Source organism: Talpa europaea, assembly GCF_964194135.1.
Source record: "Talpa europaea genome assembly, chromosome: 15".
NCBI classification, from domain to species: domain Eukaryota; kingdom Metazoa; phylum Chordata; class Mammalia; order Eulipotyphla; family Talpidae; genus Talpa; species Talpa europaea.
Genome location: NC_140083.1, coordinates 49883972 through 49956060, shown reverse-complemented (window position 1 = coordinate 49956060; position 72089 = coordinate 49883972). Strand labels below are relative to the sequence as shown.

Genomic DNA, 72089 nt, shown 5'->3' with positions numbered 1-72089 from the left:
CCAAGATTATGTTCTATAAACACAGATCTTGAAATTTCCCTCTTTTTCCCTTCATTCAAGCTTTCCCTCAAGACTTACCTCTTTCCAAGACTAACTCTCAGAGTTTGGGTAAAGCAAAGCTAAACAAAGCTAAGCAAAACCCAGCCATTCAGAGACCAACTACAAATCTGTCATGCTAGGGAAGGGTCAAGGTTCTGACTCCTTCCTTAATTGGCTTCATGACTGAATGCTGTGCAGGGACCTGTAAACAGCAGTTAGGAACACACACCCTGCTTCTCTCCCATTATCTCCATGCCCCCTTGCAAATTTCATGTAAGCTAAGGACAGATTCAGGGACACCAAGGGTTCTTCTGACTCTCAGTGATTATTATAGAGCATATTTGGATTAGGAGTTTTTCCCAGCACTCTGGCTTATGTGATGAAGTTATGTTCTTGATAATGTCCTTGCAGCTCCAACTGCCTGACAGGTTTTTACTATTGATGCATATTTTTTCTACCAAAAGAAGAGAGGCATTTAAAAAATAGACATTTGTTCTTCCTTTCCTTCTCTTCTTTTTAAAGCTTTTGCAAAATTTTACAAATGGAACATTGTTCTGAGAGATCAGTACTTCTGCAGAAAAGGGAAACAAAATTTCTGCTGCACACTCTACCAGGGAAGGAAGCAATTTCCAGAGTCTGCATGTGTTTGCTGATTGGCAGAAAAGGGAAAGAGGAAAGAGGAAAAGAGGAAATGGGCCTGAGAGGAAGAAGGAGGACAAGAAAGACAAGGGAAGGAGGAGGAGATTATATGCTATTTTGTAATGAATGAGCCTGAGTTATTACCCCAGTATCTTTCTTCAGATACTGAAGAAAGATATTGGCACCCATGCTGCAAGGTGGTCAGTTTCCCATCTTCCTCTGGGCCACACTAGTACTTCACATTATACTTTTGTACCTTGAATTTAAAGAAGAAAACAATGCCCAAATATTTTGCTGTTGGGCTTTGTACCACAATAAGAGACACAGGTAGAACATATTTTTCTCAAGCGAATTTATGTGATTTTCAGCACAAAGTGGCTTAGTTTCAATAGAGTAAATGTTCAAATGAGCATGTCAATCCAAATATTCTTAAAAGTACACAGGTCCGATTGTAAGATCTCACAGTGGTATATTTTGTTTGAACATAGAGCATGGCCTCACTCTGTTGGCTTTGTTTTTCTGAGGTGGTTAAAGAAAAGAGAGGTTTTTCAAAACTAAACAGAACACAGGACCATTTCTTTGAACCTGAGAACTTTCCAGTACCCAAATACAATTAAATGCCATCTTGCTTAACCCCTGCTGATTGGCATGCCTGCAGCCTTCAGACCTGTTCTTCGTCCCTGGCTATTTTACAGCCTTATCTGTGTGGTACTTTTCCTTGGAGAACATCCACCTGATGTTGTCCAGCTTGAGCTCAGCTCAGTGCTGTGGAAAATGTGACAGTAACAGCTCCATGCCCATTGAGAAAGAGGCCACCAGGGCACACATGTCCCCCAGGAAGCTCCACAAACATGCTGACTTACTATACAAAAGACTTTCTGAGAAGAGAAGAAATGGAAGGAAGTTAAGTGAGTAACTTCAGGACAGCCTAAAGAAATATGTAGACAAATGCTTGGCATTTTTGGAGTTTTCTTTATTAAAGACTAATTGAATTTCATTGACTGAAGTTGAGAGGCGTGTGTAGAGAGCACACTGCAGATCTGTTACTTTCCCATTCTATTTACGTCTATGAAGTGGATCATTGTAATGAATACAGATGGGCAATAAGTACAAAGTTATGGCATAATTTTTCAAAACTTTATGATTGCTTTTCCTACTTCCTCTTAGAATAATGTCCCTTCTGTGTAGGCTGTAGACCATTCACTATATCTTTAGTATATTTTACCATTTCAGCAGATTTTAATTTATTAGAGACAGACTAGAAGTGGTGTGTAAACAATCCACAGAATGAAACTGATTTGTAAGACATGGGCGACCGGCACCCAGATTGAGTTACTTCTGAGATCACTTGGTGAATGCAAGGGCAAGATGTATTTTCCCCCCTTCACCTCCTGCCTGCCTACTTCTTGATTTGGCAAAGATTGGAACATGGGAACTAAAGGGAAAACCAAATTAAAGCCACCCACCAGCCCATAGCAAACAGAAAAGGAAATTTCAGTCTTATGATGGGATGTTTAACAAGATGGAAAGTTTCCCTATGGGTCTGGTTTCTAAACCAGGCTTCAGCAAGGAGTCAAAGCTGCCAGCTTTGTGTCAACAAACCCCGCTTTACAAGATGAAGTATGCTACTGGTGCTCCAGCCTGTGGGGGATGATGTGGATGGAAAATGATGGACTCTTTCCTTTGTTCAGTTCTTGTTCCTTTTACTCTTCTCTCTTAGCTTGAACGCTTCTCTGGACAATGACTGATACAGGAAGAGTTGTCCAAGGACACTTCCAGGCACATTGAGCTGAGCCTACCCCAGCAGCCACGCTTCTTCGTGTTATGTCCAGGGCTGTGGTCTTTGCCTCCCAGGCACTTCCCTCCAGTTTAGGTTTCCAACCTGCCTTGGAACATGTTGATGAAGTGATTTAGATCAATTCTATATCCACCTGCTCTAAACATACTTAATGTACGTTGGCTTACATACTGTGGAAGCACCTTAGAGGATGTGGTGGATTCTGAGTGTAGGAAGACTTCATGGGGCAAGGACATTTATAGGGTCCTTGAAGAACTAGTTGAAGCTGCAGAAAACAGAAGCTTGACTATCACAATTGACACACAAGCATATGCTCTGTCGCCTTGCTGGGTGGCAGCGTTGGGAGCAGCGTGAGATGGAGGGAAGATAACTCAAAGTCCAAGTAATGAGAGAGAGAGCGACCTAGAGGAGTTTGCACCTATGGAGATGCAGCACCTTCCCCCATGCCAGTCTCACATTTATTTTGTATCAGGTTAAGGGGAGGTGGGCAAGTATGTGGAGGAATGTGCATGGTAGGGATGTGGATTGGGGGTGCATAATGTTCTGGCACAAGCTGGGGGGAATAAAGAAGGGCTGTTGCCTGGCGGGGGGCGGGGGGGGGTGGGGGGGTGGGGGGGGTTGGGGGGGTGGGGGGTGGCGCATTGTTGCTGCTGATCAAAATCATCCTATCTCTAGTCCCTGTTTACACTTACCTTCCTGTCTAGGTAGTCTAGCTGGTTATGCTAATCTGGCCATTAAGTCTGCCTGCTGTTTTCAGCAGATATCCTCATACCAAGACTTTTGTCCTGGTGAGAGGCCCCCTGCTTGACTACATTTTAGCTTGACCAGCAGAAACTTTGGGTACCAAGTCTGCATCCTGAGAACAAGGGGTGCTGGGGAATCCACATCCTTAATATGAATCACTTAAACAGCTTTAAGAGTGTGCTTTCATAGAGAAACCTGTTTTATTAATTTGCAGTCTTGTGATTTCTAAATCTGAATATTCACATAAAAGGGGAATAATATCTGGACAGCTAGAATTCTTTGCAAGAAATATGTAATATGCATATTTCCATTGATTTAAAGAGAACATATAATCTATATTGAAAATAAAATTTTAATGTAACAAGCTTTTATAATATTGATTTAAAATTAGGGATGCACTTCAAGGTGAAGGGCATCAAGATTAAGTTGGGTCTGGGAAGTGAAGCAATGGTCCTCAAACCACTTTTTCTCAATTGCTCCTAAAAGCATTTGGAATTAACTTGTAGCCTTTGACACATTTTCAACTTGATATCTAAAAATAAGTTTAAATAGTGGCAAAGAATGCAATTTATAGCACTGATGTCTTCTAAGTGAATCACATGGAATCAAAATAATACAGCACTATCATTCATTACATTCTTCATTTTTAAAGATTTATTTATGCATATAAGAACTGGGGTACAGGCCAGGGATGTGGGGGGAGGGGGTGAGAAGATCCACCAGAAACAGAGTGGGGAACAGAACAGGTAGATTGACTGAAACGCACTGTGGAGGGGAGTAGCGGGTAAGTCAGAAGAGGTCTGCTGTGCCATGTGGGTAGCTCCTTGGCCAGGGATAGAACTCGTGCTGCAGTGGCTGCAGATAGCTTCATAGGTTGCGTCTTAACCCCTTGTGCCACCAGGGAGGCCCCTACATTCTTCTTTTCTTAATGCATAAAACTGCTTTTCAGTAGTTTGAGTTTTTTCCCCTTGAATTTACATTTCTATGTTCCTCAGAATATTTGTTTTCTAGTATAAATTTTTAGATTTGAACTTATTTTATAACTTATTCTCTCCTATTTCTCTACAACCAAAAATTATTTAGGTCTATTTTAAAAAATTTTCTTTATAATACCAATTTCTTTACATAAGAATATGAGTTCAATTATATTCTTTCAAATTGTTATTATTATTGTTATTATAAAATTGTATTTTCAGACTACAAAGATACCGTAAATGGAAAAATGTTAAATAGTAAAATAAATGAATAATTTGATTTAAAATGTATTTCTATTAAGATGGATAGGGCTTTTTGTTTCCCATGAGTCTGTGTGTCTGGCTGTATTATATACTGTGACATGAACTGTGCTCAGCATTACTCTGTTGCCTTTTTTATTGTTACAGCTCCCAAGTGCTGAGCAAGCTGGTTCTCAGAAAGAAGGGCTTTTATTATAGCAACATCACTCATTTTGTCCTTGTGAGTCTAATGCCAAATATCACATGGTGATATAGCATAGAAATAATATTTTAATAACCATCTGTATTAAGTTCTTCAATTTGATTGAAAGCATCATCATTGACACTGAAGCTAAAGCTTCTAGAATAAAGAACTTGTCAAGGGAAAGAAGGTCCTTGTAGCTGATCCTGAGAAACTCTTAACTAAGGAGATAGATGATTAAAGGCAGCTAGTGAAACAAATCAAGAAGGTAATTAGAACAGGGAGCCAAGAAGTATAGTGTTGTAGTGGTCTAAGAATCATGTTTTAAGCAGGTGCAATCGCTAAGACATGAAAATAATTCAGAGGACAAGCTTGAAGAGGACCAAAAAGACATGAAAGGTCCTCTGTGGTTCCCTTCCGCCAAAAGCTCTTTTTTCCCCTTGTATGTGAAAGCATAACATTTGGCATTTTTATCTAGAATTTGGGGTATTGAAGTGGTATTCTTCTATCCAGAATAATTTTTTATGCCTGAGTCTCTAGGATTTTTATTCTGATCCAGTGGCCTATTTGTCTAGACCTGGCTAATAGCAGGTTGTTGTAATGTTGCTTTACACAAAGTGTTGATTTTATATAAGAAAAATCCTCTGACTTTATTCTTCTCTGAAACTGTCAAAATCATATCTTTACAATCATGTTTTCCCGCCTGCAAAATTATATTTATCCATTTCATTTCCTTTTATCTTCTTCAATAATGGTTTATAATTTTCACTATAAAGGCTTTCTGTATCTTTTTATTTATTAGCTACCTTAAGTTTTTGTTGAAATTGTGAATAAAATTTCATTTCCTATTGCATTTTTGAATAATGATTTTTTATATTTTTTGTTTATCTCTCTGATGAGATTATCTTATTAGTTCTTAAAAATGAATTGGTAGATTCTCTTGGGTATTCCATACACACAGTCATATAAGCCACATATGAAGTTCCATTGACTTCATTTTTAGGTTTCATTCATTTTGTCTCTTTCTGCCTTCCCATAATGGATGAAAACTGCAATACCATGTGCATAGAAGGGGCAACACTGAACATCCTCTTTTGTTCCTAACTCTATGGGTAGACATCTGACATGACATAGGAGGAGACCTGGCTATGGGTTTGGGGTGGGGGGAGCAGTTAGAAAAGATAGGAGATAAATATTCTATATACATTGTTTGCTTACTATGATTTTTGTTCTTAATTTATTTCACCCAAACAAAATATAACCTTCATGAGGAGAAATAAGATGAAATAAAATATCACCATTAAATACCATTTTCATTAAAGTTCATTAGTGGATGCCTATAGCAGATGAAGGAGTTTTTACACATGAACCAAATACTTGTATACTGCTGAACTAACAAATGTTTGCATGTATTTAGGGCTTCCTATTTTTCTACTTTAATTTGTAATTGTGATTTACTTAATTTACAGGTTTTTTGGCCTAGTCTTGGATTTCTAAGAATAATGGTGATAGGACATGATGTTTTATATTTACTGATGAGTTTCACTTATTAGTATTTTATTTGGGATTTTTGCAGATATAAATGGAATAAATCTATAATTTTATTTTCCTCTACTTTCCTTTTCTAATTTTGGAAAATGCACCTATAAAACTATCTGAGCCTTTTTTGGGGAGGATGCTTTTGTATTTGTCTTTTGTGGGAGGAGACTTTTGATCATCACTTCAATTTAATGATTAATTTAATGGTATTCATATTATACTTTACAAATTTATTGACATTTGTTGATTATATTTTCTTATTAAAAAAACTCAACTGTATTATTGTTCCTTTATGGTTCTAGTATTATTTATTTATAATTTCCCCCCCCTTTGGTATCAAAACTTACCAATTTTTGCCTGATTTATCAGTTTTTTAAAAGCCACCTGTTGATTTTTTTATTGATCTTACCTATTGTGTTGTTTCCTAATTCATGTAATAAGACTGACTGCCCTTATCTTTATTTTTTCCTGCCCTCTATTCTTTTAGGTCTGTTGTATTTTGTTTCTCTGTAATTTCTAGATCTGAGCACATTTTGACAATTTATTTTCAGTCTTATAAAAATTCCAAGCAAACATCTTCAGTCTTTTGTCAATGTCTCCCCTCTAGTATCTTTTTCAGTTTTGATTTTGTTTTTTTTGTTTTCTGTAATTCCACAAAAATGTGTGTTGTTATAGGTTAGTTTTAAATATTTTCTCTCAGTACTTAGAGTATACTTTTTTACTTAAAGACCTGTTTTTTCAAGGCAGAATAATTCTCAGTCATTACCTCTTTCTCTGTCCCATCTCTTATTGGTTTTATTAGTGTTAGATTTTTGATTTGTAGATCATTTTCTTTTCTTTTTTTTAGATTTATTTGTACAAGAACCAGGGTACAGGCCAGATGCGCAGGAGGGTGAGAGGACTCACCAGAGACAGAGTGGGGAACAGAATAGGCAGACTGATGAAATACACTGCTAAGGGGAGCAGCGGGCGAGACAGGAGAGGTCTGCTTCGCCATGTGGTATTCTCGCTGGCCGACCGGGATCCAACCCACACTGCAGAGGCTGTGGACAGCTTCACAGCATGGCACTCAACCACCTGCGCCACCAGGGGAGTCCTGATTTGTAGATCATTTTCAAGGAGAAATTTGGTTTTGTTCATATGGCTTTTCTTTCTTCTTTTTCTCTTTGTTCAATCCCACTCTCTCCTCTCCCCTTAACAGTTTTCCCATTTTGTTTAGAACCTGACCCTATAGTGGTGACTTTGTGTTCCTGCCCTGTAGTGACAGTGGACATTGATCATGAGGCTAATAGGCAGTTTGCCTTAGTTCCTGGTCATAAAGCTATCTTAGCCTTTCTGTCTTCTAGACCTACAATATTTTTCAAGGTTACCACTCCAAGAAATAGGTTGGCAGTTTTTAAAGCTTATTTCAACATACAGAAAACCTTTTCTTCAGGCTTTGACTTCAAGCAGGAAGGCTGGCTCAGGTCCTCTATGTTGCAGTGAAGACTTTTGTGTGTTGGTTTCCCTTAAAGAGCCAGACTCAGTGGCCATGCCTACTATTCAGTGTCGAGACAAAGGTCTTTACTTAGTGCCCACTGATGTGCATTTTAATTCTGTTTTTAATTTACTAAAAAGTTTAATTTGCTTTTGCATATGCTCTGTCTTTTTTAGCTGTCTCTTTTGAAAGCATTTTATTGTTGTTATATGGATTAGAGAGTATAAAACTGCACTGTTTGAAAGACTTGGAGTCAATGTATAATGAAAATAAAATGAGGTTTTAAATCAAATGTGCTTATTTTTGTTTCTTTATATTAGCACCTTTGAGGGTATTTAATATCTTTTTTTCCCCTTAAAAAACAGTGCCATGAACTAAACATTGTTATATTTTTTCCCTCTACCAAACTACCCAGGCCCTTATCCCATCTGCCTCTCTCCTCCAACACTGCCACCCTTTCCCTTATTAGCTCTGATAACCATTGTCTTCTTTTTGCCAAGTTCAGATTTTTATTTCCTCTATTATTTATGTGTAAATTTTTTTGGGGTATTTATATTCTACAAATGAGTGAAAACATCTTAAGTCTGTCTTTCACTTTTTGACTGATTTCACTCAACACAATCACCTCAAGGTCCATCTGTTTTGTCCCAAATACTGCTGTTTCATCTTTCTTCACAGCTGTGTAATATTCTGTTGAATATATGCTCCCCAGTTTCTCTATCCATTCACCTGTTAAAGGGCACTTGAATTGGTTCCATGACTTAGCAATTGTAAATAGGGCTGCTATGTGCACAGATGTAGATAGGTCTTTTCATGTTATATTTTTCATGTTATTTGGATAAATACATAATAACAGTATTGCCATAATTACCCTTGCCTATCAAGTAATTACCCTTACCTATCAAGGGTATTTAAGAAAGGCCCTTTGATATCAAAATTTTTGATAAAAGGTACATTGACTTGGTCTAAAAAAGTCATTAAACATTGACTTTTAAAAAATAACTCAATAATATATGATACTACTACCATCACCTCGGCTCTGTTGCTGACCAGTCACTGGTTCCAACTTCCCTACCTACTCAGAAAGATATGGTGTGGACCACATAGGGTTATATGCAACCTGAAGATGAATGACAAACACAATGTCCTTAAAATTCATTTTACACAATGAAATTTTAAAATATACAAAAATAGCTCAAACCCTCTTGAATAATCAAGAATGTCTAACATTCCATTGTAAGAAGTCTAAACAGTGCAAACAGTAATGTAATTAGTTGGTATGTTAGGGAAATTTGAGGACTTAATAAAAGGTTCTGGGAAATCAGACAAAGTAATATCTTCATTATAAAATTAACTTCAAGAGAATTTCATAATGGAGATAACACTTTAAAAAAGGATTCAAAATTCAATAACTCATAATTCAAAATTCATAACTCATTGCTTAAATCTCTCAGCCAAGCATCATTGCTTAAGTTTCTTAGCCAATCGTCTGACACTTTAATAAGTTCTTACAAAGGTTATAACATTCTTGAAGATAGACCTTATTTCTTATAACATGGTTTTTGTTTGATTATTACTTGTTGTATGAATGTATGTATGTATGAACACCTTTGTATTCATTCATTGTATTTATTCATTGTTATTAGGTGTTTACTCCTCTGAAGAAAAATAATCTTTAAAATTAGTTAAAATTGAAAATTTTCTTTTCACTTGTCAAGAAATTTAGAGCTAAATTTTATGCTTAATTGTATTATTATATAAGATTTGAAAATAATGATCTCAATGTTCCATCTGCTGAATTTTGAATCATTTTTTTCAAGTGTTATCTCCATTATGCATTCCATGAAATCATAAGCTTTTGGAATTAACTGGATATTTGTGGGTGCTGTGAAAAAGTGATTTAATAGTATTTAGACTGTGAGGGGAAAATGATGAAATTAGTTCAGGACTGAGTTCAACAGAAGTCCTGACACACCCACTTTATAAGCAGGAAGTGGCCGAAAGTATTTTTATATGTATTTGTATTTTATGTAATGTACATGAATGAGTCCTATATTCTTACTCACTTCCTTCCTGGGAACTCTTCAAATGGAATTTTATGTCTGGTTAAAAGTAATACAATTTAAGAAGGATGTGGATATACTGGAGAGGTTACAATGGAAACTACTTCATATGATTGGAATTCTAAAAACCATAGTGTGTAAAGGAAAATGGAGAGAAAAATTAGGCTTATTTAGCAGAAAGAGAAATAGTGCTAGGTTAGGAAGAAGATGAAATGAAGTAAATTGAAGATAAGCCATTTTTAACTATAGAAAAAGTAGATTCAACTTTTTGAAATATCTTTTGATTATTTTAGTTGAATGTTGAAAATATTTAGACCGGGAGGTTAAGAATATTTCCCCTAATCTTTCTCATCTACCCCCCACTCCCGCCTCTCAGTATTGCTTTGCAGCATTTGCAATACAGCCTTTCTGACCAAGAAAGTTTGGTCAGTATTCTTCAGTGTGATAACATACCCACACCCAAGAGCAGGAATTGCATTTCTGACCCTGGAATGACTGCCAACTGCCTTTGTGAATAATTTAAACATTAAAAATACTCTATTCTTCTGAAAAGTCTGCCACAGATGCCCACCAGATTTCACCGAGGTGTGAAAAGACGAAAGACTTCCTCTTTTGGAGCCAGGAAAACTGGGTTCCAATCCCATCTCCTTCCATAAGTGGTGGTTAGTCACTTAACCTTAGGCTTTGTTTCTTTTTCTCTAAGATTTAGTAGCTGTGGGAAGGAATCTCTGAGAGCCCTGGGAGTTCTGACCAGCTATGACTCCTAGGAATTCTGAGACTTGACATTGCTAAGGTCAAGCAGAACAAAGAAGGAACACTATTTTCCTCCAGCTCACTGTTGCATGGGAGGGCCAGCTGTAGTAAACAGCTCTCCGAGGCTCCTAGTGGCCTTGCTGTCCTCCTTACTGAGCTTTGTCAGGCCCAGACAGTATGGTGAACTTTGGCCTACCTTTTTCCACTGGAAAGGGAAAAAGGTTATCAAGAATCCCATTGTTTGTCTCTGCCCCCAACCCCACCATGTTCCCTGCCACAACACCTCAGCCTCCTTCAATACTGATACCCTTTTTTAAAAATAAGATTTATTTATTTATGCATACAAGAACTGGAGTGTAAGCCAGAGGTACCAGGTGGTGTGATGATTCACCAGAGACAGAGTGGGGAGCAGAACAGATGGATTAACTGAAATACACTGCTGAGGGGAGCAGCGGGCTAGTCAGGAGAGGTCTGCTGCACCATGTGAGTTAGCTCCCTGGCCAGCCAAGGATTTAACTCCTGCTGCAGTGGCTGGTGATAGCTTGATAGCACTGTCTTTAACCCCTTCACTGCCAGGGAGGCCCCAATACTGACACCTTTCTTTATGCTTCAGTAAATAATTTCTTTATACTATGCAGATAGCTACTTTGATTGCATTCAAGGTCTCAAAGCTAACTAAACACAATCTCTCAGAGATTGGGCTCTTTGGATTCTTTCTCTCCTTTTTAGCATAGGCACACTGGTCCTTCCCAGAGTGGAAACTGCTTCCACATCCTTAGCCCCCGTTCACACTTTCCCCATCAATATGATGACATGAAACCGCTTGACTCATAAATACAAGTTAGAGAAACAGAGGTTAAACCACGGACTCCAAAAGAGGCTGTGAGCCTGCGAGAGTGGACAAAGTGGGAAAATCCACAAGCATGTGGCTTTCCCCTCCACCTCAAGTCTGAACCGTAAGTAACTCCAAGCTCAGCCGCAAGCTGCTATTTAAGGTAATACAAGCACTTCACCCCCTTCTGATAAACAACAATGTGTTTCGCCACAAACTACCTTACTTTCTGGCCTCCCACAAGAAAGTAGAGGTGATAACAGTGGTCCACTTTCTTTTCCTTTTCATTAACAGTGGGAAAGCATCTGAGTCTCTTTGTTCATATTGTTCTGTGTTGCTGATCTCCTGCCTCCACTGTTGTGCATTAATTATTCACCCAGTAGAGTAGTAACTACAGAGTGTACACTACGTACTAGAACCTGCTGTAGGCACTTGATGTATGTGCACACATTTAGTATTTCAAACAATCTCATGACTTGGTAATGGTATTATTCCTAGTTGACTCAAAAAGGAAATAGAATGCAGAGAGTCTCAATGACTTTTCCCAGGTCCCAGAGGTGCAGAATGGCAGAGCTTGCAATAGAACTTGAACAGTCTGCCTCCAGAATTTATGCTCTTGACCATCATGTTCTTCTGAGACAGGAAAAGATGGGAACTAAGGGGAAAAAAGATGGTGCCACAGTAATGGCACCAAGACAGACAAAGGTTTTGAATAGAACCACAAGTCATTGCTGCCTAGGATAAAACTGCAGAGACAAGTTGGTTGAGAGTAATAATCATTTATTTCCTTACTCTGATTTCCTTGTGTCCTTGAAGCTAGTCCCTACACAACATTGGGCAGGTGCCATGCCCTTCTGTTAACATGGAGTGATCATGCGAGTAGACAGGTAGAAGAGCCTGGAATTACATGTGTCAGCGCCAGTTTTCAGGGAGTTTGGGGATTCGCAAAGGGAGTTGAAGGAGGTAGTTCCAATACGGCCACTTAAAAGCTAGAGACCATCATGTAACTGGGTATCTTCAAATGCTTGCCTTGGGACTCTCATCAAAGTCACTGTAATCAATCATTTTCATTGACATGGATTGTGGACATCCTTGGGCAGTGAATCACATTAGAATGTAGACTTTCCTGGTCTTTCCTCTCACCCTCCTCACCTTGCTGATTCAGGGAAGAGAGGTCTCTCGATTTTATACTAGTTTTTACTTTACTCCAATTCAGCAAACATTGTGATGAGCAACTGCTATGTACCAGTGATTTCCTGTCACCAAGATAGCTAGCAGGTTGATAGAATTTTCAACTTTTCATTCTCAAATTTAGTCATCCCTAAATTCGACACTGGTGTTTGGCTGTAATAATTGGTTTTGAACTGGAGATATCTGATAGCATGTAAGGAAAAAAAAAAACTCTTGGTGGATTTCAAAGGTAGAGCATTGGAAAAGAAAACTCATATTTTTCTTACGTGATTCATCATCAACTTGGGGATTTTGGTACAAATGGAATCAGAATATTTCCTCCCCTTACATCTTCTCACATTGTGTGGGTTGTTAACTGCATGAGTCATATGGCTAAAACTTTTGAAATTTTCTGACTTAACAATAAACAGTAAGAGAACAGACCTCCTTTATCTGTGGGGCTGGGTCTCCCCTCTTGTACAGACAGTTGCCTGGAGCGATGAAGTGTTGAATGTGCGAGGGGCTGACCCACAGATGTGGGCAGGGCAGACAGGCACTCAGCTTCTGTCAGTGTGCTGGTCTGAGGCCTGTTTATCTCCCACAGATCGCTCTCATCTGTGTCCCTGACCTGAGAAGTAGAGCCTTCAAGGGGTGTGGAGAGATTTTTCTCATTAAAATGTGATTTCACTTTATAAGAATATGAAATAAATGGACACATCAGGATTACTGCTTTCATTTGCTAGGTTTGCCATAACAAAGTACCACAAATTGGGTGGCACGAACAACAGAAAGTGATTGTTTCCCAGTTCTGGCAGCTGGAAGTCCAAAATCAATGTGTTGGCAAGTTGGTTTCTGCTGAGTATCAGAAAGGAGAATCTTTCCCATGTTTCTCTTCTAGCCTCTGGTGACATCAGAGGCTCATGATGTAGATGGCTGTCTCTGTATTTTCACTTCATCTTCCTGTCTCTTTCTTTATGAGGACACCAGTCTTATTGGATAAGGGTCCAAGCTACTAATCTAAAGACTCAATTTATAAAACAAGTTCACCTGACATATTAGGAGGTCCACATATTGTTTCTTGGAGGAGAATCCAACCTATAACAGTCACCAAAAAAAAAAAAAAGATATAAAAAATACATAAAATAAAATAATAATGCAAAAAAAGAATAATAATAAAAAAATAAAGGCAGCAATAAAATATATTTTGGGGAGAAAATATGTAACATATAAAGCAATAAAAAGGCTAGTATACCCATTTAAAAGAAAACACAAAATGATATAGAGCCTTTCAGGTGAAACTTCTGAATCTGTGCTCTCTCTGGGAAATCTGTCTGGCTCTTCCTCCCTCTATGGTACCTGTCTTTAGGTGGATCCCTGCTGGCTTAAAGGACTGTGTGAACATAATTTCCCAACTCCTGAGACTCTCACTACATTTCGAGATGGCACCATGGTTTATATTCATTCCAGGGGAAATTGGGGTCAAGAACTTTAAACCGTGGTGCCAAGTCTGTCATTAATTAACTTGCGGCCCAAGTCACATTTTTTAGGCTCCGTTTCCTAAGCTATCAGTACACATGACTTAAGTATCCCACTGGAAAATGCAAACCTCAAGTCTAGGGAATGCATCTGTTTTGTTCACTGATCTATACCAAGTATCAACAAGAACAGTTCTGGTGCATAAATGAGTAAATGGACAGGCTTACCATTTTGTTAAGCTCATACTATGCCTGTAAAAGATGTAAATGTTAGAATGTTCTATGTTGGAGAGTTTGTGGCCAAGAGGAAGAAATATGGGCTTGGAAATCAGGAGACTAAGGCTGCTAGTCTCAGCACTGGTAATCCCTGCTTCAATCTTAATTGTAAAGCATGGGAAGATAAACTCTAAAATCTTTTTTTTCTCTGAAATTCTAAGCTCAGAGTTTTTCTGACTCACATACTGTGTTAACGTATATTGCTAAGTCCCAGGTAGTAGAGCTGAGCCCTGCGGTTCACACTCAGGCTTTTGTAGGGCTAGTAATCTGAACAACCGCCTTGTGCACCAAGCTCCAGCCACACCTTTGAGAAACAGCAGAAATGGCCCACGCCCTCCAGTGTTTGGGGGAACCATGCAAGGAGAATACAGGCAATGTTTGGTCAGGCTTTTTCTCTCATGTTCTCGCCACATTTGGTTCAGAATTTCAAAGAAGTTCATGGGCAGGAAGCGATCAGGAATGAAAAGTAGTGGGTTTGGATTACTTTCCAGAGTAGTGAGAATTTGGAATTCTTATAATGCAAATCAATACTAAGCTCATTTAGAATCAGACAAACAAGGTGATGATTATTTTATGTCTCTAGGCCCAGAGCAAATCTGCTTCCAGCTTGTCTAGTACCTATTAACATTTACAAAGTTCTCTCTAGTAAAAGGCAAGTCTTTAGGGAATAGCTTATGCTGAACTATTTCATGCCTCTTCACACTTGGCACTTAGAGATCTACAAATCTAGGCTTTGAAGTGGAAATTTTTCCTTGTTATAGGAATTCAGATTCTTGAAATCTAGCCCCCACTCCCACCCTATCTCTCATCTCCTAAAACTACCTGGTGGTGAAGGAAGCCAGTGGGGAATAATTCCTTAAGCAATACTCAGATTATCCTGCAGTTGAAATCAGATCTGTTCTTGGGGCTCAGATGATGGACCCACACTTGCTACACCAGGATCACAGTCCTCACGGTTTCCAGGCCTCTGTGCACTCTGTGTCCAGGCTGTGTCCTCGTATCTTGAGAACTTCTCTTCCATATACCCCTGAGAGTGCTCACTGTTCAGTGTCGCCTATCAGTCCCATCCTGTGAACATTGCTACCTACCTCTTAGAGTGAGGATACTGGCTTAAGCAGAAGTGAACTCTCATGGTATCTTTTGCAGCGTGGACTGAATGATCCTGACATGATTCCGTACTGGTGTCCTCTTTCTTGTCCAAAGAAGTATCTCTGTAGCAGGAACTATACAAGGTTTTTTGAGAAGAGGTGAACATCACATTAATTTGCCCTCCAGGTAGAGAATAGATCGGTATTGTAACACTGTGAGCAACAGCTAGGTGGATGATGTTCATGGATAATAAATAGTTTTAAAAAGCTCATTATGTGGGGGAGACTTTGTCCCATCTAGGGCTGCTAACATGGTCAGAAAAAGTCATATCTGAACTGGCTTTGAAGAATGGGAAGGAGATAAGATTCCCAGCAGAGAGAGAACAACATGACCAAAAGCAAATATGAGTGTGGTAAAGCAATGCTAGTAGTTCCACATGGCCGAAGATACTCTATTTGAGGGGGAATGGCCAGAAATAAATTGGATTAAGTGTTGAAGCTCCCGCCAGGGCTGAGAGACCCTGTTAGCTGGTTGTCCTTTGGCAGTTCAGTAGCTACCCCTGCTGGCAAGGCTGAGTTGGTATTCAGAGTTATGATAGAGTGTCTCCTGTCTTTTATCTGGAACAGATCTTCTGAAAGCATGTCCCCTGTATTACCAACCCCAGCTCCCAACCTTCTCTGTCCTTCCCCTGCAAACTATTCCATTAAAAAGGAACATGAGGTCCTGTGCCTCACTGGGGATCTAGTACAGATTTATGGCCAAAGCCATATTCAGCAAAATTGAGTGTATTTTACACACAACTGCTTTTGAGATCCCTTGGAAGTAGTCGAAGTTGTTCAAGAGTTTTGAGTTCTCCCCAGATAATCTACACCCTGTCATCACTAACAACTATTTCTCGGGTAAATGTAGACTATAGACTCCTGCAGCAGAATTGCTATTCCTGATTCAACTGTTTACATTTTCTATAAATTTTATCTCCAGAAAGAACATAGTACAGTATTGCCCTTTTCCCTCTTTAGCTTGTCTCAACCTTACTGATTAATTCATTCAATATTTAATACTAGTTATATGCCAGGCATGGCCTTAAACTTATCCCATAATGACTCCCTGGTGGCATAGGGGTTAAATCTCAGCCTTATCCCTCTATTGCCTCTGTGACCTGAGTTCAATCACCAGCCAGGAAGCTGACCCACAAATGGCACAGAAGACTTCTCCTGTCTGGCCCACTGCTCCCCATAGCAGTGTATTTCAGCAGATCTGCCTATTCTTCTCCCCACTCTGTTTCTGGTGACTCCTCTCATCCCTCGTACCTCTGGCCCATACCCCAATTCTTCAACAAATAACTAAATAAATCCTAAAACAAACAAACAAACAAACAAATAAAAAACTATCCCCATCAGGAGAGAGGATTTGTATTTGCAGAGCTGCAAATGAACCTAACACTCCTGATTTTTTGTTGCAACATTCTGTCAGTTAGGTTTCTCCAGTAGGTTCCAAAGGGAATCACTACTTTTCTCCTGTACAGAAATTTTGGATCATTAGGGCGAAGGAACTCCTCCTGATCCTTCAAATATAAATGTGGCTGTAAGAAATCAATCTATGCAGGCATTTCCTTGGGGGCTTAAATAGGCTGTTCAAAGGGATGAGTTAGGGTGGGGGGAAGAGGGAAGGACCCAAGTTGAAATACAAGGGATTCTCTCAGGTCTTTGGCCTTTCTCATAAAATAGTTTTGCTTTCAGCTCTTACTCTCTAGGAACATTGTGATTCTCAGGTCACTCCATTTCCAGGACCCAGGAGATACCTCTCTAGCTTTGTGGTGGACTCCTGCAAAAGACACAAGGATATTTACAGGAGTCATTGCTCTGAAAAATTAGAGATTGGAGCAAAGAAGCCATCACTTGAGAATGGGACTTTAGTCATATCCAGGGTCAGAGCAAGTCCCCAGCTATCTTATGAACTGTCTGTGAATGGCAGAGCCAACTGGCCTGAGTCTGACTCTGGAGTCCCTCTAGAATGTCAGGACATAGCTCAAATCCATGTGCAGTGGAAGTTCAGATCAGTACTCATGGATATTCTGGTCTAGCTGGTAATAAAAGTTCAGTGTCAACTGCTTGGCTGTGAGAGAGAGAAAGAGAGAGAGAGAGAGAGAGAGAGAGAGAAACAGAGACAGAGACAGAGACAGAGACAGAGAGAGAAAATAGGTTTAGTGCATCCCAAATTGTGATCCTTTTTGTATTAATCTGCTCAAGTTGCTGATACAAAATCCCATTGACTAAGTGACTTAAACAACAGGCATTTATTTTCTTATAGTTCGAGAGACTGGAAGTCCAAGATCAAGGTGCTGGCCAGTTCAGTTTCTGATGAGAGCTTTGTTCCGCCTGTAGACAGTTGCCTTCTTTCTGTGTCCTCATGTGGTACAGAGACTTCCTCTCATTATAAAACCACTAGCTAATCCCACTCTTTTTTTTTTTTAAGATTTATTTATTCATACAAGCACTGGGTACAGTCAGAAGCGCGGGGGGGGTGGGAGAATTCACCAGAGCCAGAGCAGAGAGCAGAACAGGCAGAAGGACAGAAGTACACTGCTGAGGGGAGCAGCGGGCGGCAGGAGAGGTCTGCGTGCCATGTGGGACCCTCCTCCGGTGGCCGGGGAGCAGCCGGGGATTGAACCGGCGCTGCAGAGGCTGCGGGCAGCTTCGCAACCCAGTGCTCAACCGCTGTGCCACCGGGGAGGCCCTAATCCCACTCTTCACCTTCATGACTTCATCTAACCCTAATTACCTCCCCAGGGCCTCATCTCTAAATATCATCAAATTGGGTGTGGGTTCAACATGTGCTACCCTTCAACATGTACCACGTGGTGGGGGGCAAGAAGGTGACACAATTCAGTCCTTACCACTTATAAAACAGAGAAAAAGACTCAGTATGGAGATGGAAAGGAGAGGAGTTTGGCTTGTTTTTAAAAGTCAGATACTTTTAGTTGTAACTGCTTCTTGTTCTTATTTTACCTCATTGAGGATGGAATTGGGATTCTGGTCCAAGCTCAAGTCCTTTTCTGTATAAATAAAGAAAACAAGAACCATCCCAGGTGTTCCATACTGAAAAGTGATGTAATAAAGGGAAATGTGTGCTTAGAAAACTCTTGGGAGGGATGAAACAGCAAAGATTGGGAGAGATCCACTAATTCCTCAGCCTTTCTGGTGCAAAGTTCCAGGAAAAATCTGCTGCACCCAGGCGCAGACGTCAGGAGACATCACCTAGTGTTCAAAGTTTCATCACCACCAACTAATCATGAACGTCTGTGAGTTGGGGAGGCTGGACACCTGCATTTTCCTGGTCCCTGTGACATAAGAAAGACTATAGAATGGGTTGGAAATGGATGTTGATACCAACGGGTGACATCCAGCACACTCTTCTGAAATGCTGATGCTCTTAAGTGTTCAAAACTGTGAGCGTCTTGCTCTATGTTGGATTTCCACACAAGCTGATGAAACAGGTGAGACTCAGTTGTATCCTATAATTAAGAGATAGGGAGTCTTAGTTTGATTTTTTTTAAAAAAAAAAAAGTGTGTTTGTATCCACATTAAGTAGTACACTCATGAGAGCTTGTCTTGGCTTCACAATTAAAAATTAAAAGTTTTCCCCACATCTTTTTCTGTCTTTCCTACCCCAAAAGCACTGCAACAAAATCAAATGGATATCAACTCACCCGAAACTATCAATGAGCATTTCCTTCCTTGCTATCAACCTCAAGTCATGGCAAGTGCAGCTATTGGTAAAAAAAAAAAAAAAAAAAAAAAAAGGCTAGTAAGGGGGATAAGGCTAATAGGAAGAAGTTGGATTTATAATGCAGTGGTATACATTTCAATAAATTAAAGTGTCCAGAACTCTCTAACTCTCTGGAGTGAAGCAGGAGTGGAGAGAAGTCCATTGAAATTTTGTGTGTTCATAGCTGTCTTCACAGAAGAAAAGGTGTGAACTGGGCTCAAAAGGAGGGTTTGGATATGAGAGAGAAGGCATCCAAATGTGAGTTTGCATCTGATTTAAGTGAGAGTCAGTGAGAGGACCTGCCATCTTGGAGCTGAAGGGGATCCAAGCAGGCATGGAGGAGTGTAGGTGAGGGTCTGGGGGCTTCTCGTGGCTTCTGTACTCCATGTGGTGAGGAATAAGGTCCACTGACTCTTCTTTCGGGCTGCAGCTCTCTTCTGTGTCTATCCAACATTTTGTGAATAAATACATCAATATCTTAAACTGATACCTAAAGAGCCTATTCCAGGAAGACATGGTATCAGCTCTCAACTCTACCCTTTACTAGTTTGATATCTGAAACAAACTAATTTCTCAATCAATTTCTAGATATACATAATGGGTTTTTGTGTGAGAAATTAAGAAATAAGGTAAATGATGCATTTCCCATGGTGCCTAGCAGCAGGAAATACTCAAAAATTATTTACTGCCCCCTCTTCCCTATAATAAGCAGAGAAAATTATCACTAACTTACTACAGCTAGGTATATAAGAATTTCTAGATACCGAAATAGTCTCAAGAACTACCCTCTTTAGGTTCTGTAACTTTAAAACCCCAAACTTCCAAAATAAAATACACTGGGTCAAGTTTCCATATTTTGGAATTTTACAAAACCTTCCTACATGCCAGAACTTCACAGAAAGTGTCTGGATTTTACACTCTGGGAATCAGTGTCTCCATGAAGCACGTAAAATATGAAGAACTTGCTTCTCATCAAACCATGGAAGAATGAGTGATTGTGGAATGCCAGACGAGATAATTAGATGGTACAGACAATAGCTATTATCGCAAGCACGAACACATGGCAACTTGCATGCTACTATGCCAGAACTGTCAAGAATCCTCAAAGTGTAGATCCCTGGAGTACACTGGTGGGATCCCTTCAGAGCTAAGCATCTGCAGAAGCAAATTAGGGGCAATTACTTTACCTCCAAAATAAAGAGAGCAGTTTGACTGCTTTTACTTACACTTGCTTAACCTTCTTGGCGGACGGAGAGCATAACACAATGGAGAAGTGCCCTCTAACGTTGCTTTCAGAGCAAAAAAAAAAAAAAAAAAAAAAAATGAGGGTGGGGAAACCTGGCCCCTGATCCTTGCAGGTGTATTTTTCTTGGGAAGCAAGATTGCTGGAGAAACAAAAGATTTGGTTCGTTTGACTTGGCAAGTCAAAAATGCAATCCTAGGGGAAGACTTTATTTAGAAACTTTATTTTTCCCCTGTTAACTTGAATAGTTTGTGGAGGTGGGAGGGGGGAAGAATTATAAATGGTTCATAAGTTCGCAGTTATTTTTGTTTTGGTTTTAAAAACAAAATCCTCTATCCCCACCCAGGTAGATATTGCTATAGATTCATTTCACTTTTAATTGGCTACTGTTCAGGTTCCCACAAAGCTGCCCTTTTGGCTGGGGGATGTAAGTTTCAGGCATGTGAATATGCAGAGGGGATGGGAATTCTGATCCTGCAATTATCACACCTCTCTCTAGAATCCTCAGTGTCCTTCTCACCCCTGGCCTTGATTCTGTCTATAAACATGCCTGTCTCTCCTTTTAATGCACTTCTTCCTTATTTTGCTATCTCTCTCCAGTTATTCGAAATCACTGATCCTTTCTTTTCCCTCTTTTTCCACTGACACTTGAACCCAGTGTAATCTGGTTTTTTCAGATCACCAGTAAATTACCAAGTTCCAAAGAGACAGACTGTGTTTTGGATAATGACAATATATGTGGACTGCTCCCACATCCCTGAAAGGACTTTTCCTTCAGCTCTTTTCTGGATCTTCTGTCACTGAGACTTCTCTTCTTTCACTTTCTTGGCTTCCCTCCCCCAAGCACATTCCCCCCTTTCTCTGCTCTTGCCTAATGAGCTTATCTACACCCATGCCTTCAAGCTTGCCCCATATTCCAGCGACCACCAAACCTGCATCCTAGGACCTAGGACGGGTAGCTTTCCTCAGGCCTCATCCCGCATGTCTAGTTGCGTGGAAGACATAATCCTGGCCTCCTACAGGGGCCTCATGGCAGGCAGCACTTCCACACTGAGTTGGCCATGTTCTCTCACTGGCTCCTTCCAGATGCCAGAGCAGTGGATGCCATCATTTACTTAGGTGAGAAATCTTAGGGTATTCATGACATTTTTTACCCCCCAACATTCAAATCCTGGTCACCAGTTGTTAATTATACCTCATCGGTAAATCTTGAATCCCTTTCCTTATTTATTCTGCCACATCATAGTTCAAGCTCTAACTATTTCTTACCTGAGAATATTACAGTGAACTAGTCATCTTCTGTCATTTTCTACCTACTTTCTCCATTCTACATGTCATATATGAGTTAAACTTTTTAGACACATTTTTTTTTCATGTTTCTCTGCTGCAAAGAAGTGTACAAATAAAAACCAGAGGGTAGATCTTAATGCATAAGATACAAAAGTCCAAAATTTTTAGCTTAGAAATGACAGCAGAAAAATCCCTTCACAATCAGGCTCTAACCTGTGCTTCTATCTCTGTTTCTCTATCTTCCTTGTGTCCTAGACCCCGCCAAGCTTCAGCCACACTGTTGCCTACCACCTTCAACTCATCCACTCTTGCCTAATCTTAGTCCCTGCTCCTCCACATGAGGGGCAGTTTCTTCCCCGGTCAGTCTGGTTTACTCTTAGGTTGTTATTCAAGGCTGGGCTCTCCTGTGAGATGACACTGACATCTCTGAGCGGAACTGCTAGTGACAACTTTTGAATTTCTATTGTTATTATCTTTGCTACTCTTACCAATCCTTCACGTATGATTGTTGTAGTAAATTGCTTTCATCAAATCTCCCACCTAAGATAATTAAATCCTTGAAATAAGGGGCTGTGGATGATTTATTTCATGCCTCCAGTGCTTACCACAATGCCTGCCATTTGGGGGTTGGTGACAGTGGAATGAGTGAATGAATGTTTTATGAAAGTTCAAAACTTAATCTTTGGTGAGGCTTATAAAAAAACAAACGAGACTTTCCTAGTGTTCTAATTCATAGGTCTTCATGGTTTCCCTGTTGGAATAGTCTTCTCCAATGGATTTTTCTTTAATTATCAAATGACTGTTTTGTGGTACTTTTATTTAGGTTATTTACTTGTCTTTATTTAGATAGTGGATAAGAAAGCAGTGAATTGTTGCATCTCATGGTTAGAATAGAGTCTAATGGAGAATAAAATTATGTAAGTGAAAGAGAACTTTACTTGAGAAAGTTCCGTATGAAGTTGAAATTAAATTTTCTCAGTCCTTGTTTGGAATCATAGTGGCTGCTCTGTGAGCTACGGTCTTTTCTATCAATTTCTTATCCTTTTTTGAACCTAGTCTCTTTAGAACTCATTTTCTTCTCACCTTCTTGAACTAATTACCAAATTTATTAACTTAATGTGGTTTCTTATTAATCAATCATTTTATTAGCATTTCCAATGCCTACTTTTATATGTGGTGGGTTTTTTTCACCTGTTGGGAAGCTTGGGGTTATCATTCAATATACAAAATAACTTGGAGAGTGAAGAATTTCCTTTATTCCATTATTTTATGGTTTTTCTCCCAAACCTTATGTACTAAATCCTTTGTCGCTAATAAAACAGCTATAACAGCTTAAGGGTGCTAATGAATTCCATTTGACTCTAAATTGCAGAGCTTAAAAAGTAATTTAAAAGACCAAAGCTGGATGATTGACCCGTCTTCATTAGCATCTTTAAATGGTCTTAGGAATTAAAAAAAAATCCTAACACATCTTATTAACCTATGAAATAAATGGTATGGTGAGAACCCTCCTGAGACTGGTGTGTAAATTTATAGAATGAACCCCAAGGGCAAGAGATTATAATAGATTGTGCTCTTAACCAAGGTTTGGGGGATTTTTTTTATGATGGAAAATAATATCTAGCCAGTGGTAACCTGTGTCTCCTCTAAAAGAGGTCACTGCTTGTGTGACCTGTGCAAGAGAGCAGTCTTATCATGATGTCTAGGAGACAGACTTTTTGTGCCAATCTAGAAAAACAGTGGAATTGAATGAAAAAGTGTGTTAGACCATGTTTACTAATTTCCATCTCTGAGAAAAGTGGGCTCATGCAGGTGGATCTCTAGGTCTCTCTCCCTCACATCCCTAGTCAAAGCTCTCTGTATTTGTCCCATCCTGAGCTCCTGTTAGCTTTCCCCTCCTCTCCCTCCTGTTGTTTCTAGCTGGAGAATTTTCTCCAGCTTAAGCACTGTCCCCAACAGATTGTCTTTAGTCCTTTATTTCCCAGTTTATTCTATGTGGTCTCAATTAAAACCTCCACTTTGCAAACCATACTTTGCACACTTGGAGCCATATCATTTGTGTTGGTGAGAACTCATTTGGAAAAACTGAGACAAATTTATGTGGAGGGGGTGATGGAATATATAGATGTCTTACTGTGTCAAGATCAATAATGCACTGTCCCCAGGAGGAGTGAACACCAGGACCGGAAAGCTGGATCTTTTCCCACCTCTCGGGTCTTCCTCTCTTATTTGTCAGCTTCTCCCTGCTCCCCTGCTCCCCAGACACTTTTCTCTACATCCAAGTCCAGTTGGTGGTGGCTCACTATGACTGGGAACAGCAACTGGAGCGTGGTCAACATTGAATCAGAATCGTATCATTGCAATTCAGAATTCTAGAGAAGGGATCTTGTAGGCTCAGTTTAGGTCACAGCCCTGTAGACTGGGCCATTAGTTGTATCCAAGGAGTGTTGTGGTGGTGTACACAGTGAGCCATTATGTATGCTTTTCTAGTCAGTGAGGATCCACTCAGTAGCTGTGGTGAATATGTATTCCACCTCCGTAAGAGTTGAGCAGACATCTGTGGAGGGCAGTGAGTCTCTCAGTATCCAAACAGGTCAAAATACTTTGCCTGTGGAGTCCAAAGTTCAAAAGAGAAATGGAGATAGGATTACCTCATCTCATATGTGGCTACTTCTTCACTGTAATGGCAAAGTAAAAGTGAGAACTAAGCTACCAAATGCCAAGGAGAGGCATATTTGCTAATGCTGCCACTTCTGATAGCAATGCCTAAAAGCAACAGAGCTGATGTTTGCTTTTATATGTTGGCACCCCCTCCAAGACAACACCAGCTACTTCCACTGCCAGTGGTGCTGGCATCCCTCCACATCCACCTGGCACTCTCAGTGTCCCACACAGGTGGTGGAGGAGCAGCAGTTTTTGTTCTTCAGTCCCATCACCTCTGACTCCAGTGAAAGATGACAATGACAAGACCTTTGGCAACGTTCTCTCTCCCATCTCAGGTTTATATAACTTGATCCAAATGAGTACATCCTGACTTCTTTTCTCCTTGGAAGCAAGTCTTTCCTGAGTGGCTTCTCAATTGTCTGTGGCTTTTCCCATCAGTTATTTAATTTTCTCAGACACAGGATAGAATCCGAGGATGGACACAGCAGAGCATCTGTTAGAGTCCTGGCTATAATAGCCTACACCCAGCTGTTCTCATCCAAAGTCAGAAGGAACCTCTCCTTCACTGACTGTTCGTGCCTGGCCGTTACAGATTGGGCAAGCCCAGCTGCACAGAAAGTATCATTTTCCTATATAAACATCACCATTGAAAGTAAGAGGCTCCATGAAGTGCTGAACAACCCCTGGCCTGGGAAGCAGGACATCTGGACTCTGGCTCTCATGAGCTGTTTGGCCTCACCGAGTCCTTTATTCTCTCTGGACTTGAGCTGTCTAACTTGTAAGACCGACTTCTCAGTCTGGTTACTAAGCTTCTATCTAGCCATGACCTCCTGTACTTCTGTAAGTGGACCCAGGTCATCCATTTTCCACAAAGGACCCTAACATATGTTTGCTTTGTTGAATGAAACATTTATTACTACTTTTTTATCAAGTGAGTATTATTTACCATTTATTAATAGATAAGCAAATTGAAGTCTTAAAGTTTTATGTTAACATATAGACAGTCCTCATATTATAAGGATTCCATTCATTGAAAAAATGAGTTATGCCAATTCGCAGCTGTTTTTTCTTTTCTTTTCCAAATATTTATTGTTCTTGTCTTTCACAACCAAGATGTACCAATATTTTGATATCATCAGCACCCTTTGAATTTCCCCTCCTTTGCATCCTATCTGCCTACTTCTTGATTTGGGCCTTCTTTGTTTCAGTCCTCAAGGAGCTCATTGACAATGCAGTTTCTTAAATGGCATCCCCTCTTCTATTGCCCTTACTACCCCCAGTGCATCTTCCATAGTCCCAGAGTATTATTTTATTGAACATAGACCTTATCATGCCCTTACTGTTCAAACCTCCGGAGATTCCTTATGGATCACAGAGTAAGACTCTTTAACCTGGCATTCAAACCTCATGCAATATGCCTCTAATACCTGTCAATTTCTATTTTTCTAATCACCGTCCTTTATAGTCAGCAAGTGGACTTTCTTTCCATTCTTCCAAATGCTATTTAATACTCATACCTTGGTTGGCTTTATTCCTTGACACACACTGTCTGTATCTTCCACCTGAGACAGCTTTCTCACCTGTTCTATAGATCTGTTCTTCACTGCCTTCACAAGGTGAGTTCCAATGAGCCCCTTTTTTAGTCTTCCTGCCTCCCTTCTGCTGACCGTAGTCTTTTTTTAATTTATTTTATTTTTTTAATTAAACTTTTCTTTCTTTTTTTTTTTAACATTTATTTATTTATTTATTTATACAAGCACTGGGTACAGTCAGAAGCATGGGAGGGTGAGAGAATTCACCAGAGCCAGAGTGGGGAACAGAACAGGCAGACCAACGAAATACAGTGCTGATGGGAGCAGCGGGTGGCAGGAGAGGTCTGTGCGCCATGTGGGACCCTCGCTGGCGGCCGGGGATGGAACCCGTGCTGCAGAGGCTGCAGGCAGCTTCGCAACCCAGTGCTCAACTGCTGCACCACTAGGGGGGCCCAGTGCTGACCATAGTCTTTATCTCTCAGTCATCTAGCTGTCTGTAAGTGCCTCTATTTTGTAGCCCTTCTAAGTGTTGTGATCTTTCACTTATTTTAGCAATACCTTTCTTCTCCCTCTATACATTAAGTTCCAAATGGGCAGAACTATATCTGTTTTCACTTACCATTCTATCCCCAGGTCTAGTACACTGCCTATCACATTGTGCATGTTCAGAAGTAGTTATCAAACATTAAGTCAATTGAGAAATCCCTCATTTTTTAAATCCATCATTTTTTAACTTTACAAAGGTAAATATTTGTATCCTTGTCTTATCTTCCATAAGAAGCCATTAGTGTCTTGAAATTTGTTAGATTTGGTTGTATGCTTCAGAGAAAAATGTTTTGCATGTTAGAAATGTTTATCTGAGTGGCCTTCCTGATGGCACAAGGGGTAAAGCACAGCACTGTGAAGCTATCTGTAGCTTCTGCAGCAGGAGTTTGATCCTTGGCCGGCCAGGGAACTACACACATGGCTTAGCAGACCTCTCCTGCCAAGCCTGCTGCTCCTCTCAGCAGTGTATTTCAGTCAGTCTGCTTGTTCTTTTCCCCATTCTGTCTCTGGTGAATCTTCCCCTGCACCTCTGGCCTGTACTCCAGTTCTTGTATGTGTAAATAAATAAATCTTTAAAAAGAAATGTTTATCTATAAATAATATTGTTGATATTGCTTATTAATGTTTATTTACTTATAGTAAGCTAACAGGAAAAATTTAGAAATAGAAGAGACTTTGGAGTCATATAATCTTATGCTCTTATGCCCAAATCCTGGCTTTGTAAAGTTAGATGAGGAATGTTGAAGGATACTTTCCAATTAAATGCTATGTATTGCAACCTGCAAGGTACCAAGATACCGTGTTGATTGTCAAACCATGTTATATGGTATTACTAATTCGGGTTCACTGGTTCAGAGACAGAGAGGTAAGATAAAAACCAGTGAGGCTAAGAGAGGCTAATGGTCAGACAAGAGGAACAGAGATTCAAACTAAGGTTTTAGGAGGGGGTCACAATTCAGTCTGTGTCTTTTTCATTCCCATGAATATATTGATAACAGATATAAACCAATGGGCCTGTGCCTTTGGCTAACAAAATGTTTTCTAGAATCCAGGCTTCTTCTAACCTGTATCCTCTCTTCTGACTTCTAAAAACACGCTAGAAGGAGCTCATTTGGAGCTCCTAGAAAAGCGGGGGATACAGATGTAAGTTTTGGAGGAAGAACAGAATAGGCCCATTTTCATACTGACATGAAGAAATTACAAAGAAGTCCTGAGAATTGTGTCTCTGAAGCCTTCTTTATTAACCAGAGACTTGCCAATTTTATTTAAACTAGAGGCCCTTCTTTTCTTTTTGTAAAAACGTTTGATCTCTACATTGAAAACTCAAATCCAAATCAGAGAAAAACAGCTCTTATTTATCATGCAGTTCATTCTAATTTCGTTCTTCCCAGAAATGAATCCCTGTCCCTCTCGACTTCCTTTCACAGGACACTCAGATCTGGCTGGCCCTTGCAGCTCTAGACAAATTGTTTTGCCTGGCTTATTTTGTGGATAGAAGGCTCAGCTGCCTTTTCTCACACTCTGGAATCCAGCAGACGTTTTCCTTGGTCATCAACAGAGAAGTGGGGAGTCTCTTCTCTTAATGTGCTAATAAGCTCCTGCCAAGTTCCAGAGTACTCTCGCCTTTCCTTGAAGATGCTGATTATTTGTTCATTGCTCAAGACATCTGGATACCTTGTGTGAGTAGCTCCTTTCTGAGAGCAGTGGGTCATTTGAAAGCAAATCATTCCAATAAAAAAATGTTTAGACACTTTCAAACAATTCTGATAGGACCTGGTAACTTAAACAAAACAAAAAAAACTTTCCCACTTATAGTTGCAGGTGAAACAATAAAAAATATTGACAAGCAAAACTAACCTCTATCCAGAAAATTTTTATAAATTTAAAATAAATAAATCCACCTCGATCCTCTGGGGTTTTGCCAGCAAGTCTTTAACAGCCTGTTTTTAATAGCCAAGCAATATGCTATAATGGCAGGCGGTGAAAAGTAGTAAGTACTTTGTGAAATAAATAAGTAAATAAATCAATAAAAGCAATAATAATGCTGTACACAGTTTCAAAGAAGAAACCAATTGATGACAACAAACTTTTTGACTGAAACACAAGGAATGCCAGAAGTTATCCTTGTAAAAGAACTATCAGCTGGGTAGTGAGTACAGTCAGTGGGTCTTCCAGTCTATTCCAGAACAGTGTGACAGGTCAGTTGCTGACTGTACAATCTTTGTGACCTAGAAGCCATACAGCTGAAGGGTGATACAGCACTTATTAGTAATTCTATGGGAATCATGAGATTTGGTGTAATTTTCCTTTTCTTTTTTCACAACCCAATAATTGCCTCAAAACATCAGAAACAAAAAGTAATTTTTACAAAGACACTTTCTTGGTAACTGTTGTTCCTCTAGTTAGAATAACACTTCATTTGTCTATGAGCAGTGAGGAAACACATGTTCTTCACAAAGCTTGCTTCAGAAAGCAAGTTTAGGAGTAAACTTCAAAGGAGTAAATTTCACTTAGATATTTTTGCTGGAACTCTTTCTAAAAGATATTACATATTGAACAGAATTTGACCTTTTCTGATGATTCAGAGTTATCGTGACCATCAATCACTATGAATAGCCACCATCTCCTTCCTCTCAGGGTGTAGCATACTGGAATCTCTCACAGGCTGTAATTTCTTTTTGACTTTGTTTAAAACCAGCTTTATTGAGATATAATTCATGTACCACATAATTTACTCACTTACAGTGTATAATTCATTGGGTTTTAGTGGATTCCTGGGTATGTGCAACCTCTCCAGAATCAATTTTAGGCAACTCTTGTCCTTTAGTTATCACCCACCCTACTCCTTTAGTTATCACCTCCCACCTCTCCAGCCCAAAGCAGCTCTAATCTACTATCTGTCTCTAGATTTCCCTACTTTACACTTCCATGTGTATGGAATCCTATATTATATAGCCTTCCATGACTAACTTCTTTCACTTAATGTTTTAAAGGCTCGTGCATTGGCATGTAGCAGCACTTAAGTTCTTCTTCATGGCTAAATAATACTCCACTTGGTGGATGAACTACATTTTCAGAAATCCATTTGTACATTGAAGATAATTTGCGTTTTTCTGCATTTGACACTTAAATATAAACATTTGCGTTGTTACTGTAAACATTTATGTACAAGTTTCTGTGTGGACATATGTTTTCATTTACCATGAGTATATATACCTAGGAATGAAATTACTGAGTCATGTGGCAGTTGTGTATTTACTTGTTAAAGAAACTGCCAAACTGTTTTCCAAAGTGGCTGCACAATTTCACATCCCTACCTACAGTATATGAATGAGGGTTCCAGTTTCTGTGTCCTGTCTGACATCCTAGTGGGTGTGAAGTGGTATCTCAGTTTGTGTTTGATTTGCATTTCCTAATACTGGTGGTGTCTGGATGTCTTTTCATTTGTTTATTGACCATTTGTAGCTTTCCTTTTGAGAAATGTCTATTCATAGCAACTGTTCACTTTCAATTTTTTTATTGTGAGTTGTAAGGATTTTTTAATATTTTCTAGGGACAAATCCCTTATCAACTATATGATTTGCAGATATTTTCTCCCATTCTGTTGTATTTGTGCTTCTTGGTGGTGTCCTTTCCCCTCCATTTCCCTGTTCTCTTGTTTCCCTGATATTTGAAAGAAGCTCCTATAGACAGTCCACTGTGTCTTACTTCCTGTTATTTCCCATAACCCACTGCAGTGACTTCAACACCCTCAGTTCCTTTGAAAACTTCCTTACTAAGACAAACTGCTCTTGTTAGGGACAACAGGGACTTTCTTATTATTAAATCCAAAGACTTTTCCTTTATGCTTATTCTACTTGTCATTTGCCATTTGGCAATGTTCAATCTTTATTTCTTTGAAAATTTCTTCTCCCTTAGCTTCCATGATTCCATTTTTTCCAGATTTTACTCTTGTTATAATAACAATCTATTTCTTCCTCTGCTTTTTTTATTTCACTTATACTTAAATGTTGATGTTCCCCAGAGTTTAATTTGCCATCATCTTTTCATATTTTTCTTGAGTGATCTCATTTATTCCAATGCCTTCAACTCTATTGATAACTCCCCAAATCTCCGGCCTCCACCTTGTTCTAGCTTCCAGAACTAGATTATTAACTGACTCTGAATAGCTCCCTCTTAATCATTTGGAAACCATGCAGGCAGTTCAAGCATGCCATACTCAAAGTTCAAAATAACTTCTCTAATTGTTGATCTTCCCGTACTCTTGAGGAGTTAGTTTAGACTCATTCTCCAGTAATCTTTTTCATTAATATTGGTCATCATTTTTGATCTTATCTTTTAAATATTTATCTAATTGCCTTTTGCTTCCTTATTACTGTCATTCCCTTTAAAAAAGGCATCCATAATCACTTATGAGGATGGTTTTAGTACAGTCCTATTTAAATTTTCTTTTTCTGGAGTTCAGTTCATCTTTGCCACTTTGTCCAGTGTTAACTTTCAAAAAACACAAACCTCTTATTAGCATCCTTTATATTAACCACTTTTAATGTCATCACTTGACCCCAGGATAAATACCAATTTCTTTATATTATGAAACAGACTCTTAGTAGTTTTCCTTCTCTATGGTTCTCCTGCTGTCTTTTCCATATACCCATGATATAGAAATTTTAAACTACATTCTGTTCCCTTAACATGCTATGTATTTTTTTCTATTAACATATAACAAGCCTGAAATTTAGCAGCTTAAGATGACAAAATTTACTGCCTCACAGTTTTTATGAATCAGGATTCTGGCATATTTTGGCTAACCATCCAGCTAGTCTCACTAAGGTAAATTCAAAGCATCAACTAGTTTCATCCTCTTATGGAAGCTTAACTAGGGAGAGACCCAGTTCCAAATTGCTTCAGGTTGTTGTAGAACGTATTTCCTTGCATACACATTTCCATTGCATATGACTAAAGCAGCTGTTTATTACTAGCTCTTTATAAGGGAGGACTCTCAACACCTAGAGGCGACTTTGAAATCCTTACCACAGGTCCTTTCCACAATGTGGCAGTTTGTTTTTGAAAGCCCAGCAGGAGACTCTCTCCCCCTTTGAATCTTTTGAGGGCTCTTTTAAGGGCTTACCTGATTAGACCAGACCTACCTACAACATCTCCATTTTTATTAACTCAGAGTCAACTGATTAAGGACCTTAATTCCTTCAGTATAATCCCTTTTGACATATATGATATAATCATGTGAATGATATAATCACATAATGATTATATAATCCCTTCTATTCACTGGCATGTCCTCTCACACTGAAGGGGAAGGGATTATACAGGGCATGTTCAGCATGGATGGGAACTTGGGGGCATTCTGCCTACCATACACAATGTGCTTTTTCTTTACTTTATGCTTCAATGTATGCTCTGTTTTTCTTTTTCTTTTTAATATTCCTTCCTTCATTATCAATTTGGAATTCCCCAATTGGCATTGAAGACAAAATTCAAATATTACTCAATAAGGCTTTGATACAAATCAGTTATTCTTTACTCACACTGCACTTTCTGTTTTTGTCGTAATTGCTTTCTTTCTGCTTTCCCATCTGCCTGTAAAAATTTCAAGGACATGAACAACCTGTTGCTTGACTTTGATCTCCCAACCCAGGCATATAATAGGTTATTGATGATGTGCATTGAATGGATTGATCCATCTTTTTTAAAAGATTTATTTATGCATATAAGAGCTGGGGTACAGGCCAGAGATGCAGGGGGTGAGAGGATCCACCAGAGACAGAGTGGGGAACAGAACAGGCAGACCGACTGAAACACACTGCTGAGGGGAGCAGCGGGCGAGACAGGAGAGGTCTGCCTCACCATGTGGGTTTCTCCCTGGCCAGCCGGGGATCGAACTCATGCTGCAGAGGCTGTGCCTTGCTTCATAGAGCAGTGTTTAATCCCTTGTGCCACCAGGGAGGTTCTGATCCATCATTTTGTTTTACATTAAGGCCTTGATAACCTCATAGGCTGTTGAAGTGAACACAGAACTTTAGGCACATGGCCAGTGTCATCAGATTTACATTTGTAAACCAGATTTTGTTTGGTTTTGGTTATGGTGTTCCCTCTCCCATTGTACTCTTAAATTGTCACCTTCACCATTTCTTGGAGTCAGAAGACCTGGCTGTAAAATTGTTTCTCCTGAATTGTTACCTCCAAACTGGTGGCCAATATAAAACAAACTAACCAAATGCATTGAAATTAAGGGCAAAGTATGAGCAATGGGCTAGCATTTGTTGTCAAGGAATGTCTTTCATGGGTGCAGTGCGTAACCTTTGGCACAGAGACTGCACAGTCAATTTTGACTGTTTTTGTAGGCAATCTTCCAGATTGAGTTTACTGTATAAGTGACCTTTGAATACATGAGGCCCAATTTTATGTCCACAGGTCAGCTCTTTTGAAAGTTAATTTTAGTAGGAGGCAGCTAAAAGCATGAGAACTTGCCTACTACTTTACTGTTCTGTTTACATAATTATTAACAAATGAAGAATTTCCAATGAACTTAACAGAAAGTTTGAAATTAGAAAAATGAGCTCAAAATATTTCATTTCATTTCATTCATTGAGTCTCCCAAGTGGAGAGATAAGATCATAAATATACATTTTAGAATCAGGCATCAGGTCTCCAGCAGACCACAAAAAAGCAAATTGGTGAAATAGACCTTGGTGGAAAAAGCTATAAATTTTGAGCTGCCCAAATTCTATACTTCCAAGGGCTACAGTGGCAACTTGCCAGGACCCTGAGGGCCACACTTAATTTGCACATAAATTTATATAAAATTTTAATTTGCGAGCATGCATGCACAAGCCTAGCATTTGTTCGCATGATTAATGGAAATGTCCTGCTAGCTTTCACTAGTTCCAAAAACCCCAGGATGGATTAGCTTTGCCCCAGACTACAATTATGCAAACATGGCATCTTTGGGATTTTATAGTCATTGTTTTAAATAAGTGTATTGGTGGTCTTCTAGGTACTGCTGTTGCTGTTGCTCTGTTTAATGTATAATATGCTTCATAGATAACATTAATGAGACATCTCCAGAAACCAAATATAACATTCATGGCAGGTTCAATAAGGAAAACTAGGATTCCATTTCAAGTCTATAGACAGACCTTCACTGTGATTGGCTGTTATTCTGGAACTACATTCTGTCAGAGACCTATCTTTCTTGAATGAGACCTTTGATTCTCTGATTTAGTGATTGAGTGAGTGATATGCATATACCAGCGACAAATACAGAATACTGTTTTTGTATAACAGATCTAGTAAGAAAATAAGTATTCAACTATTATATTCACCTGCAGTCCAGAAGACACATAACAGTAGCAACCAGAAGATGACCATATATAAAGGACTTAATAGGAGTAGGGAAGGAAATGCCCAAGCAGTATCCCATTTGGATTGTTCTCTTCCTGCTGAAAGGAAGATCTATAAAATCTTTTTCACTGTAGTAATCTAGTAAAGGAAGCATTTGGCAATGGGAATTAGATGAATACATTCCCATGAGGAGAGACTAAAGCTTCAATATTTCAATATTGAATGTTTCTATACTGTATGACATAAAAATAAAAATATTTGGAACAAACCAAGAGTTGATGATAAACATTGAGCAATGATAGACATAAAAGTCAGTAATTCTCTATAATCTCTATGTCTATATGTACAAAAAGGACTTAGGCACTAGAACGTGAATGCCATGAGATGAGGACTTTGTCTAACATGTTCACCATATTATCCCCACTGCCTGGTCTTATTTCAGCATGTGTAATGTCCCCTTACCTCTTTCTGGAGTGAAAGAATGATGGAAAGTCTGATACATAACACTGTGACTCAGTAGGAGTCTTGGAATAAATTTTGTAGTATTAGAAGGAAATCAGTAGGCCCAAACCTGGACAGATATACTCCCACCCCTAGTTAAGTGTTTTATCTTCTCTAGTGAGAAGGGATTAATAGTGGTTGATAGACTCACATGCCAGTGATGCATCTTTTATGTGTTATTATGTATGTTTAGGTTAACATGAGATATTGCACAGTATTGCTTTAGACATTTTTCAGTTCTATTAAGTTTTGAAAGCTTAATTACACTTGTTTTTTAATCAATCTTATGTAAACTTGAGTGAATCAAGTGATATGTTTTGTCAGGGTTCTATTGGTTAGAATATGAAGGCCCACAGTAAGAAAAACTCTTCCTACGATGATTGGTAGAAGGGGTCTGATCTTGTATGGTATCATTTTGTACAGGTTGATCCCTTCAAACTTAATCAAGATAACATAAGCAGAACAGAGATCTATGCCAGTAGACCCTGTGGCATATTATTAACAAAAAAGCTGAATAATTTTGAGTTTCTTAGAGTTAGTTCTTCTGGGAATTTGGGAGTGGTGGAGAGAACCATAATTAGAACAGTTTTATAGCAAATACACTATATCAAGTCAAATAATATATAGAAAATCCATTGGATTGAGAGATAGGAAACTTCTGCAACTTACTGTGACTTTTGCTAAAGAGTCATTTAGTCACAGGAAGACTCGATTTTCTTGCTGCAAAATGATAGTTGATCTATGTAATATCTAACTTCAAGCTCTAACATTCTAAAACTCAGCCTGATTTTTTTTTTGTTTTTGTTATCTTTTTTATTGCTATTGCATTCAGTAGGTTACTGATATATTTTTGTACTTTCCTTGTTTGGAAAGAATGGTTTATGGTGAGATTGTCCAATGTCCTTCATTGTTTCTCACATGTTTGATGACTGAGGACAGGCATAACAAAAACTGGGCAGACATAAAAACAGGTGTTCAGTAACTCTTGTTGAAAATGGAGTAATAATACCAGCAGTACTAGAAAGCTAGTCATCACAGATTGGGAGCCAGGGCCAATATAAAGTTTACAGGTAGATGTTGCATATAGCATGCACTGTTGAGAATAAAATGTGGAACAGATCTTTCTGTTGACATTAAAGACTGAAAAAGCCTCTGAAATCAACTTCATATACAAAAAAGTGGAAAAGAATATTTTGTCTTTCTTCTCTTATGCATTGTAGTATGAAAGAAGAGGATTCATGTATTTAGAAGTGGTTTAAGTAGTTCACATACTTTCCAGAATGAAGAAGACTTTATCATGGAAACACTAATGTTTGAGATTTCCAGATTCTGAAACTCCATTATTTAGACTTTCAGGCTACTGATCTGTCTTCAATACTGTCACCATTCTTTCATTAAGGACCTTGGAACAAAATACTTGAAGCCTCTAAAGATGCTTTATGGAATGCCCTGGGCAGCAAGAGATGTTTACTCTGGAAGTATTTCGTTGGTTCAGATCCTACTTGGGAATGAATCAACTTCTGAAATGAATGTTTTTGATAACATTCATCCTGTCTCCTTGAAAGCTGAAAGAAAACGTCATATATGTTAATGAAGTTCTGAGAGCCATGGTCACTGAATAACAAGCCTTGGCATTTACCTCGCCTCTGATTCTGTCTTTGGAATGTTGGGTGTTCCAACTTACTGGTCAGATGTCTATGAGAATGTCAGCCTTTCTACCCACAGATTTTTCCTCAGTTGCCATTTCTCCTATATTTTCTATTGCAGCACACCACCCGACACAAAACTGCCACCTAAAAATATCGTGCAAGGTCACTTGTGAAATCTTGGTAAAAGAAAGTTAAATTGCACTGTGAACCTCCCAAACTGGCAGATACACATGGCCCGTCAGTAAGCTGATCTGCCTTTTAAAATGATTTTTCCTAAACCTCCTGCTTTAATTATTTCTTGTCCTTCCCTCAGGGACCATTGCTAGCAAAGACCATAGCAACCTTTTAGATATTTATAAACTATGTTTGTAGATACAATATAACTTTTGATGTTGTCAGCCAAATAAAGCACCAGCCAGCTGCCATATCCTCCACCCTCTAAATTTGAAAGAAATGTTGGTCCCTGAAGATTCTGAAGGGAAGGTGAAAAAAGTAGTATGCTAAGAGACAGAATAATATTTCTATAGAATGCCAAAGGGATGCCTTTATTTCATGGGCACCCATGAAATAAAGTGTGGTGACCTTTCTTACACCAAAGTGTAATGTCTTTTGCTATGAAGACTTGGATGCTTTGAGAAACATTGGTTCTGAAACTTCCTCCATCAAAAAGTAAGATAAATTTTAGAAATGCCACATAGTTAATTCTTTTCTTTTAGAGTCCCAGTGGACTTTCTGTGCCTTTCTTTAATGTCTCTTAGGAGACTTTGCTATTCCATGTTTTCTAGGTCCCTGTAGCTATCTATAAAAACCTATATTCTAAGTATCTATGTTATATTAGTATATATATATTATAGGTATTTATAATTCTAGGTATCTATGTTATATAATTATTTATATTATAGGTATTTCTATTATTTATTTTTTACCAAACACTGACTATATGTGAAGCATTATGGGGCACAAATAAGAATGTAATTTGATCTCTGTTCTTAATGTATTGCAAGTATGACTTACTATGCTCTTTGATCTTTCTCACCAGACTGAATTGAATAAGGCATAAGGTATTCATCTGCATAATTAGCACAGTATATACCACACAGAAACATTTGATAAATGTGGCTTGAGTGGTGTTGAATTTTCCTCTAATATAGTACATGGTTGAAGCATCCATGTGAATATGATCAAATAGTTTATGTCCTGGCAGGACTCTGTGCAGGGTGTGTGTGGAAGCCCAAGTTGTTTTTGGTGTTGAGTTAATAGAGATGGCCATTGGCTGAACCCTATTTCAATCATTCTGCTCTCTAAAGGGGATAGAATATCCCTTACTGAAGTTAAAATATAGTAATATTCTACCATTTAACTTCTTTTTCTTATCCATTCCAAATTGTATTTAGCTATAACTAAAACAGTATTCATGATAAACTCCAAAATGTAAAACAAACTTCTTTTCCCACATCCATCTACTAAGCCTCTTTTGTAGAACATACCCTCTGTTTAGATTAAATTGAGGTAATTAAACCCTGTTAGTTGCTCTAAATAGGAAAGGGTTAGCATTAAAACCTGATATTTTATTTTAATTCTGAATGGAAACGAATTCTGAAATAAACCATAAATCTGTTTGGTGTTTCATTTTCACATCTCTTCACCAATTCAGTAGAATGAGTGAAGAGATAAATGAATGTTAAATTTCACTTTAAAGAATGGATTCTGTCAACCTTTCTAACTTAGTAATCAAGAGGAAGACCTTTTGGTTTGTAAATACAAATGCAACATGGACCACCTCAATAAAATACCAAAAAGAATATCTATTGGAGTATTAATTAGAAAAAGAGGTCCCAGGTATGACATCAACGGCATAAAATAGGGACAACATGTAGGGAACTAAAATTATAGGGTTTCTGTATGTGACCAAAGTGAAGTTACTATAAATTTAAAATAGACTGTTACAACAATAGGATTTTTTAATGTAAATCTGATGATAACCACAAACAAAAAATAAATCTCAAGTAGATACATAAAAGATAAAGAGGAGAAAAAGAAAGCATACAACAAGAAATAAATCAGAACAGTGTAAAAAATGAAAGGAACACAAGAACTACAAAAGGCAGAAAACAATTACAGAGTGACAATAGTAAGTTCTTACCTGCTAATAATCACTTTAATGTAAAGTGATTAAATTTTCTAATTGAATGACAAAAGCATGACTGAATTGATAAGAAGGAAACACTAGATCCAATATTATGCTGTCCAAAAGAGATTCACTTTAGCTTTAAAGGCAAACATAGACTGTAAGTGAAGGAATAGAAAAAGATATTCCATGCAAATGATATTCAAAGAGAGCAAGGATGATTATACTTAAATTAGACAAAAAAACTTTGAGTTAAAATCTTTCACAAGACAGGCCTCCCTGGTGGTGCAAGGTTTAAGATGCAACCTATGAAGCTATCCACAGACACTGTAGCACGAGTTTAATTCCCAGCCAGCCAGGGAGCAACTCACATGGCCCAGCAGACCTCTCCTGACTCACCCACTGCTTCTCTCAGCAGTGTACTTAGGTCTATCTGTCTGTTCTTTTCCCCACTCTGCTCTGGTGAATCCTCTCACCCCCCACACACACACCTCTAGCCTGTACCCCAGCTCTTGTATGCATAAATAAATAAATCTTTCAAAAAAAATCTTTCACAAGAGACAGAGGTCACTATATAAAGATAAAGGGGTCAATTTTTCAAGAAGGTATAATAATTGTAGATATATATATATACCAACATTGGAGCATCTAAACATGTAAAACAAATTTTAACAGAATTGAAGGGAAAAATAGACAGCAATACAATAATAGTTGGGGACTTCAGTATACTACTTTTGCTAGTGGATGTGTCATTCAAATAAAAAATCAAAAAGCAAAGAGTAGATTTGAATGACACTCTAGACCAAATGGCTCTTACAGACATCCATAGAACATTCTATCCAGCTATAGCAAATATTCTTCTCAAGTATGTATAGAATATTCTGTAGTATAGATAATAGTTTAGCCTGCAAAACGGATCTTAATAAGTTTAAAAAAATAATGAAATCATATCAAGCCTTTTTTCCATTTACAGTGGTATAAAGCTAGAAGTCAAAAACAGGAGGAAAAGTGAAATATTCACAAATTCATGAAAATTAAATAACTACTAAACAAAGTATTGGGTCAAAGAAAAAATTAAAAGGGAATTAAAATAGTATATTGTAGCAAGTGGAAGCAAAAACACTGTGTACCAAGACTTATGGAATGCAGCAAAAACAGTTCGAAGAGGAAAACTTATAGTGATAAATATCTATATTAAGAATAAAGAAATATCACAATTAAACAATCTAGCTTTATGCACCAAAGAACTAGATTAAAAAGAACAAGCTAAGCCAAAAGTTAGCAAAGTCTAGGCAATAGCAAAGATTGGCACTGAATAAAATGAAATAGAGTCTAGAAAGTTAATAGAAATAATCAATGAAACTAAAGTTTTTTTTTGGAAAATACCAACAAAATTGATGTTCTTTAAGTGTCAAGGTAAAAGATAAAGGGCTCAAATAAATAAAATTGGAAATAAAAAAGGAGATACTACAACTGATACCATGGAAATAAATATAAACTATAAACAATTGTATGACAACAAATTGTAGGATATAGATAAAATGGATAGATTTTTTGGACAATACACTCTATTCAGTCTATCAAGACTGAATCCCAATGAATTAGAAAATCTGGGCAGACCAATAATGAATAATGAGACTGAAGTAATGAGCATTCCAAACTCACTTTACAAAGTCATCATTATGCTCATTCCAAAGCCAGAGAAGAAGAAACTAAAAGAAAATTATAGGTCTGCATCTCTGATGGGCATAGATTCAAAAATCCTCAATGGCATATTACAAGGATCATATACCACATTCAAATGGGATTTATTCCAGAGGTGTGAGGATGACTCAACATCTGCAAATCAATAAATTTGACACATCATGTTAACAGATTAAAAAAAAAAAACATACAGTCATCTCAGTAGAGACAGAAAAAGCATTTTACAAAATTCAACATCCTTTTATGATGAAAATATCTTGATGAATTAAGTATAGAAGAAATGTTCCTCAAAATAAGAAAGGCCATATATGACAAACCCACATCTAACATCACACTCAATACCGAAAACTAGTTCTTTAAGATCAGGAAAAAACCAGAGTGATAACTCCAACCACTTATTCAACATAGTGTTGGAAATTCAAACTAAAGAAAAAAATAAGCATGCACATTGGAAGATGCCAACGCGTGTCTCTGTTTGTAGATGCCATGATATTATATGTAGAAAATGCTCAAAACTTGACAAAAAAACTTAGAATTAGTAAACAAATTCATAAACATTTTAGTTCTACATTTACAAAACTAACATGCTAAAAACTGTTTCATTTCTATATGGTAACAATAAGCTATTAAAAATTATGAAAATAATTCCATTTATAATATCAAAATGAATAAAATACTTAGGAATAAACTTAACAAAGGAAGGGTAAGATTTGTACCCTGTAAACTATAAGACATTGCTGACAGAAATTGGAAAATACATAGATTATTGGAAAAAATGTCCCATGTTCATGAATTAGAAGAATAACTATTGCTAGAATGTTTATATTACCCATGTGACCTACAGAGAATGCAATCACTATCAAAATTCCTAGGACGTTTATCATGGTAGTATCAAAAACAATCCTAAAAGGGCCTCCCCAGTGGCGCAGCGGTTGAGTGCTGGGTTGCGAAGCTGCCCGCGGCCTCTGCGGCGCCGGTTCGATCCCCGGCTGCTCCCCGGCCACCAGAGGAGGGTCCCACATGGCGCGCAGACCTCTCCTGCCGCCCGCTGCTCCCCTCAGCAGTGTACTTCGGTCCTTCTGCCTGCTCTGCCTCCCGCTCTGGCTCTGGTGAATTCTCTCACCCTCCCGCGCTTCTGACTGTACCCAGTGCATGTATAAACAAACAAAACAAACAAACAAATAAATAAATAAAAACATGCCTCTATAAAAAAAAAAAAAAAACAATCCTAAAAAATGATAATGGAGACCACAAAAGACCCTGAATAGTAAAAGAATCTCGACTAAGAAGGGCAAAAGTGGAGGCATCACACATCCTGATTTCAAACTGAATTCAAAGCTGTCATAATCAGAACAGTATGTTGTTTGTATACTGTTAAAAACAGTATGCAAAAAATACTGTGTTGAAACAAACACAGACCAGTAGAACCCACATGGTTATATCAGTTATTCTTGGACAAGGGTGCTAAGAATATACAATATATAAAAGATACTTTCTTCAATAAATGATAATGGGGAAATGGATATATCCTTATGCAAAAAACCCTAAAATTAGATTCCTTATTTTACATCTTTGTACAAAGTTTAATTTGACATTGATTAAAGACTTACATGTAATACCTGAAATCATAAAGCTCCTAGAAGTAAACATAGAGAAAAATTCCATGACAGATCTTGGCAATGATTTTAAAAGCAGAGGCAACAAAAGAAAAAAATCGTAGTGGGACTATATCAAACTAAGACATTTCTCCAGCAAATGAAACTGTCAATAAGATGAAAAAATCCACCTAAGGAATGGTAGAAAATGTTTACAAATCTGAAAAAGAGTTAATATCTAAATAATATAAGGATATATTTATATATAAGGATAAAGCAAAAATATTAAATAAATGAGTAAGTAACCCATTTTGGCAAAAGATTTTTCCATAGACAACAAACAGTTGCATGGTCACCAAAATAGCTAACAGCGATAACAAAAAGATAGTCAGCATCACTCTAATTATAATGGAAATATCAATCAAAACTGTAACAAGATATTACCTCACACTTGTGAGGCTATTATCAAAAAGATGGCTATTATCAAAAAGACGAGATAATAAGTGCTACAAGGATGTGAGAAAAGGGAACACTAGTAGACTGTTGGTGGGAGTGTAAACTGGTACATCTGTTTTGGAAGTATGGAAATGTGGAAGTATGAAATTCCTTAAAAAATTAAAAATGGAAATATATCCCTTATTTACTCCATTATCTATTAGAATTTACAATCATGTTAAGTCCATACAAATGTTATTAAATTTTTACCATTCTTCTATTAATCACTTTGTTGTGAGTTTTTCCATAAATATTTTCAGTGTTTAGTGACCTGAGGTGGAAAGGAGAAAGGGGACATGTTACATGATGGACAAGAAGAGGGTGACTTCTCTCTCATTTTTTTTAAGATTTATTTATTTTTGTACAAGAACTGGGGTATAGGCCAGATGCATGGGAGGGTGAGAGGATTCACCAGAGACAGATTGGGGAACAGACAGGCAGACTGACTAAATACACTGCTGAGGGGAGCAGCGGGCAAGACAGGAGAGGTCTGCTGCACCATGTGGGACATGCTGGCCAGCTGGAATCGAACCCGCGCTGCAGGGGTTGTGGACAGCTTCACAGTGTGGTGCTCAACCGCCTGTGCCGCCAGGGAGGCCCACATCTCTCTATATTAAGAATAAAAATGAAATTCTTAGAGAGGACAGGTTATACAACCACTTTCCACAGTTACTTTCTTCTAGGTCATAAAAGGGTAGTGACTCTTCTGTCAATTTAAGAGAAGGGTGGAAGTCTCAGGCAAGTACAGAGCTTCTCCTCAGCCTGAAGGGCTCTCACTATTCTAGACTCAACACAACCTGCATTCTTTCCATAATGGTAACAGAACTGTTGAAGCTCATAGGGACTTAACTGACCCACTATGCCCTTATTAAGATGACACTTACTAATAGAGACCTATCCTGGACCCATTGGGAAAGTCTATATGACCTCTTGGGGGAGACCTAGCCCACAGGCCTATGGATTATTTTGAGATTAAGGTTATTGAGAAATAGAAGTTACAGGAAAGGTCTAACAGAGGGGTACAACATGGATGGCACTAGAAGGAATTATGCTCAGTGAAATAAGTCAGAAGGAAAAAGAAAAATATCAGATGGTTTCACTTGTAGGAGGAATATAGGGGAACCAAATAAGACATCAGGGGAAAAAATAATAACAATACAAAATAGAACAAAACAAAACAAAAACAGACAATTATAAACCAGAGAAGAGACATCCTTCAGGGGACGAGGAGGGAGAGGGATCAAAGGGAGGGAGGGAGGAGCACAGGGGGCTATGGTGATGGTACACTGGTGCATTGGTGAAGGAAATTCTATGGGGACTACATCTGGGGGCAGAGGGGGAAAAGAAAACATTGTTTAAAAATGAATAATGATGTAAAAATATATAAATAAAAAATTAAATGAAATAAATAAAAAAAATTAAAAATGGAATCACCATATGATCCAGCAATCCTACTTTAGGTATTTGCTCAAGGACATGCTCTCATGATCTCAAAAATACATCTATAATCCCAGGTTTGCTGCAGCCAGGATCTGCAAACCAATGTGTCAGTTGCTGCATGAATGAGTAAAGATGTAAATAATGGAGTATTATTCAGCCATGAAAAGGGGAAATCCTTCCATGGATGACAGCCTGGATGAACCTGAAGAACATTATGCTAAGTGAAATAAGCAAGTCAGCGAAAGTCAAATCCTGTATGACTTCATTCATATGTGGAATCTAAAAACATAAACCTCTTAGAAGCAGAAGGTAGACTGGTGATTACCATGGTATGGGGAAATAGGTAGATGTTTATCAAAGGGTACAAAGCACCATCTATGAGATGATAAGGTTGGGTCGTTCAGCATATAACTGTAGTGAATAATAATGTATTATACACTTGAAATTCCCTCAGAGTTGATCTAAATGCTCTCACCACACACACACACACACACACACACAATGTTACTATGTGATCTGATGAATATCTTAATTTGATTTTGTGATAATCACTTCAAAATGTATATGTGTTTTATTCTGATATCCATATATAGCATATTAGTTTCAGATGTACAACAATGATTTGATGTTTGTCTATGTTGGGAAATGATCACCAAAATAAATAACAGGGCCTCCCCTGGTGGTGCAGGTGGTTGAGCGCCACACTGTGAAGCTGTCCACAGCCTCTGCAGTGCCGGTTTGCTCCTGGCCAGCCGGCTGGTGAGAGTCCCACATGGTGCGGCAGACCTCTCCTGTCTCGCCCACTGCTCCCCTCAGCAGTGTTCCCCGCTCTGTCTCTAGTGAATCCTCTCACTCTCCTGCACATCTGGCCTAAAAAACCAAAAACATCCATTAACATAGATTTTTTCTTGTGATGACAATTCTTAATATCTACTACTGTCTTAGCAATTTCAAATATGCATTGCAATAGTATTAACTAGAGTCATCATGCTGAATTTTACATCCTCCTGGTTTTTTATTTTATAACTGGAAATTTGTACCTTTGACTTTCTTTCAATTTTATGTGTCAGTTATACCTCAGTACAAGTGGACAGAAGGTAATATCCTGATTTAGAAGAAACAATTCCTAAACCTAGGAATCCATGTTTTAACCATACTCACTGTAACTAAATGATTAACTTAAATAATAATGACCTTTTCTTGGGCCTTGTGTTGGTGTGGTTTTTGCATCCTCATATTCCCTTTAATGACATATTCAATTGCTGGTTAATTTAGAACATTTTTTCTATTTTAAAATTTAAAGTGACTTTTAAAAAGAAGAATTAAAATATTTTGGTTTGGAGTTGTGGGTAAACCAATAAAATATTTCAGCATTGAGGATAAACATGTAGATGTGAGATAATAAGCCTCTGTGTTCCCCCACCCTCTCCCATTCCTGGCACAGAGCCTTGTAAATTTCTAGATGATAAAAGCACTGGAGTTGCTTTTGTTCCATTGAGGTGACTCTGGTGGGCTCCTGGATGACTTGTAGTAGGGGGCTGATTATTAGAAAAACCAAGCATGATTAGATGCTAATTTTCAATCCTACTCCTCTTTTTCTAGAGAGGGAAGAGGAAATGGAGTTAATAATTGATCCTGGGGCCTCCCCTGGTGGCGCAGGCGGTTGAGCGCCATACTGTGAAGCTGTCCACAGCCTCTGCAGCGCCAGTTGGATCCTGGCCAGCCAGCGAGGGTCCCACAAGGCGCGGTAGACTCTCCTGTCTCGCCCACTCCTCCCCTCAGCAGTGTCTTCAGTCAGTCTGCCTCTTCTGTTCCCCGCTCTGTCTCTGGTGAATCCTCTCACTCTCCCGCACATCTGGCCTGTACCCCAGTTCTTGTATAAAAATAAATAAATAAATCTTTAAAAAAAAAAAAGATTCTGCCTGTATGAGGAAGCCTCCATACAAATCCCCAATAGGACAGGATCGGAGAGCTCCCAGGTTGGTGAACACATCCGCGTACTAGGAAGGCCATGCACCCCAACTCCATGGAGATAGAAGCTCCTGCACTCAGGACCCTCCCTATATATCTTCTCATAGGCTGTTCATTTGCATCATCACATACTTTAATGAATTGATAAACAGGTTTCCCTGAGTTCTGTTAGCTGCTCTAATAAGTATTTGAATCAAGGGGGAGGAGGTCATGAGAACCTGGTTTGTAGTAGCTTAGTTGGTCAGAAGTTGTGGGTAAACCAGACTAACTACTTGTGATTGGCATCTGAAATGGGGAGGGGGGGCAGTCTTTGAGACACAGCCCTTAACCTATGGGATCTTATGCTTTCTCCAGGTAGATAGTGTCAGGATTGAGTTAAATTTGTAGGACATACAGCTGGTGTGCCAGAATTACTTGATGTGGGAACCTCCCCCACACATATCCACACACAGTTTGGTGACCAGAGGTGTCAAAGTGAGGTCTTTTGTGTGAGTGTGGTGGTAGTGTAAAAATAACAGTGAAACAAGAAGCAGGAAAGAACTGGTTTCTCTGCAGTAAAGGGAGACTGAATTGAGTTTTCCCAGCACAATCGTCATTTTATTCTTAGCCAAAAATGTGCATTTGAACAAGACAAGAAATGATGCTTACAACATTTCATCAACTTTAATGAGAAAAATTTTGGGGTATATATATATATTATATATATATATATAAATCATTTTACTGAAAAAATGTAATTAGGTTTCTCATAGCATACTCATCTGAGAAGACTGGAGATACTGCTCTTGGTGGAGAACTCACTATATATTTCCAGCAATGTTTTGTAAGAAAAGGAAGTGGAAACTAAACAAACTTCAGAAAGTTGAATGCTCTGGCTACTAATGTATTTTTTTAAATGAAAAATAATACAAGGGAAAGTCTTCACAAAGACTTTTCAAATTGCTAAGAGTCATCTCCTTCAGCCACCCGATCACAAGAGAGTTGAGGTGTGTGAGAATGCAGGTGATGATCGGGAAGAAATTCAGATGTATTTTGATGGAAGAGGGGAGGTATTATGCTGTATTTATTAATATACATTAATCCACTGATACGTTATATCATCCTGTCTCCATGATATGGACACACTGTGGCACATTTTCAGTGAGGGAGGAATTGGCAGTGACCGTCCAGGCTCGGAAACTCTGCCTCGTGCCATGGGAATGTCCTTGGCCTGCTTGGAGAAGGTAATACGAGGCTGCTCTTGGGCCACAAGCTTTGCAGTTTGCAGTAATTACCTGGAAACTCAGCCCAATGATAGAGTTTAAAGAAGCCTCCACCAGTGACTAAGTTTTTCCTAAAGAATTTCTCAAGACCTGGAAAAAGGTAGCTTGTTACATGTAAACATTGCTGAGGGTGTTTTTGCGTGAGAGTGAAGAGTGAAGTGTTTGGGTGGTGGGGACATGAAAGGAACATTGGGTGAGTTACAAGGCCAGGCCCAAACAGGAATGGAATGATGACAGAATGGCCCACACTGGCAGGCGTGGTGGTTGATTGAGCGGAATCTTGGGACCCATAAGCAAAGTCATGTAAATAGAGCTCCCAGAAAAGCATTTGAAAAGAAAGTGCAAGCCGAACCTCAGAGAAACATTCAGAAATTTCAAGAGGGAGTTAGGTTACCCTTCAGAAGTAGATGAGAGAAAGGTGGAGATGCCAGAAGGATAAGGGTGGTGCAGAGGGCATGGGGATGATGTAGACCCCAAGTTTGAAATGGAATGGCCTCCTGGACAGATGTCTCAGAGCAAATGGCACATGGTCACTTGTACCCTCCTCCTATAGGCTCCAGCCGGAGAAGCCAGTCAGAATTGAAGTTTTCTGCAGAAGGCTCCCCAAACCTCAAGTTTCAGTGCTTTCATCCTGGCCATTTTTCACTTGGGAATTTCTTATTCATTCTTAGGAGTTTCCTGAAAGCTCAACAAACCCTATTCTCACCAATGTGACTCACACTGGAAAGGGTGAGGGGAGCCAGGTCTCCCCAGGCTACATGCTATCTGGGCTCCCAAAGGTGGCCTTGGCCTGGCTCCCAGAGGTGGTGCCCTGTGAGTTTCCACGCGAATCTCCAGAGACTCTCCAGCTGTGCTCAGTGGAGGCAGCTATTGTTGGTGATGGATGCCCAGGCACCTCTCATCACCGAGTCATGATGCTGGTGGCTCCTGTTGGCAGGAGCTCCTTTTGGCAGGGGCAGCACATTATCTGACAGCACCATTCTCAGGGCCAAACAGTGTCTCTTGCTCACAGGGAGGTAGGGGCTGCTGTCCACAGCAGGGACCCTGCCTACATTTCAGTAGAAATTTTCCCACACCAATCTGTGAGTAACTTAGTTCACAGCCTCTATGGGTGTTACCAGGCGCAACCCTAAATGCCCCACAGACATCCCTTGCAGAAGCTCAACGTCATGAATTCTCTCCTGGCTTAGCATGAGTTGCTCACAAAGAGCAACTTGCAAGACCGTGCGGGTAGGGAGCCCATCATTCCCTTGGGCCAATGCCCATGTTCAACAAAAGACTGAGCAGAAATGGAGGCCACCAGATAGGCATTTGAATTCGGCCTGTACCGCCAATTAATTGTTACTGCTTAATTTATTAGCTCAGCTTCAGTTTCCTCGCTGAAAAATATCTCTTATCTCCCAAAGGGCCTCTACAGATTAGATTCAGTTCAATAATTAATTTTGTGGCCCTCAGTGTAGTCTCTAGTTATATGCTCCTTTTCCTAAGAACAAGAAATCCAGGCATGCAAAAATTCATTGTTGTCTTGACTCCTTGACCCCTGAGAAGAGACATTTTTTTTAAAGATTTATTTATCTATGCATAGAAGAACTGGGGCACAGACCAGAGGTGCGAGGGGTGAGAGGATTCACTAGAGACAGAGGAACAGAACAGGCAGACTGACTGAAATACACTGCTGGGGGGAGCAGTGGCGAGACAGGAGAGGTCTGCCGCGCCATGTGGGTAGCTCCCTGGTCGGGGATTGACCTCGTGCTGCAGTGACTGTGGACAACTTCATAGGTTGCATCTTAACCCCTTGCACCACCAGGGAGGTCCAAAAATGAGACATTTCTTGGGCAGTGTGGCGGGTATTGCTGTAAGCAGGCTTTTGGTGCTGGATTGGGGCAAGCTGCAGGAGGGGGCAGTGGGGCATATCTCATGGGAGCCAGGGAAGCCAAGCCTGTCTCTTCCTCACATGTAGTTTGAGAACCCACAAGTGAATGTCTCTGGAGAGGAGGCCTAGGAGCTGCTGGCCTCACACCTTTTGGATAGGTCTGCAGCAAAAGGAGGGACAAGCAGCGCCTGTTCTCTAATTTTTTACATCGACCTTTTTAGAATCCATCCTTCTCGTTAATGGGAGTCCCCCTGAGAGGTTCAACTTCAGCTTCCTCCCAAGGTGGCTTAGAAGTGTCTGTCATGACACTTTTACCTGATAGAAGATGGACACTTCTACCTGATAGACACCTGATCTACCAGAATTTACAAAAGAAAGAATTATCACCATTTAAACATTCATTCTTGACTGAGCATCTGTTATGTGTGAGGTGCCACTGTATCCAGTGGTGCAAACAGTATTGCAGAGGAAGAGAGAACAAGCAGAGGTCTCTGGGCTGCCACCCCATGGACACAGTTTTTAGGGAAGGCCACCATTTTGAGTGACTGAGAAGTGTCTGCACATAGTGAAGGATTGGAAAATTGGGGGAACAAAGGCAAAAGAGGGGCATCACATGGGATTGAACAGGACTTGTGTGTGAATACCCACAGGAAGTCCCAGAGTCAGTGAGGGGCCTTTGCCTTTGAGGGGTTTGGAGAACCTCAGTAGGTGTGTTCAATTACCAGGGATCTCACAGTGGCACTGTGCATTGAGAGGCTCATTGCAGGAGCCCCAGCTCCCTGGACTGGGAAGACAGTCTCAGCAGTGATGCCACATGGTGCTGGAAGGCCCCTGACCCTGTGGAGAGAATGCCCCCTTCCCCATATGAAAAGGGGAAAGGTGAGACCCTGGAGGTACAGGCACTTTGTATAAAAACTGGAGTCAGGGCAGAGGGCCACATTGCTGTGACTGTGGGGGGCGGGGGTTCTCCTGCTCCGCACACCTGTTGAGCCACGGGGTCTCAAGCCTAGTGTCCCCCTTCACTTTGGGTTGACTTTTCTGTGCCCTGTACCAGGTCCTTTATCACAGCTACCTCTTTATGTTTAATATGCACAACAGTATTTCATTTACTTCAAGAATACATGTTTCAGAACTTGCCAAATATTTAAATTAGCACTGATAAAGCTAAGTCCTGTCTTGGCTAGTATCACTGATACACAACCTGGACAACTGACCTGAATCAATGTTAAAATCTTGAAATGCTGATTGAGATATTCTGAGAAAGAGCTGAACATTTCTTACAGGCTCTGGGTATTGCTGCTGCTATAGGGTCATACTTGAAGTCTCAGTTTCCTATTCTGTAAAATGGGACCAATAATTTTACAACCTAGCCTTATAATCCTCATGGTGAGGATTGGATAAGGTGATGCACTTAGCACAATGCTTTGCAACTGTTAGGTACTTGGTAATAGTGAAAAAGAGCTTAATAGTCTATGTTATATTTTATGTGAAAACCCACCAATTCTGACAAGAATTCGTATGTGGGTTTTGGAACAAATATCTCATTGCAAATTTTCTATTTTACATTTCCAAACATTGCAGTGATTCGTTTGAGTGGTTATACTTAGTTATTTATACAGTCTCTCTAGTGCAATGAATAAATTTATTATTATTGGTAATAATAAAAATAACAGTGATTTTGCTTTTGACATAGTACTGTTTATTAGTTCTCCTTGTAATAAGACCTCTGGACAAGCTACAAAAGCAGTCAGACCTTTATTCATCCCTGGTGGCCTTACCCCACTCTGGTTTTGTTAGTATGTTAACGTGTTTGTTCTGATTTACTTTCTAGAGTTACCTTTTAAGTATAGAGTAGCTTCATTATGGATCCCTCAATACCAGTAACAAACTGCTGGGAGATGTGTGTGTGTGTGTGTGTGTGTGTGTGTAGACTGAAAGTAAAAACAATCATTGCGCAGATTCTTCTCAAAAAGGATTGCAATTTTTGACTTTTGCATACCACTTACAGTAGAATATCTCTGAGCAAGAACTGCTCAAAAAATTCTTACTTTTTTTTAATCTTGCTGGTGTTAAGAACATTGGTCTCTATTCTCTCCACAGAATTGATAGAACCATTTTTGAAGCGCAGACCTCTCCTGCCGCACCGGCTACTCCCCTCAGCAATCTACTTCGTTAGTCTGCCTGTTCTGCTCTTTTCTCTGACTCTGGTGAATTCTCTCACCCTCCCGCGCTTCTGACTGTACCCACTGCTTGTATAAATAAATAAATAAATCTTTAAAAAAAAGAAATTAAAAAAAAAATTATTAAATAAATAATAGCAGAAACATTAGAGTCCATTAAATGAGCAAAAAAATCAACATCCAGCACTACAGCAATATGAATTATAGAATATCTGGAATAAAGAGAAGATCCTAGACTTCTAGAAAAATAATTATTTCATAAAGAAAAGAGAATAACCAGAGCTTTCAATCAAGCAAGACTGATACATGGAAGAACATCAAGGCAATATGTTAAAAATTATGAGGTGTGTTTTATCCTCCTTATTAAGTAATTCCTACTTAAAGTTATTGTTATTTCAACTATGAGTAGGATATGTGGATAGAAATATCATTTCCAGATAGCCAAGTCTGAAAATCGCTTACATCCCATTCCTTCTTTCTCAGAAGACTTCTAGAGGACATACTTCACTAAAATGATGGAATAAATCATGAAAAAGAAAAATACCAAAACCAGCAAAAGAAAAATTTAGCAATGGAGGGAAGCAAAGTTTCACTCACTCCTTTGGCACTGTAGGGTCAGGACACAGCTGTTGGGGTGACTGGGCCCTATTCCTGTACAAGTCCTTAGAACATATGCTTTGCTTCATGGTCTCCATTGTTTATCTTGGTAGCACATTTCTCACCTAGAGGGATATTCAGCAGTCTGATAAGCTATAAGGAATATCATTTATGTGTAAGTGGTCCATAAATAATGCAGCTCAGCTTAATTTAAGGCCACATTTACTTTAGGAATGCTGGTAGTGCAGCCAGGGTGCATTAGCTTAGAAGACAGCACCACTTCAACCCCTCTTCATCAACATAACTGAAAGGCACAGTGCAGGACAAGGCATTGATTTCATGCCTGCCTGGAAATACAGTTCAGAGTCGAGGACCTCAGCAGCACCTAGGCTAATTATTAAGCGTATCTGTTACTTAATCCTATGTTTTCCTTTGTTTTTTTTTTTTTTTTTGAGCCCTTCCTTGTTTGGTTGTATGTAAGATACCAGGATTCATCTTGGATTTTCCCTGTCCCAATTCTAGAATCTGTCATTTCTCCAAATCATACACATTTGGTACATATAGTTCAGGACAAATAACATTTATATTGAATAAGCACTGCCCAAGTAGAGGTTTCAGACAAAGGATCTGAGACAAACAAAGGCATTCGTGACTGAAAAAACACAGTCCTTGATGACTACTAAAATTTCCTTTAAATCTGATTCTAGAGTCCATCTGATCACTTATCTTATCCTTGGAATTATTACTTTGTTGTGTTAGTGACCTTTTCCTGGGTCTGTATTCTATGCATTTTGAGGAGAGTGTTTATAAAGTATTTCCCCTTTCACACACCTCATCTGCATTAGCAGAACAAGAATCTGACATCCCGGACATTGGGTGCGTGTCTGCCTTGCACACCTGTGCTTGCAGAAACCCCTTCTCATTTGTAGTGATGAATGAAAACCAGGGCAGCTTGTGCCTATTCTTTAATTATCTCAAAGATCAGTATTGTAACTTAAAATCTTGGCACTCTCAAGTGTGAACAGATTCATGTAACATTAGTCGTTCCCCTTTTCTGTTTATAAACTATGATAGTATCTCTTTCCATCTCTGCCACTTGCATACTGCCAAGACTTATTAAACTGCCATGAGTTACTCATGCCTGGTACTGAGTTAGCTCTGTAATAACTGTAGGAAATTTTTCTAGGGTGGAATTTATTATAGATAAACAAATTTACCTATGAACATTCCAAAGTAAAAGGCGTATTTTTAAAACTAAAATTTGCTAATATGATGCTTTCTCATGTGTATGCAGTCTTCTCATGGTAAATATGAACTCATGGTATTTGAGAATAATGAGTTAAAACATTCATTCTTGGATTTCTTTTCTCTTAGTTTTATTATCATTTTGTACCATAGAATAAAGAGATTGAAGAATATTTTTTTTGTCAAATTTTGAGTGTCAAATGATTTATTTTTATTTTTACATTCATTTGGCTATACCATATGTAGCTTTCACTATTTATAACTCTTTGATCCACAACATCAAGGACGTCTATCCCTGTCCTGGTATATTGGAGTATGTGTGCAAAGTTGATTCCACAAAGCATGAAATGTTCTCAGATGTCTTGATAAGAGTTAATAAAGAGCATCACTTAAGACTCAAACATGTTTCTTCATGTAACTATTAGGAATAATTTTTTCGCTTTTTTTAAATTAATGTACCATTTGTTTACAACACTGTATATGTTTCTCCTCTGATAACTCCATTTTGTTGCCAGAGTCTAAGCATTTTTATTTTGTTTTATTTGTTCTTTTGCTTTGTTTTTATTCTACATGTATGTGATATCATCCAGTGTTTGTCTTTCTCTGACTAATTTCACTTAGCATTATCATCTCAAGTTCCATCCATGTGTTGCAAATGGCAAAACTTAATCATTTTTTAAATAACTGAGTATTGTTCCTTTGTGTTTGTGTGTATGTGTATGTTTATATATGTATACACATACCTATGTGTGTATATGTACATATATATTTTTTATCTATTCACTTAATATTTTCCCATGCCTTGCCTATTGTGGACAATGAACATAGAGAGGAATAATGAACATAGAGAGGAATAATGTTGTAATGAACATAGAGAGGAATAAATCAAATTGTGTTTTCATATTCTTCAGATAAATTTCCAAAAGTGAGATAACTGGATCACATGGTATTTCTATTTTTAATTTTTTTTAGGAATCTTCATACTGATTTCCATATTTACTATACAATTTTACATTCCCACCAACAGTGTACAAGAGTTCCTTTATCTCCACACCCTCACCAGCACTTGTTGTTTCTTGTCTTTTTGATACAGCCATTCTCACAGGTGTGAGGTGACATCTCATTATGGTTTTGATTTGCATTTCCCTAGTAATAAGTGATGATGAATGTTTTTTCATGTGCCTGATGGCAATCTGTTTGTCTTCTTTACAGAAGTATTTATTCATATCCTCAGCCATTTTTTTTGTTTTTGTTTTTGTTTTTTTAGTAAAAAAAATTATTCATTTTAATAATTAGGTTTTAGACTGCTTTTGTCTTTAAAAGCCTTTAAAAAGAAAACAGAATTAGGTCCACTTCAATGTCCACTGATTTCTTCTTATGAAATTTGTATGATGCTGGTAGGTCATACCGCAGTTCGGCAGTAATATCTATCTTGATTTTCCATTCTTCAGCTTTCTTTTGAATATGTTCTCTAGTTGAGGATTTATGTAAAGAATATACTGCTGTTCTTGCCATTTCCAATGCAATCTTCAGAAAAGCCGTATCTGTTCCTTTATTATTTTTGGTTCTGAAGGGAGGATTCATAATTACTGTATCAAATGACTTGGACATTTTGTTAGATAATGAGCACACATCACACTGAATCATGTCAACATTTGTTAACTCAAACTCTTCCACATTCCTATTAAATATTTCCAGTGCATCATCGTCTATGTCAAATCCAATGCATAACCCTGCTCCTAACATTGCAGTTCTGATGGTAAGCACTGCACAACCACATCCTAGATCTGCAACCATTTTATGTTCAATGTCATCATATGTGTTATGGATTGTATAAAGCATACAGGCTGCAATGTGCGGCCTGGTCGCATACTGTTCTAGAAGTAGTTTGGGCTTTTCGAATCCATCTACTTGTTGCAGGCGACTCTCTAGTTCCTTAAGCCTTAATTTCTTCATTTTTTTTATTTAAACAGTATGGGCTTGCCGGACTTGATGGCACTGGATCTGCAGATCCTTCCTCTATCCCCCGCCCTACACCCAAGCCCTTTGTCCGCTCTGGCCGGGGCCGGATAGTGGATGCACAGAGCAAATGGCACTGCCAGCTAGGCGGGTCTAGCTCTTCTCTGTTCGCCACTACGGCCTGGGTCCTCTGCCAGCCTCCAATCGCCTCGTGCATGTTCCACGCCAACCTTGGGATCTTCCAGGAGCAGCTGCTGTCAAAGCCCGGACCAGTAACAGGATTTTCCTCAGCCATTTTTTCAATCTGACTCTTTGGTTTTTTTTTTGTTGTTGTTGACTTTTATGAGTTCTTTATATATTTTGAATATTAACCCCCTTTTGAACATCTAATGTACAAATATCTTCTTCCATTCAGCAGAATAACTTTTCATTTTGATGACACTTTCTTTCACTGTACAGTAGCTTTTAAGTTTGATATAGTCCTTTTTGCTCATTTTTGCTTTTGTTTTCCTTGCCATTGGAGTTATCTCCCTAAAGACATCTCTAGGGTTGATGTCAGGGAGCATATCACCTATGTTTGCTTCTAAATATTTCATAGTTCCAGATCATACATTCAAGTCTTTCATCCATTTTGAATTAATTTTTGTATATGGTGTAAAGTAGTGCTCTGATTTTATTCTTTCTCATGTAGCTCTCCAGTTTTCCAAACACCATTTGTTGAAGAGACATTCCTTTATCTATTATATTATCTCTATTCCTTTGTGATAAATTAACTATTCATACATGTGTGGGTTTATTTATGGGCTCTATTTATTCCATTGGTCTGTGTCTTTTTGTGCCAGTACCATACTCTTTGATTATTATAACTTTGTAATATAGTTTGATGTCAGGGAGCCTGATATTCCATTTTATTCTTTTTTTTTTTCTCAAAATTGCTTTGGTGAGTCAGGGTCTTTTGTAGTCCCATACAGATTGTAGTATTGTATGTTCAGTTTCATCAAAAAATGCCATTGAAACTTTTTTTAAGATTTATTTATTTATTTATACAAGTACTGGTTAGTCAGAAGTGTGGGAGGGTGAGAGAATTCACCAGAGCCAGAGCGGGGAACAGAACAGGCAGACCGATGAAGTACACTGCTGAGGGGAGCAGCGGGCAACAGGAAAGGTCTGCGTGCCATGTGGGACCCTCACTGGTGGCCAGGGATCTAACTGGCGCAGAGCCTGCGGGCAGCTTTGCTATCTAGCACTCAACTGCTGTGCCACTGGGGAGGCCCTGCCATTGAAACCTTGATAAAGTTTGCACTGAATCTGTATATTGATTTAGGAAAGATCACCGTTTAAGCAGCGTTAATTCTTCCAATTCACCTGCAAAGAATATTTTTCCATTTATTTATTTATTTATTTATTTATTTATTTTTAGCATTGTCATAATTTCAGTATACATGTTTTTCACCTCCTTTGCTAAATTTGTTCCTGGGTATTTTTAACCTTTTTGATATGACTCTAAATGGAATTGTTTTCTTTCTTCTGTGTACGAATTGAGTGTATATAGAAATGCAAGAAATCTTTTAATTTTGATTTTGTATCCTGTCACTCTACTATGCTCATTTATGTTTCTTATAGTTTCTGGTGGAGTGTTTTCTATGTATTTTATCTTGTCATCTGTAAATAGTGATAGTTATACTTCTTTTGCCATATGGATTTCTTTTATATATTTTTCCTACCTAAATGTTCTGGCAAGGTCTTCCAACTACTATGTTGAATAATAGTAGTGAAAATGAATATCCTTGTCTTTTTCCTGAACCTAGTTGCAAAACTTTTGGTTTTTCACTGTTGAGTATGATGTCAGTTTTTAAATTTGTCGTAACTGGCCTTTATTATGTTGAGGTATGTTTCTTCTATTCCCATTTTATTGAGTTTTTAAAATCATAAATGGATATTAAGTCTTTCTCATCAGATACTTTTTTTGTATCTATTGATATCATGGGATTTTTATCCTTCTTTTCTTTGATGTGGTTTATCATGTTTATTGATTTGCTTCTGTTGAACTATCCTTGCATCTCTGGAATAAATCCCATTTAGTCATGTTGTATGATTCTTTTAATGTAAGCAAATTGTCTAATTCAATTTGATAACATTTCGTTGAGAAGTTTGTCTCTGTGTTCTTCAGAGATATTGGTCTGTTTTCTTTTTTGTGTGAAGTGCTTGGTGATTTTTCGAATCAGGGTAGTATTGGCCTCTTAAAATGTGGTATGACGTGTTCCTTCCTCTTCAGTTTTTTGGGATTTGAATTACTCAAATCAAAGATTTTATAGTAATTTTATTAATAAATTCTCTTATCTCCCCAAATATCTAGTTAAAGTCCCTGGATCAAAGTGTATATGGATTTGGAAAAGTAAGGTAACAATATTCTGATGACCTCAAAAGGCTCACTTTAATATCACCAGAAGTTCAATGTCCCTGGACTAAGCTTTTCCAGTAAGTCCCCATCTGTCCATGGTGTCTCGTTTCTTCCATGCAGTTCTAAAGCATCCTTGCCATGAGAGTTCTGACAGGTCCATCCTTCTTGCCTTCAAAATACAGGAGCTTTTGCTCATTCTCTGGCATCTCTTCATAATATGTGGGCAACATGAACTCATCTCATTTGATTTTGGTCATTCTTGGCCTCTGGAGCAGTAACTCATCATTGGTCAATGCTGCCTGCTAAGGATTCTCCTGTTTCTTCAACAGAGGGACTCCCTCTAACCTTCTCACAGGTGACATCCTTAGACCTCTTTGATAGTTAACTGTAAAGATCAAAATGTAAAGTTTCTTCCCCTGGAAATTTTTGCCTTAGTTTCCATACCTTCAAGTCTTCAATTTTATTTTTTTTATTTAACATTCTTACATTCTGCTATTGTTTGTTCACTCAGTAAATATGTGCTTATTAAAGTGACTGCATAATTGACATCTGGTGAGGGATGAAGTTGGGGTATAAGCTGAATAGTCAGGAATGATAGGTACTCAGTAAGCACCTTGAGGATTTCTCAATGTTAACTGTGCCACTGAGGATTTGCATTTGTGCATCTGCAGTTTCTGTTACTGTTGTTGTTTTGCTCTTGGCAATGAAGGCCTGTCATTAGTGGCTTCAGCAAACAAAACCTACCACTTTATGAAAGTACAAAGAATAAAATGGTTCTCATTTTCAACCAACATTGTTAGACATAACAGTCTACTTTGTTATCCTGAAGAGTTCACAGAGAAAACAATGCCTTTGCCTTTTATGAGAGGACCGCAGTGCCATATTCTTACAGGGCTCAAACGCTCAGAAAATATATTTCTGTTCTTTCAAGGAAAGGTTTTCTGTTAAATGGATCCCTGTTTCATTCACTACCAGAGATTGAAAGTTTATTATATTCTCCTGGTACCATTTTGATGTAATTTATCATTTTATACAAATCTTTGATGTGTATGATTCATTATCAGTGCCTTTGTTTAAGAAAATGATTCCTTTAGTTTTTCATTTCAAAGGTTCACTCTTTTGTTTAAAATCTAAAACATAATATCCAAGTAAATGTTCATTATCTTCCCTATAAGACTCTGTTCTCCTGATGTGCATGTTGAATTCTGCTTCTGCGTTAATGTGATATATGTCTCCCCATCCCCATAAAATGACTGGATAGTGTGCCCTAGAATACTGGAATAATTTTAAAACACAAGGAGTTCTTGGAAAATATTAATTCTGCAAAACTACTTGAAATGATAGCTAATAACCTTGATTTTTCTTTAAAGCTTATGTTGTGGTGCTACAGAGTGATATACAAGATGGGGAGCTTACCTGGAGCCACTGGCCATCTGGGGGAGAGGTGCTGCTCTCTGCCTCCATAACATGGCACAGCATAGCCCTAAAAGCATTCTACTTTTGGGGACCAACTTCATTTTGAAAACTGTTTTCTTGCTTTTTAAGTTTTTAAAAGACCCAATGCTACTGTTGCAGCTGTTCCTCTCTGGCCCTTTCCTTCTACTGTCACCCCCTGCTCTTGGTTTTAATGACACTGACATTTAGGACATGGATTTCATTATGTTTTGGACTTTGGTTTCTGACTGTGGCATCCTTACTCCTCTGTTAGGTTTTATCTTGTTTTAACCTGTTGCCACACAGACTGGAACACACCTTCTGCCAGACACAATCCTGAATTGATTTTCTTGCCATTTTCCTTCCTCTCCTTGGGACCTGACAGACTGGCAACTCTGTAAAAGGCATATTTACCCAACACTGACAACTGCCAAGAAAAACGGAAAGAAAATCAGGAGGCAAAGAAGGCAGAACGGGTGGAGTATATAGTATGTATTTCAAGATTGGAAGAATTTTTTTGAGTTATTGTTTATGGTTCTGGAAGCATCCTGTCAGTGGCAGACAGTCTCTAAGCTGTGCAAAGCTTGAACTCTTCACTTCTGAGGCAATATGGACTAAAATCACAGCAGGCTTCTCAGAGGCAAATGAACATTGTGACCTCAGCAGGAGTCTCTGTAGGGTGGTAGCCCTCTGGATTACAAAATAAATCTGGTAATTAAACACATTTGTCCTCCTAAGTGTGTGGGAGCAGTCATGGATGAGCAAATAGAAGGATTTGGTTTTATGCTAGAAGGAGGGTGGTCCCACCGAGGCAGGGTCAACTTTCGGGCGAGGAGGCCAGGGCAGGAGTGTGTTGTTTTGCTGGCTGACATGATCTCTGGATGATTAGAAATCTGAACTCATGTCTTCACATTCTCCTAAACCCACAGCCCCAGCACATGCAAGAAGAGAAGGGAGAGGAATCGTCATTTTATTAGGCTTATGTACAGGGGAGACCCGCCTCATTTGCTCTGTACCCACTGTGCTTCTTCTCCCACTAGTTCCTCCTCCCACAAAGCCTGATTCAAAATATGGGTAATTATTCTCATCTGACACTAATAGAAAGGTGTGTGTGGGGGGGGGGGGGACTTGAGAGAGTGGAGGGACATGTAGAAAATAAGAATAGTGGGCCTCCCCAGTGGCGTAGCGGGATGAGCGCAGTGCTGTGAAGCTGTCCGCAGCCTCTGCAGCACCTGTTCAATTCCCGGCCAGCCAGGGAGATTCCCACATGGCGCACCAGACCTCTCCTGCCTCTCCTGCTGCTCCCCTCAGCTGTGTATTTCAGTGCTTCTGCCTGGTCTGCTCCCTGCTCTGCCTCTGGTGAATTCTCTCACCTTCCCGTGCCTCTGGCCTGTACCCCAGTGCTTGTATAAAAAATAAATAAATCTTAAAAAAAAATAAGAAAACAAGAATAGTGTCCACCTTCCATTTAAATCCAGAGAATAGACTGTGCCATGTGACCACACCTTACAAAATGAAAAACAGACAGCCACAGAGATAAGAAACCTGTCCCACCCCCTAGAGGCAGCTAACTGCCTTACTTTCTCTCCCATTTGCTCACCTATTTTTCAATACAATCATATAAGTTAAAGCTCCTAACAGAAGTCTACTAATTCTTAAATTGTGTGTATATTCATTGGAAACAGTGTTTTTAATGGGGGATAAAAGATGTTTTAAAGACTTATTTACATCTTTTTTTTCTCTTGTGAGGGAATTATAATTTTCACATGAGCCACAAATGTTCAACATTGTTCTTAAATAATTTAGTAAATTACCATGAGTATCTGAATTAGGTTAGCTGATGTCACTATTATTTTTTAGTGCCTGCTCTCTTAGGCCTGTTATAAGGACTATTTCTTTTTATTTTTTTATTTTTTTTATATAGGCATGTTTTTATTTATTTATTTTATTTGTTTGTTTGTTTTGTTTATACATGCACTGGGTACAGTCAGAAGCGCGGGAGGGTGAGAGAATTCACCAGAGCCAGAGCGGGGAGCAGAGCAGGCAGAAGGACCGAAGTACACTGCTGAGGGGAGCAGCGGGCGGCAGGAGAGGTCTGCGCGCCATGTGGGACCCTCCTCCCGTGGCTGGGGAGCAGCCGGGGATCAAATTGGCGCTGCAGAGGCTGCGGGCAGCTTCGCAACCCAGCGCTCAACCGCTGCACCACAGGGGAGGCCCAGGACTATTTCTTAATATATAAAAGTGCTTATAATTGTGCCTGGCACATAATAAGTTTATTATAAACGTATCATTCACATGCACAGGAACATACATGTGCATGTATTAATATTATTATTTCTCCAGTAACTACTAATTACAACCATCATATTCTATTCCATATATACAGACATCTGTTTCTGAATTCTCTATCCTGTAATTTGATTTATTTCCACCCAAATATTACACATTTAGTTTATATATCTCATTACAGTAAATCTTGATATCTGGTAAAGGAAATTCCTCTTATTTTCTTCAGATTTTTCTGGACTTTTCATGGTTTAGACTCCCCCTTAATAATTTTAGGACAGATTTATTTAAGGTATATATCCAGAAGTGCAATTTTGTAATGGGATATACAGATTTTCAAATGTATAAGATAATTTCAAATTATTTTCAACACAGTTGTAAAATGTGTACTCCCAACAGCAATGTGCTGATCCATGTCCTGCACTTGATCTTGTATATGCTTATCTATTTTTAAAGATTTATTTGTGCATACAAGAGCTGGGGTATAGCCAGAGATGTGGGGGGTGGTTTGAGAGGATTCACCAGAGACAGAGTGGGGAACAGAACAGGCAGACTGACTGAAATACACTGCTGAGGGGAGCAGTGGGTGAGACAGGAGAGGTCTGCTGTGCCATGTGGGTTGCTTCCTGGCTGGCCGGAGATTGAACTCATGCTGCAGAGGCTACAGATTGCTTCATAGTGTGGTGCTTAACCCCTTACGCCACCAGGGAGGCCCCTGCACTTGATCTTTTAATAGCATTATTGAGGTAGAGTTGATAAACAAAAAAATCGATTTGCCTGTTTAATAAATGTCATTTGATGGACTCAGACATATATGTATACTTCTGCTGTTATCATCACAATCAAAGTTATAAACATATCCATCACTTCCATCTAAAAGTTCCTGTTGGACCTCCCTGGTGGCACAGGGGATTAAGCACCGTACTATGAAGCAATACGCAGCCACTGTGGCACGAGTTTGATCCCCGGCTGGCCAGGGAGCAACCCACATGGGAAGCAGACTTCTCCTGTCTTGTCCGCTGCTTGCCTCAGCAGTGTATTTTGGCCAATCTGCCTGTTCTGTTCCCCACTCTCTCTCTGGTGAATCCTCTCACCCGCCACACTTTTGGCCTGTACCCCAGCTTGTATGCATAAATAAATAAATCTTTTAAATATATAAAAATAAAAGTTCCTGTGGCCACTACTTTTTTTTTTTTTTTCATGGTAAGAACACTTAGCATGAGATCTACCCTCTTAACAAAATTTTAGTGCAGGACACAGAATTGTTAACTGTAATCACAGTATTGTAGAGCAGATCTCCAGCACTTATTCCTCTTGCATAACTGAAACTTTATAAGCATTGAAGTATAACTCATTTCCTCTCCCCCAGTTGCTGACAATCACCAGTCTGTTCTCTACTTGTTTGAACTTGGCTATTTTACACGCCTGATATACATACAGTATTTGTCCTTCTGAGACTGGCTTACTTTACTTAGCATAAAGTTCTGCAGGTTTATCCATGCATCCATGTTGTCTGAAGTGGTAAGATTTCCTTGTTGTTTTTTAGTCTGGTACTGAATTGTATGTATATGCAATGTGTTTTTTTTTTTTTTTTAATCCATTTACTTGTCAATGGCTGTTTGGTTGTTTCCAGATCGTGGCTGTTGTGAAGAGTGCTGCAATGAACGTGGGAGTGCAGAAACTTGGTTGAGATCTTGATTTCAGTTCTTTTGGACCTATACACAGAGGTGGGATTTCTAAGCTAAATGGTGGTTCTTGTTTATTTTATTTTTAGAGCCTGTATTTTGTTTTACAGAGCAGCTGCATGATTTTACATTCCCACCAACAGTGAGCAAGGATTCTGATTTCTGCATGTCTTTGGCAACACCTGTTGTCTTTTGTTTCTTTTGTCAGAATAGCCATCCTAACAGGTGTGGGGACTTGATCAGAAATTTCTCCAAAAAGGATGTTCCATTAATGGCCATCAGGTGTATGAAAAGGTGCTCGATGTCACAAATCATCAAGGAAATGCAAATCAAAGCTACCAAGAGATATCTGCCACACTTAATCTTATCAATAAGATTATCTCTGGTGGCCTAGGAGTTAAGTCTCAGAGCTATCACCGCTAAGGCCTATGTTCCATTCCTGGCCAGAGAGCTCACCCATAGGTGCAGCAGACCTCTCCTGTCTAGCCAGCTGTTCCCCTTAGCAGAGTGTTTAGTAGATCCACTTGTTCTACTTCCCACTTTGGTGAATCCTTTAAATCCCTGCACCTCTGGTCTACACCCTAGTTCTTCTACACACGAAAGAAAAAAAAAAACTAAACTAAAATCAACTTTTATTGAGTTGGTTTATAAACAACAAAAAGCTTGCATTTTTAATTTGCAGTCCAGTGAGTTTTGGACTCATAAGCATAGATACTTGTAACTACCAGCAAAAAAACAAAACATTTATATCACTTCCCAAATACTGCCCTGTGCTGTTTCCTAGTAAATCTTATTCCTCACCTGGCTCCAGTCATCACTGACCTATCATGATGTTAGGTTTCTCTTCCCTAGAATTTAATGGGTAGAGACCCATGGTATATTCTGTATCTTCTCTTACTCAGCACCATGTTTTCATGGTTCATCCATGTTGTTGTTGTATTAACAGTTCATTCCTTCATATTTTTAAATAGTATTTAATTATATGGATGTATCATTAATTGTTTAACCATTCTTTTATTGTTGGATATTTTGGTTGTTTCCAGTTTGGGTCGTTATGAATAGCACTACTGTGAATATGTAAGTCTTTCTATGAACGTATTTTTTCTTTTTCTTGAGTGAATATGAAGTGGAATCACTAGGTCATTCAGAAAGTATATATTTAACTTTAGGACACAGCAAACTGTTTTCCAAAGTGATTGTGCCAGCAGAATTTTATGAGAAGTTCTGTTTTTCACATTTTTGCCAAAAAATGGTATTGTCAGTCATTTATTAACCTTACCATCTTAATAGGTGTGCAGTGGTGTTTCATGGTAAATTTAATATCTATTTCTTTGATGAATATTGATCTGTTCTATGTGCTTATTAACCCTATACCACATATAACTATATTTCATATGTGAATTTCTTCTTAAAAATTGTTTTGCTTGTCTTCTTATCAATGAATTTTAAGGGTTTTTTCCCATAAATTTTTGATTTTGAACAGTATTGTACTATTATAAGTGTATTATCTCTATGTTTTTTTAACCCCCTCCTATGATTTTCTTAATAATATTTCCTTTTCTCTAGCTCATGCTATTGTAAGAATATGGTGTATAATAACATACCACATGCAAAATATATGTTAATCAATTGTATTATCAGCAAGGCTTTTGGTCAGCAGCAGGCTATTAGTTTTTAAATTGGGGGGGAGACAAATTTATCCACAGACTTAGAGGTGAAGACCTCTAACCCTGCCCCCACCCCGCACTCACCTGCACCCTGAGCCCGTGCTGGGCTTAATAGTCAACTGTAGGTTTTATATCCACTACAGAGTGAGACTAAACACTAAGTCACCAAATAGAAGGGCACACTTGGCATCATGAAGGTTAGGGGAGCTTCTTTCTGTGCAATCTGCTTACTCAAGTGTGTTAAGGGAAATAAGAAAGGAATTCCAGCAAGATGAACAGAAACGTTCTACAAAGAAAGGCACAGCAAACATGCTGAGGAAGTGTTTTGAAATGACAGACTCTATTGTCTGTGCTCCAAATCACCCTTTCTACTCATCCCATTTTATTCTTGAACAGACATAGATTTTAGAATATCAGATATTGAAAGTAAGCCATGAACAGAAAGTTTCAACAAAAGAAAATATGACAAAGACTATTATAAACAACAACCAGAGAAATATACTTTAGAAAAATTACCTAGGTTATAAAAGAATGTTCCAGATGTACTATTTTCTGGATATTCGAAAACATTAGTAAGACAGTGAGCTGGAAAGATGTAACAGTTGTGCCTGTGGAGGTCTCTTCTCAGACAAAGACCCACTGAGAATCCCATGTGACTTCTGGGGTTTCCTTTAGGAGGGGCTTTCCTTTCAGATTCTGCTGCAGCCCCTGGGCTCTTGTTCTGTTCCTCCTCAGTCCAGGGGACTGTGTCTGCTTGGATTCCAGCTTCCACTCAGGAAACATGCACAGGGCTGGGCGGTTGAGATCACTTACTTCTATATTAAAATGGAATTCCTCTTCTAAATAGCACTGTGAAACTCTTATTGCTTTTGTATTTATTGAATGTGGTGGAGATAATATTGTTCACAAAGTTTGTAGGAGTAAGGGCAAATATAGAAGTCGAATGCTGAAATTGCTCACAACTTCTTTTGCTATCAGTGACGGACAGACTGCTGAAGCAATACTATAGCATGGAGCCTTGTTCATATTATTAAAAACTCCTAAAAATAAGTTTGTAAATCGAAAAACTTCTGGATTCAAATTGCTGATTTCTGTTCTTGCCAATCAGTGACGAGTTTAGTAGACATTGCAGTGTCACATCAGAAGGTGTATTTGTAACATATACACTGTAAATCACAAAACAGATGGTTGACACGATCAGGTAAGAATATCCTCATTAGTATAAATCCTTTTAGACAGGAAAGAGGTGATAAGTGCAAGTTTAGAAGGTTCTTGAAGATGCAGGGAAAGAAGAACCAGGGAAGGAAGCTAGAGGCCTAACATGGAAGTCCAGCATCATGGAGTAACAGCTCTGTTAAACTGCTTTAAAGATGCCTCATTAGCTCCCAGGCCACAGCACAAGTGTTCTTGGGTAAAGTGCACTTTCAGGAATGTCAAAGATGGCGTGGGACTGCATTTGTTGGTTTTGCTGTTTCTCTTCTTGACTGAAGTGCGGTTCTTCTCTGGCTCAGTGGTTTTCCAGCCCATTGATGAAGCCCTGATCACTCCTCCCCTGTCAGAATATTAGGTCAGGTCAGTTTCCACCCTAGATCAGTAATGGTATCATTCTCCATGAAGACAGTCGTGACCTGTTTGACAGTCTTTCCATAGACTGACACCTGTAACCTTCCCAAGAACCATATGAAGTAGGCATTATTATTATTCCAGTTTTTATGGATAAGAAGATAAATAACTAAACAATTTGTCCAAGGGCACATGGCTCTTAAGTGCAGGGCTGAGAGTCACAAGCAGTCTGACCTTAGCACCTCAGCGATCACCACTAGGCTCTCTGGCCACTGTAGGCTGAAGATCTTAATGAGACTGCAGTTCCTGGAGAGCTAGGACTGTCTGTCCTCCCAATAATGCTGCATAGTGTTCAGCTTTCCCCTCTGCCATGGCTATCACTTTTCAATGGACACCACCTACTTCCTCTTCCCTTCAATGCACATCTGTTTCACAGCATCTAGGTGACCTCGTTAGAATACTGCAACTGAAGAGAGGTGGGTAGTGTTACAACGAATTCAAGCCAAGGCAAACCTTAAAACCCAGCAGCCCTAATGCTCTCCAACACAGTGCCCAATTTTGTTTGGTGGACTAATTTCGACTTAACCATCCAAGTAACTTGTCATTGCCTGGTTGACATAAGAGAGGGTACTGTGTGTGAGCATGCATGTGCATAAAAGTAAGTTTCTCCCCACCTTTATATCTCAGGCCAAATGGCTCCAGGGATCTAACTTAAAAGCATTGTAAGTGGAAACAATTCTAGTTACTTTCCTACCACAAATTTTCTGTGTAGAAAGGGATTCTTTTCTCTTAAAAAATTGCTAGAGGACAACATTATTTTTATTTCATGTAGTAAATGCAAAGTAATACCTTTCCACTTTGAAGCAACTAAGTGATGTGAATTGATTCCACGGCACTCCTGGGGGCAATGTTTGCTGGCCCTGTTCTGCAGATACAAAGCAGAGTAAGTGGTTTTAAGTTGTAAATGGGGTTGACGTCACAATAAAACCCTGCTCTCTCTCTTTGAAATAAACTTTACCTTCGTCCCTACCCCTGCACACATATACCAGTGTTCTGTCTTTGAAATTCATAATAATTATTTATATGTTAATAATGATGAAATTCATAATAATGATTGTATATGTCGTTATTTCTGGTCATTTTCCACTTACTATTCACCCGGCTATTCAGATAAGCATCTGACAGCATGCTCTAAGGTACCATGTTAGATGCTGGGACACAGGACATGACACCATTCTGGAGAATCTTCTAGTCTAAAAAGCTGACACATACATACAGGCAATGGCCACATGGGACACTGTACTTGAACATGCAAAGAGTCTCAGAATCACTGAGGACCATGTAGAGGTCTCTGGAACTAACTGGGCACAGTAGGGAAAGAAGCACAGTGTGTCCAGCAGAGAAGGTGATGTCTCAGAGATGGATAGAAAGTTTTCACATGTAGATGGGAAGGAAGGTATCCTGATCACAGGATAAGACATGTATAAAGAGGTAATGAGATGACAGAAGCTCCATAACCGATCTGAAGGGCAGGTGGTGTGGGGCAGACGGAGGATCTTGGGTGTGATGGTCCTACAAGGAGAGACAAGTTACGAAAAATAATCTGAGGCAGGATTGTCACAAACTTTATATTCTAGGCCCAAGGGTTTGGATTTTATTCTAAGGAGAGAATTAAAAGGAGAGAATGAGAATGAGAGAAAGCAAATGCTGGGGCAGGAGTTGGATGGTACAATATTTACTTGTAAATAGAAAAAAATAGAAGACAACTTAGAAAATAGAGTCATGGTTATTGATTTTTGATTTTATTTGGATTGAATATTTAAATAAGATATTTCATGGTGACATGATTTTTACATGTTCATATAGAGCCAGAAAATAATTCTTTTTTAATTTTTTTATTGAATTTTTAAAAAAAAATTTTAAGTCATATTCACTCTGGACCCTAGCACAGATAATTGGGTAGCTTCCTGTGCCTCTAACAATAGCATTAGTGTCACTGTTCTTTGTTTCGGTGTATTCTGTCCCATTGTCTAAGAAACAATTGGTTCAAAGCTGTCTGTTTATGGGGATAATACATAACTAAACCTGTGAATTGGGACATTTCTGCTAGACAACAAAAGATGCCTTTCTAGATACCACAGGTAACATGTTTGGCACTTTGTGTTTGGGGATGTACTGAAATATCCAAAATGAAATGCAGGGGCGTGTATGAAGAGACAGAAAGATTGGGGACATATAGAATAGAAAATCAGGAACAAAAGTGACCAAAAACAACAGCCAGGAGTTCTTGAGGGAGTAAAACCTAAGAATTATTTTTTATTAAAAATGTTTTTTAGATAAAATACACATAGCATAAATTTTACTATCCTGTCCATTTTAAGTGTGTATTAAGTACATTCGCATTGTTGTGTGACCTTCACCAACTTCCACCTCTAGACTGTTTCATCTCTAACTGAATTTTGTCTGTTAAACATAACTCCCCGTCCTTCCTCCCCCAAACCCTCACCACCACCGTTACACTTTCTGAGCCTATGAGTTTGGCTTCTCTCCAGTCCTCCAATAAAGGGAGTCATATGATTGCTCTTTGGTGACTGGCCTATTAACATCTTAATATCTTTAAGGTTCATCCATGCTGTAGCATAACTCAGATTTTCCTTCCTTTTTTATAACTGAATAATATTCTGCTATATGTTTATAACATGTTTTATCTATTCAGCTTTTGATGGACACTTGGTTTGCTTCTACCCTTCAAGATAGTGTGAATAATGCTCCTATAAACATGAACCAAGTATATCTGTTTGTGTCTAAGAATTCCTTTCACCACTGTAAGGAGGGAGTCGAAATAGCAGGCTAGTTAAAGGAGATTCGGGCCACATTAGGCAAAGTCATAAAATGATGCTACTACAATCATTGAAACAGCTTAGTTTGTATGAAAAGGGAAAATGATGCCATTTGGGTTGAGTATAAAGATAAAAATAAACAAAGTATGACTGAATTAAAGTAAGTTAAAGGTAGATTTTAAGTTTGAATAGAGAAATCAAGTTATTTTTCACCAAGATTGTAAGTTTTCAGCTACATTTGACCTTTCTCTGTGAAGACTACCTCCCTTGGGTGGAAGTGGCCTGAATATCCTCACTTCTGCGAGCCCTGATTCTGTAAACTTTGTTTGTGTCCTGAAGTTCCACCTGAGAGAGAACTGGTGTTTCTTTATGCCACTTTGGTTGCACATGAAGAGGTTGTTCAGAGGACTGATTTTCGTGTTATGCAGCTTGCTCACTCAGCATCCTATCCTTCTACGGAATACCAGATATGAGTGAATACAAATGCTTCTTATCCCAACTTCCTATGTCCACTTTCCAGCAAAATAAACTTTAAGACACAACTTTTCCCCATTAAAAATGGTGAGAATTGACAGATGCCTATAAAGGGCACAAGGGGGCTTTTTGGTAATTAAAAGAGTCTAAATTTGTAATTTAAATAAGCTGCAAGTAGAAATGGAACCTTCCAGTAGTGTTTGAAATGGCAACTCTCTAATGTAATAGCAGCAGGCGGTAATGGAAAATCCTGCTTTGGCAGAAAAAAGAGAAATAGGTTTCATCCTTAAAGATGTGGTTTAAAAAAGTTTTTGTAAATTAATGCATAAATCAGTCAACTTTTATTTTCACTAACTTAGCCAAAGACTCTATGAGAAAAGAAATTTGTTGGGGTTTCGAATGAAATATAAATCACTCACTACTTTAATGATGTATAACACACATACACAAAGGTGCAGACATTGTAAATGTACAGCTCAGTGAATACTCAGGTGTATGTGCTCACCAGGTAACTCCTGTCCAAATCCACAAAGAAAACATTACCAATGCCACAGAAAGTCCTGTCTTGCTCCCTTCCCATTTCTAGCTTCCCCATCCGGAAGACAACCGTTTTTCCCAATTCTGGCTGCACTGATTTTTCCTGTTTCTGAGTTTTACATAAATGGAATAAGGATAAATGGAATAAATATAGCATGCTTATTATAAAAATGTTTCACATTATTTTTATAAAATAAATCCATACAATGTAAAATTCTGGATTTGCCTTCATCATCACATAGTGTTTCATTGCAAAAAATATATCATAATTTATTTTTTGTTCTTTTATTAATGGACATTTTGGTAGTTTGGAAGTGTGGGCTATTCCTAACAGGGAAGGTATAAACATTATAGTATGCTTATAGTTTTTATTGTCCATGCTTTTTTGTTGGCTATATGCCTAAGAGTAGGATTGCTCAGTCAGATTATGTGCAAGTTTAACTTTGAAAAAGATTGCCAAAAGTTATGCAAAATATCTGCCAATCTAAATTTTTGTCTGCAGTGTATGAAAATTTGAATTGCTTCACATCCTTGTCAACCCTTGATATTTACCATCTTTTGCATTGTGGCCATGCTGGTGCTAGTTGAAATTTTCATCAGGATGAATAAATTTGGCCTCTTTTGTGAAGTGCTTGTTCAATTCTTTTGCCCATTTAAATTGTTGTTTGTTTTTTTTTTTTGGCCTTTCTGATTTTTAGCAGTTTTTTTTTTTTTTTGAAGATTTATTTATTTATTTTATACAAGAACCAGGGTACAGGCCAGATGCACGGGAGGGTAAGAGGATTCACCTGAGACAGAGCGGGGAACAGAACAGGCAGACTGACGAAATACACTGCTGAGGGGAACAGTGGGCACGACAGAAGAGGTCTGCTGTGCCATGTGGCACCCTCTCCGGCCAGCTGGGATCTAATCGGCACTGCAGAGCCTGCAGACAACTTCACAGTGTGGTGCTCAACCACCTGCGCCACCAGGGGAAGCCCGATTTTTAGCAGTTTTTACATTCTTGTATGTATTCAGAAAATGTGTGTGTGTGTGTGTGTGTGTTTCCTTCATCAAATAAAAGTATCACAATTATCTTCACTCTACAAGCTGCCTTTTTACTCTATTTCTCTCTTAATCATGTATTCTGGTGAGTAAAAATTTAAAAATTTTAGAATAATGTACTTTATCAGTTTTTTTCTTTATAGCATGTTGAAGTCCTTTTTATATTTTTCTTCTAAAAACTTTTTGCTTATTTTTTTTTTTGTATTTAGATCTGGAATCCATCAAGATATATTGCATTTATGTATGCATGTGTACAGTTTTGCTTTTTATCATGTATTGAAAATAATATTCCTTTCTTCATCATACTTCATTGTCACCTTTGCTGTTAATCTAATGTAGGATATTTCTGGACTTTGTAATCTATTCCATTGATCACAATGTTTATCCTTATGTTAATACCACACTGTTTTAGTTTCTATATCTCAATACTAGTTCTAGTTATCTAGTAGAATAATCCACATTTGTTCTTTTTTATTTTTATTTTTTATTTTTTTTAAATAATAAATTTTATTTTTATATTCCCCATACAATTGCAGCCCCCCCATTCTGACCCCAATCCCTCCCCTCCCGCCCCCGCCCCCGCCCCCGCCCCCTTAAAAGTGTCTCTGGTTCATAGTTTTTTGTTGATTTTGATTTTCACTTTCTTATAGTTATTCATTTTCCTGATCCCTTATTTAAGTTTTCTAGATTCCTGCTATGAGTGAGACCATCCGGTATTTTTCTTTTTCTTTCTGGCTTATTTCGCTGAGCATGATCCCTTCCAGCGCCATCCATGTTGCTGCAAATTGCATGTGTTTATCTTTTTTGAATGCTGAGTAATATTCCATGGTATATATGTACCACATCTTCTTGATCCAGTCATCTATTTTTGGGCATTTGGGTTGTTTCCAAAGCTTAGCTATTGTAAACAGTGCTGCTATAAACATAGGGGTGCAGGTGTTCTTTGGAATTGATGTTTCTGTGTCCTTTGGGTAAATACCTAGGAGTGGAATTGCTGGATCATATGGAAGCTCTATGTTTAGTAGGTCCAGAAATCTCCACACAGCTCTCCACAGTGGTTGGACCAGTTTGTACTCCCACCAGCAGTGCAGGAGAGTTCCTTTTTCTCCACACCCTCGCCAACATTTGTTGTTGCTAGTTTTTTTAATATGTGCCATTCTCACTGGTGTAAGATGGTATCTCATGGTAGTTCTGATTTGCATTTTCCTGATGACAAGTGATGTTGAACATTTTTTCATATGCCTGTTGGCCATTTGCAATTCCTCTTCAGAGAAGTTTCTTTTTAGCTCTTCTGCCCATTTTTTGACTGGATTATTTTCTTTGTTGTTGTTGAGTCTCATCAGCTCTTTGCAGATTTTTGTGATCAGTCCTTTATCATTAGTGTTGGGTGCAAAAATGTTCTCCCAGTTGGTGGGGTTTCTCTTTGTTTTTGTTATTGTCTCTATTGCTGTGCAGAAGCTCATTAATTTGATGTAGTCCCAGCTGTTTATCTTTGCCTTCACTATCACTGCTTTGGGTGATGTATCTGTAAAGATGTCTTTGATGTGCAAATCACGTAGTGTTTCGCCTATATTTCCTTCTATGTATTTTATGGTTTCAGGTCTTATGTCTAGTTCTTTAATCCATTTTGAGTTGATTTTTGTGTATGGTGAGGTAGTGGTGAAGCTTCATTCTTTTGCATGTAGCGACCCAGTTTTCCCTGCACCATTTATTGAACAAACTTTCTTTGCTCCAATGCATAGTCTTTGCTCCTTTGTCAAAGATTAGTTGACCATAAATCTGTGGGTTTATTTCTGGATTTTCTATTTGATTCCATTGGTCTGTATGTCTGTTCTTGTCACAAACTC

General features: G+C 38.6%; 1 protein-coding gene across 1 annotated transcript; it reads right to left on the bottom strand.

The window, feature by feature from the left end:
* Nucleotides 1–53678: 53678 nt before the first annotated feature.
* On the bottom strand, nucleotides 53679–54308 carry LOC311184562 (rRNA N(6)-adenosine-methyltransferase METTL5-like; the record flags this gene model as incomplete). Its single annotated transcript, XM_084254669.1, has 1 exon — nucleotides 53679–54308. One exon carries the CDS (start codon nucleotides 54306–54308, stop codon nucleotides 53679–53681), a length of 630 nt encoding a protein of 209 aa, XP_084110795.1.
* Nucleotides 54309–72089: the final 17781 nt, after the last annotated feature.